We start from the raw sequence: 72,089 nt of genomic DNA on the forward strand, positions 1-72,089 counted from the left end.
TTGGGTAGTCAAGTTGTATTTTGATGAGCACATTGCTCATCAAGGATATTGACATTTTACCTTTTACTTTCGTAAAGGTATTCAGACAAATCAAAAGGGTTAGTCAAAGGAGAGTTAACAGGAGGAGGGCTTCAAATACCTGAAACTGCCGCCTTCCTTGCCTTCTTAATGCTGCGTTTGAGTCTATTTATACTTGTCTTGAGATCCGAGACACGATTGTTGATGTGATTGTATTCTGGAGTAGATATTTTAGATTCAAGACTTTCTTCAGTGAGAGGCAAGTTATTTGAACTTTTCTTCTTCCTTCAATGACTTTTTCTCTTCAAGGAGCAATTTTTAAGAGTTAGTTGTCAGAATCATTGGCTATCTCGAAGTAACGAAGAATTCAAGAAATTGAAGAACCAAGGAAATCAAGAATGATGGATTCTGGATTTTCTAAAATCTTTTATTTTTTTTAATCCATATGTATTGATAGTTTTGTCACTAAAATTGACAAAGGGGGAGATTGTTAGAGCATTGCTCGGTCGAACTCACGAGTGTTGTTATGTCAAGCTTGTTTTCAAATTTAGTTGATCAAAACTATATCTTGATTTCTAGTTTACGTTTATAGTCAAGTCTCGGATTAGGATTAGAAAAGTGTAGTTGAGTATCAAACATCACAGTGTTCTACCGCTTGATGGCGAAGATCAACTGAAAACATTTGGAGAACTTCATCGATAAAAGGTATGTGAAGACTGAACCAACCTATTACTCAAGTTTTCATATTTCTATCTATGATACTAAGTCGCATGACTAAGTGGACTTTAAATTGCACAATAGAAATTTCGAGTCAAGTTTATCTTGTTAATTATTCTTGAAATATGAATGACTAAGCTTAAGAACATTTGTTCAAACTTGATGAGTTTGGTTAAGAACAGATTATTTTTTATGATCTAAATCACGATTCAAGTTAATCATTTGAAAATAGCCTGGAACAGTGATATGTGTCATTGATGTTATTCGGGAATGTTTCAAATTCATTATAAGAGAGATATGAAACTACTGTAAATTTGGATACATGATGGTACACATACCAGTTCACGTACTGGCGTAACTATTATAGGTTTGGAACCGCAGTACATGTACCTAGTACACATACCGGCGATATTAGGTACACATACCCGGTATGGATACTAAAAAGATTTGTTGACTCGTAAACTCAGGAAGGTACACATACCCGGTATGAATACCAAAAGTTCTTGAACTAGTTTTGTCTTAAGGGTATACAAACCTGGTACACGTACCATGACATAAATAACTCACGAACTTGAAGTAAGTACACGTACTTACCCAGTCAAATATTTTCAGATGCATCAGAATTATTTCTATGAGATAATCAACATTTGAATAACTCTCAAAAACACCTTTATACATATTTGATTACGTTATAACTTATGGTTGTGACTCAAGATGAAGGTCTAAAAGTGTTATACGAAAATGGTTAAGCTTATATTTCGTCTAGCTAGTTTCAGCTAATCTTCCATGAATAAGTCATTATACACGGTTCGATTACGGTTCATCCTAACTAGAGTGTATATTTTGTTGTTTTTATCTCTAGTCGAATTTTTATCAAATAATGGAAAAATATTGCTTGATTCCAAAGCTACCTTAGCTTAAATATAAAGCAACCTTCGATCTTGAAAGTATATAAAAGGAGAGCCTCAAGCAACTGGGAAAATTGAATCCCTAACACCCTTCCTATGTGTCCTAGTTGTAAACTAGAGCCGTCCTCTCCTTTAAACCTTTTTAGGTTTAGCGACTAAAAAGACTTTGCTTAGGGATTCGTGAAGCCAAGTCTAACTATCTTTATCTTGATAGTTCGTGTAACTTGATTTTGCTACTGATTGTTGAGTCTCACTCCGATCAGGCAGGATAGATAGAAATCGCAAAGTTCTTCGTCTCAAACTTTGTGATTCCACAAGTATATTCCTCTGTAACGATTATTTCTTGAAATTAGAGTAGGTTTTACTTGTGTGGTGAATAATAATCTAGGCTGCTCTTTGGGAGTCGTAAGTTCCAGATATTGAGGTTTGCTAGACCTAGTCTACTGCAAATGATTTCCTATCTCACCTTGATCAAACAATCAGAATGAAAATCACATATAGGCTTTTCTGTGGGAGGCAGATTGGTTTAAAGTCTTCACTTAGGTTGAAGAAACTCTTACGTTGTAAAGGAACTCAGCTAAAGGAAACCATTGCGCATAATCTTGCGAGTACTGTGACGGTGGATTCGGTCTCAACTACATTCCGAAGTTTTGATAGTAGGATAGAATCTGTAGCGGCTTAATATATTTTGTTGTTCAAGTCTGGACAGGGTACTGAGGTTTTTCTGCATTTGCAGTTTCCTCGTTAACAAAATTTCTGGTGTCTGTGTTATTTTTTTTCGCATTATATTGTTTATTTATATAATTGAAATATCACGGGTTGTACGTAAAATCAATCAAAGTAGATACGTTCATCTTTATTGTTGGATACGTCTTGATTGATCTTGGATATTGATCTTTGGAATCGTCCAAGTACTCTCACAGTATAATCAGGTTCACGGACTTGTCTTCGTTTACATATTGATTTTGAGAGTAAGAGATATAAACTCTTGATATAATTCCTGATTGATATTCATTAAGTTGTAAATCTCGGAATTGTATTTAGGTTTAGTCCACACAGGTTGCTTAAGAAAAAATTGGTGGTGTATATTGGTACCCCCGCATTTTCAGAGGACGATCTATATGTAATCAAGATGCACACTCTAGCCTATAATCAAGATGTACACTCTAGCCTATAAATAGAGGCTTATTCTTATGTAATACTACTTCGTTTAATAATGAATGAATTATCTTTCTCTTGTGTAATAATACTAGACCACAACAACAATAAAAAAAATAAAAATAAAAGTTCTGGACATACCGTCCAAAAAAATACTCTACCCCATGTGAATGTGGCGAGTAGGACACACATAACAGGAATTAACAGGGGCCTATTTATGGGTGAGCTGGGTCCACCTCATGGGACTCAAAGGTTTTGGGGTGTTTTGGGGACGATCTGTTTAGAATTTTTGTAGTAAAAAGAACTGACCAAAATTTGAACCTGTTTTGAGGCATACCCATATGTTTTGAGGCATACAAAATACTTACCTAAACTAGTGTAGGTTGATAAGGGGTGTCTAAACCTAGTCAAATTACTTAGATAACCTTGGTTAATTTATATATTTACTTATTTTTTTTAATTTTTTAATTTTTTAAATTTTTTTTTAAATATGTTTTTTTTACTTAATTTTTTTTAAAGCTTTTTTCTTAATTATTTTTCTTTTCTTTTCTCTTCTTTACTCCAACTGACGCTAACCCGACTACAATTATCACCGTCTTCGACTAAATGTAGAGGCTCTAATCGTTTTTATAATATGAAAATTAGTCAAAAATGAAGTTGGAGAGCAAGAACCAGATCCTCACTACAAGAAAATGTACAACAAAAAGTATCCACAAACTGATATCTTATTTTCTTGTGTTTGATTAATAGGTTAGGTTTAAATCGAAAAAATTAAGGATTTATGGCAGTTACAGAGTGAAATTCGTCTTACAATTGAAACTAATTGTCAGAAGAACTACCCACTATTTTTCATTATGAAAGTGTTGATTAACAGTTCAGTTGTTAATAAAACACGAAAATGTTAGCCGAACTTAGGTTCGGCGGTTCATAAAGAGTGAAGTTCGGATGATAAGTCATCAGCTGAACCTAAGTATGTTTTTAAAAAAAGTAGGTTCGGCTGACAAGTTATCGGCCGAACCTAGGTCTTTGTAAATACAGAAAAAATTTAAGAAATTTACAAAAAAATTTCAAAATAAAATAAAAAATTAATAAAATCTTTTTTTGAAGAATTTGATAGATGAAGGGACAGAATTCAAAATAATGGCGTAGTCTATGCTTTATGGGAAGATGCATTGTCTCAACTTAAGATGTGGCTATGTACAAAGTGTATGCACCTCCTTTCAATGGCAATGGCGCTGATTTTCTTATTCATGGTATTTCAAAACCTGTTGAGGTAAGTGCTTATGTTCCTGCGCATTCTGTTAATGGTGACGAACGTAGTATTTCTGTTCAGGTTCTTGATATGGAGTTATTAGATAAAGTTTTTCAAGCTCAGTTGCATACTGTTCGGCACATACCCACTAAATGTAGGCTTAGTTTCTCTCGTACATTCAAACACACTATGGAAAAGGTCATACTTAGACCATTGGATGTTTCTGCTTGGATTCAACTGTTGCTTTTTCCTTTACGTGTTTTGCGTAATTATATTCCCAAGAGTAGTGCAGATAGTTGATATGGTATGCGTAAGAGACTTTAAGTTGTTTCTATCAATCAATCGCTAGCAAAGTGGAGGGATACTGATGGCTGTGTTTATTTGATTTTGGACTTGTTATCTGATAATGATATTATATCTAAACATAAAGTTTTATCTAAGAACAATAATCAAGATGATATCAGTTTACGACTATGTAGGCGAAATCTTAGTCAGGGTTCTTATACTGTTGCCATTCGTTTTCTTACATACAATGGTGTGGCCCCTTATACTGATGCTATTTTGTTTGATTTACAGCTCAAGCATCCTTCGTCATCTCCACCAGCTCTGCCTATAGTACCCCTTTAAGTAAATGTTTCTACGGCTAGCATTGATATGGTTTTAAACAGAATTAGAATCTTTTCTAAAGGTACGACATGTGGCAGGGATGGTCTTCATGCTCAGCACTTGCTCGATGCCCTCAGTGGTCCTACGGCGGCTGTGGAGGATAAGCTCCTTTCTTTTATTACCTTTATTTTTAATATTTTGTTAGCTAGTAATTGCCCTCCGCAGTTATGTAAGTTCATTGCTTGTTTTCCTCTTACTCTTTACATAAACCTGAAGGGGGTATTAGACCTATTGTTGTTGGTACGGAGACGATTAGTTTCTAGGGTTGCTGCATCACTTGTGAGCAAGGATATGTCTAGGTATTTAAGTGATTTCCAATTTGGTGTTGGAGTTTCATGTGGAGGGAAATCTATTTTGCACTCGGTAAATCGTATTTTGGAGGAGAATTGTAGTCTTAACTCAATGTCTATGCTTCTGGTAGATTTTAGTAATGCTTTTAACCTTGTATATAGGACTGCCATGTTAAGAGAAGTGAGACTTAAATTCCTTAGTATACTCTCTCTTCTGCTTAGGGTGTACAACAGGGGGACCCGTTAGGTCCATTACTTCACTGACCTTACATCATCTTGTTTTAGATATCTCAACAATGTCAACTTGAGGCATGGTACTTAGGTGATGGTACCATTATCGGAGACATCGCGCAAGTTTGTAAAGCATTTCATATTATTAATAATGAAAGGTAAAATGTTGGACTTCATCTCAATGTACAAAAAACTGAATTGTTTTGGCCCTCATCAAATATTAGGAGTCTACAAGATGGTTTATTTCCTGATGATATATGTAGATTTTCTGTAGGAATTAAACTACTTGGTGGCCTTGTGAGTTTGAATGTTAATTTTTGTAGTCAATTGGTTCTTGGAATAGTACACAAGACAATACATTTGATGGCGGCAATACGCAGACTTGAAGATCCACAAAGTGAATTGCTTCTTCTTCGGAACTGCGCAGGTGTTTCTAAGCTCTACTTTATTATGCATACTATTGCACCTAAGCATGTAGAAGAAGCAAAAGTTTTATTTGATAAGCATCTTTCAAACTTATGAGGGAGTAAGCGACTGGTGATGGATCAGATTTGATTACTACAACAACGATTAGTATCTTTACCCATCAGAGATAATGGTCTGGGTATTTACTCTATGTTTGATACCATGCATGCGGTACTGTTTTTTAGCTTCTTATTCTCAGTCTCTACATCTTCGGGGGAATATCTTACACAATATTTCCTCATACTCTACATCTTCAGGATTTCCAGTTAAGGGTCCAACTTATCAACAAGCTTTTAATCATTTTATTCATGTGCGTGGTATTGATTCTTCACAGCTTAACAATCTCCTAACTGCCCCACATCTTAGCATTCACTGGCAGTTCAGTATTTTGTAGGTGTGACGAAAAATATGCTTTCCCTTTTCAATATATCCAGACGTGACTCAGCGCTTTGGAAATGCAATAAATCTAAGCATGCACAAGATTACTTATTATATATTCATGTTGATGGGATGGGACATAAGTTATGTCCACGTCATTTTTGTGTTGTTCTTAGTTATAGAATTGACATTCCTCTCTTTGCAGAAAATAGTATTTTTCTGTGTTTTCATGGGGATATTGATGTGTATGGTGACCACGCATTGCATTGCGTTTGTAAAGACCCTGAAGCTCATCAACACTGTTAGACCAGTCAAGAGACGTCTTAGTCGATAATGACTCGGTTAGTTTGACATGAGCGTTCGGAGGAAGAAGAAAATATCAAGACAGTATGAAGGGTAAAATCTTCATTTTCGGAAAAACACTTTTGATGCAACAAGGACACGTTGTGGCTTTCCCTTATCAGATTCTTGGGTCGTTTAATATTTTCGTCATCCTTATCTCTCACTCGAGAGGATAAACTCTCATTTGCTTTTCTTTTCTTTTCTTTTCTTCTTTATTCTTCTTCTTCTTGTTTCTTCTCTCTCCTGTTTCTGCTCCTGTTTCTGCTCCTGTTTCTGAAATAGAGTTATAGAATAGAAGAGTTAGGGTCGGTAGAAGGTGTATAATATTATGCGGTAGTTGGTGGTGATGTTGATGGTGTTTGTTGTTGATTCGGACTCGAAGGAGGAAGTGAATTAAGAATTAGGTTTTCTTAATAAGTTCTGTGAGGATGTAGATGGTGAAATTGATTAATTAGGGAGAAGATTAGAGATGGGTTGTGGTTAGATTGAAGTTCTGAAGTTGTTTCATTGATAATTGAAAAGTTAGGGTTTTGTAAGAAGTTCAAAGAAGAATTGGAAGACGAAGATGATGAAAAGGGGATTGAATAAATGATGGGTTTTATTGATTTAAAGAATTAGGATGTTATTTTGTATTCAAATCAGGGAGTTTACGATTTGGGAATTATTTAGGGTTCTTCTGAGAATAACAGATAGAGATGTGGATTTTGATATGAAGGTTAGGGCTCGACTCTGTTAGTAAGAAGGTGATGACTACTATTGGTGTTGATTCATGACCCAGGGGGAAATGGTAAGTTGAATTAGAATTTCTGAATTTAACCTTGAATTTCTGAGAAACTGATTTGATTCAGTAATTTATTGATGGGTTATGTTGAGATTGAGTTAGATAATGTTATGGGGTTTTGTTATATTGTCTTTGTGAAATTGAGTTGAAGTAGTGGCTGAAGTGGTGAAGATATTAGTCAATAAATATGGTTTTGTATTGTTGTAATGAGATACAGTTGAAGTTAATTTGATTGCTAGATAATTAGTCTGGTTGTGTTGATGTTCAAAAGGGTGTGATTGAATTGCTGGTAGTATTGTGGAATGAGATATGCAGTTGCAGATTGGTGATGTTGGTAGTTTGAAATGGCAGTGTAAAGGAATGTTAATATAAATGAGAATGAAGTTTGTTGTTGAACTGAGTTGCAGGTGGAATGAGATGGTGATGTTGTCTGTGTAGTTGGATTTGAAAGTGGAGAAGAGAATGTTATTGATCTGTGACAAGTGAAGGATTAATGGTAATGTTTGTGTAACGGAGTTGGTGGTGTTGGAATGAACTGGTGATGGTGGCTCTGTAGATGTTGGTGATACTTACGGGTTTCGGTGTGTTACAGATGTGGTTTTTGCAATGAATTGCAGGCCTGAAGGTGGTAATGTTGCATAGTCAGTTTGAGTTAAAGGTAATTGTTGAGCTAGTGGAGATCTCTCTTGAGAGTTTACTTTGTGGTATTGTTTTAGAGGTGATGGAACTGAAATGGTTGTAGCATAGTGGTATTGAGTGTTGTTGTGTGTGGTTCAAAGATGGTTGGATTGTGATTGGAGTATGAGAAGATTGGTTAGTTGTTGTTGTGGAAATGATGTTTTTGTTGTAGTATTATGGAGTGCAGGAAAGGGGTTAGTGGTCTGTCGTTGAACTGTTAATGTCGGGATTCACAACTGCAGTGGCATTGCAGTGGCAGTTCAGTTGTGTGTGTGTGTGGATTAAGTGTTGTCGAGATGATATGGGTTTGCTTAAAGCTGCATGTGCAGGTAGGCATAGTTTTGTTTGTAAAATCAATTTTGATGTATATTTTGAAGGCAATGAATAGATTGAAACTGAACTTGAGATAGAATTGTAGAGTTAGAGTTGCAGTTGTGTGAGAAGAACCTTAGCATGTTTGACTGAGCTTTTCTGACTCAGTTATGTTATTGGCTGACCTAGATCATCTGACTGAGTTGAATCGGTGTAGACTCACCGAGTTCCCTGTCCTGACCTGAATTGACCCAGTTGACCGTTTTAGACTTTAGACTTTGACTATTTGACCCCTGACTTTGATCCTTTAACTAACGTTGACTGTTAATTGACCTATGACTGTTAGTTTGACCGTTAGTTGACCCAGAAGGACCAGGCCTTAGTTTAAAGAGATGGTTGTTGGGCTTGGGCTTATAGTTAGTTTCTATTTTGATGTGTTGGACCTTTGTGGTCTGAATTAACTTTTAGTTTCTTCTACAAAGTTGTAGACTTTCATAAGAATTAGCTAATGGACTATAGAATCAATCTAATTGAATTAGTAGACTCTTAGTTATGCTAAGGTTAGATAATAAAAGGTGTAGAATCATAATGGGCTTTGAACCATTAGATAGTTCACTTAGTTTATAACCAGAGAATTATATGAGATTATGTTATGACCCTTGTGTGAACCTTTTGGCTAGATTCTTAGAGTTCTTGTATGATTAACAGTTAGCCTATTAACAACGATCGAATCAAAGGATGAACCAGTGGATCGTGGATCTCGAGGTAGGCCTGGCTTGTCATCAAAAGAGGTGGGAATACGTTTGAATCTTTTGTAACCATTATTGTTTCTTTTACAAAAGTCTTTGTTTAATAAACTCATGCATTGTCTGACTATACATTCCATGCTTTTTTTAGTTTTTATTTCGATTGTTTTGTTGATTCTTTGAATCTTTCCAAGATTTGGAAAGGACCTGTAATGTTTTGTTGTCAATATGAATTGTTATGGGAAATGAGAATTTCCACGTGTGGTATATAGGATACGCTCCTTCACATTTATACCTACATGAATTCAGCTTTTATTGCTTAGAGTGGGTCGTCATGGTCTTGGTGATATTAATAACTAATGAGTGTGGCTAGCACGAATATTATACATTGTTTGAAGAAGGAGTTTGTCCATATACATTTTTGTTTATTTCAGTGACTTGGTCACTTTTTAATGTTTGGGAAAACATTATTATGCCATGATTACTTGAAAGTTAAATGTTATTCCTACTGCGCACCCCTTTTAGGGATGATGTGCTCACCCATTCCCACTTCCAGCTTCAGAGACAGATCAGAGTTGCGCAGCGAAAGCTTCAAGGGTTGTTTTCGTAGTTGGTTAACTTCTATTATGTTTATTATATTTCATATTGTGTCTGTAAACCAAATGCTATTTTATATGTATCATTTGAGAGGACTTCTTGTATATATATGTTTCGTAGCGGGATAGTTTTGGGTGAAGTTTTGTATCGCGTTTCTTAATTGAATGCTTAAGTATATGTTTTAGATTCTTAGTGCCTATTTATTTAGTTAATATCTTGGATTAGTCAGCTGCTAGCTTAGGGGGGCTACAGTGTTGGTATCAGAGCTCACTATTAGATCTTATATGGGAAACAATAGGAATAACCAGTGCCAGTTAGTGAACTGGATTAGTTTAGAACTGGGTTGGGTTGAGAGATAAATCTTAATCACTAAAATTTATCTTTAAAAGATTTATTTATTTATTTGATTGTTTTGTTTGTTTGCTTGTTTGTTTATGTAATGAAGTAAAAATTGTAGGGTACACCAATAACTTTAGTTAATAAAGATTAGAGATTAGTCTAAGAAAAATAATGTGAACACATGGACAATTCAATACTAAAAACAATGAGATTTGTTTTCTTTATAGATTTTGAAAGCCACATAGAAATTTATTGAGCACTTTGACTTATATGTAGAGTCAACAATTTAATATTACATAAATGTTAACAATATTTTTGGGATTCAATGATTTTTGTTAGAGTAGTTAGAATAATAGTTTGACCACTAATGTTAGTAATAAAAATATTATAATTATAGATGATCATAAAAGTAACAATAATTTTAATAAAGTAATGATTAGCATTTATCAATTATTGTCATATTGAACTTAGCTTAACTAAAATTTCAATAAAAATATATAACGATGAAAATAATAAATTATAAACTATGGAAAATTAATAGAGCTTATCTACGAGTAAATTTTGTAAATTAAACTAGTGACAAATTAGAAATAAATGTTTTGCATTTAAACTAGATAGTTAATATAATACTTATCAGACGTTAGACGTAAGAAGGTAAGATATAATGCATAAAATAAAAAGACTCAACTTGTTAATAATCTTGTACTGAATTATTTTTAGTCTAACAAATGATCCTGTAAATAATTAAAATGAAACAAATAGATATGAATTAGTAATAATATTATTCAGATGTTTAGTGTAAGATTAAAATGAAAAGAAAATAAATTCATATATTAATAGGATACTTTACAGTAATAGCAAAATCTAAAGACTATTAGGATATATTATAATTTTATGCAGACTCAAATTTAGGTCATATTAAGTTACCAACGCCAACATTTAACAAGATATAGTATAATGATTCAATCTGAATGAATAAAATCTGTTATATCAATCTTTACGTAAAAGTAGAATTATATTTACAAGATTAAGGCTTAGTGTATCAGCCGGACTATCAACTTAAAAATAATGAGAATAATAATACAATTAATAATAGTATGCAAATAATTGGACTGGTAGTAAATTTATAATAGATGATTTTGGGAAAATTTGTATATGGTATTACAGTGAATTTAAAATTATGAAATATTATAAATTGGCGTAAAATCGAATTGAGATTATTTAATAAATAACTTTAGATGACTAAATTGCTTAAAATGATGTGAACTATTTATATATTCTACGAAGTAAATTTATCAGACTTACATCAGTTACGATAAAAGTGTAGATACTAATTAATCTTAAATAAATTAATACTTAGTTAATCGTAATATGTTTGTATTTAGTTAATCCAGCACTGGGGAATAGTGAAGGTTGTGTTTTCTCTGTTCGTAGGAAGGCATTGTTGGGCTTGGCCAACCTTGACAGGGCAACTGCATTCAGAGGTGACCGATCATAGATGTTTTTTATATCGTTTAGGAAACCTATATTCATAAATTCACTTAGAAAGATTCGTAGTAATCTCCCTTGCAATTAGCGACAAGTATTTTATAAAATATAAATTAGCGTAAGGGATTAGAAGCTAAAACTTATAGTTTTCCATTATAGAAATTAGTATAAGAAACTTAGACTTACCAATTTCATAGAACTTAAATCAGCGCAATTGAACTTAGAGCTACAAATATTAGATTTTAGTCTTAGAGCCATGTAGGTTTATACTTCGTTTTATGTTGTTTGCACTTGGACAAGAGATGGAACTATTTTATAAGGTGGGGAGTTTTTGAAGACCAGAAGGATGGTTCGATTTTCGAGGACGGAAATGATATAGGATGGGGAGAATGTAAATACCCTGAAGCTCGTCAACGTTGTTAGACCAGTCAAGAGACGTCTTAGTCGATAATGACTCGATTAGTTTGACACGAGCGTTAATTAATAGGAGTCAATCTAACAACGATTTAGATATGAAATTAGTACCATCGATTAGATCTCGAAAAGTTATGCAAAATGGACTACTCGAACGTGTGAATCAGATATCGGAGGAAGAAGAAAATATCAAGAGAATATGAAGGGTAAAATCGTCATTCGGAAAAACGCTTTTGATGCAACAAGGACATGTTGTGGCTTTCTCTTATCATATTCTTGGGTTCCTTTAACATTTTCGTCATCCTTATCTCTCACTCGAGAGGATAAACTCTCATTTGCTTTTCTTTTCTTCTTTATTCTTCTTCTTCTTCTTCTTCTTTCTTCTTGTTTCTTCTCTCTTCTCTTCTAGTTCTCTGTTTCTGAAGTCGAGTGGTAGAATGGAAGAGTTAGGGTCGGTAGAAAATTTAGAAGATTATGCGGTAGTTGGTGGTGAGGTTGATGGTGTTTGTTGTGGATTCAGACTCGAAGGAGGAAGTGAATTAAGAATTAGGTTTCTTAATAAGTTCTGTGAGGATGTAGATGGTGAAACTGATTAATTAGGGAGAAGATTAAAGATTGGTTGTGGTTAGATTGAAGTTATGAAGTTGTTTCATTGATAATTGAAAAGTTGGGGTTTTGTAAGAAGTTCAAGGAAGAATTAGAAGACGAAGATGATGAAAAGGGGATTGAATAAATGATGGGTTTTGTTAATTTAAAGAATAAGGATGTTATTTTGTATTCAAATCACAGAGTTTATGATTTGGGAATTATTTAGGGTTCTTCTGAGAATAACTGATAGAGATGTGGATTTTGATATGAAGGTTAGGGCTCGACTCTGTTAGTAAGAAGGTGATGACCACTATTGGTGTTGATTCATGACTCGGGGGAAAAAGGTAAGTTGAATTAGAATTTCTGAATTTAACCTTGAATTTCTGAAAAACTGATTTGATTCAGTTATTTATTGATGGGCTATGTTGACATTGAGTTAGATAATGTTATGGGGTTTTGTTATATTGTCTTTGTGAAATTGAGTTGAAGTAGTGGCTGAAATGGTGAAGATATTAGTTAAGAAATACAGTTTTGTATTGTTGTAATGAGATATAGTTGAAGTTAATTTGATTTAATTAGTCTGGCTGTGTGTTGATGTTCAGAAGGGTGTGATTGAATTGCTGGTAGTATTGTGGAATGAGATATGCAGTTGCAGATTGGTTATGTTGGTAGTTTGAAATGGAAGTGTAAAGGAATGTTAGTATAAATGAGGATGAAGTTTGTTGTTGAACTGAGTTGCAGGTGGAATGAGATGGTGATGTTGTATGTATAGTTGGATTTGAAGGTGGAGAAGAGAATGTTGTTTTATCTCTGACAGGTGAAGGATTAATGGTAATGTTTTTGTAACGAAGTTGGTGGTGTTTGAATGAACTGGTGATGGTGGCTCTGTAGATGTGGGTGATACTTAGGGGTTGTGGTGTGTTACAGATGTGGTTTTTGCAATGAATTGCAAGCCTGAAGGTGGTAATGTTGCATAGTCAGTTTGGTTACAAGTAATTATTGAGCTAGTGGAGATCTCTCTTGAGAGTTTACTTTGTGGTGTTGTTTTCGAGGTGATGGAACTGAAATGGTTGTAGCATAGTGGTATTGAGTGCTCTTGTGTGTGGTTTAGAGATGGTTGAATTGTGATTGGAGTATGAGAAGATTGGTTAGTTTTTGTTGTGGAAATGATGTTTTAGGTGTAGTATTATGGAGTGCAGGAAAGGGGTTAGTGGTCTGTTTTTGAACTGTTAATGTCTGGATTCACAACTGCAGGGGCATTGCAGTGGCAGTTCAGTTGTGTGTGTATGGATTAAGTGTTGTCGAGATGATATGGGTTTACTTAAAGCTGCAAGTGCAGGCAGGCATAGTTTTGTTTGTAAAATCAATTTTGATTTATATTTTCAATGCAATGAATAGATTGAAACTGAGCTTGAGATAGAATTGTACAGTTAGAGTTGCAGTTGTGTGAGAAGAACCTTAGCATGTTTGATTGAGCTTACTCAGTTTGACTCAGTTATGTTATTGTCTGATGATAGACACATTTTTGTGTCTGAATTGTCCTCAGTGTCTCTATTGTTAGTGCTTGATTTTGTACTTATTATGGTGTTTTTATGTTTGTGTAGGTGTTTTTGGAGAAATACACTTGTGTGGAAAAAGTTGCTCAAAAAGTGCTATTTAGACCCCCGAAGAAAAGTACTAAAGGCACCCTCATTTTGGATAAGGGCACCCCCATGCACCCCTGCTGTTAAAGGCGCCCGTGTTTTGGATCAGGGCACCTCTTCTTCTTCATTTCAAATTTCAAAATTGGCGGGAAGATAGTGCAGACGCAGGCAGAATTAGGGTTGAAGTTTTGATCGTGTTCTAGTGAGATTCAAGGGCTGAAACTCATTGGGTTTGTCTATTTTGATCCAATAGAGCTATTAATGGTCGTCGTTTATACCAGAATTGTCTAGAACGGTGGATATAAGGGTTGAACATATTCCCGGGTTTTCTTCCTGCGGGATGTTCTGTTGGATTTTTGGAGGAGTTTCAGTGAGACTCAACCACTGATTTCGATTGGGATGAACGTGATATGCCCAAACAATACATGTATGGGTGTTCAAATGAGTTTAGTTGGGCTGGATAATCGTTGGGAAGAAAACAGGGGAGTCCGTGTGCAGTTGAGATATTCACGGGATAGCATGACTGGCCGTGAGTTTGAGATGAACATTGCTCGAGTTTGGAGGACTTGGGACACTTTCTGGAGCGTGCAAGAAGGTTTTCTGCGTATTTGGAGTGAGTTAGCCGCAATCAGGTGCATGGGAAGATAAATCAGGGAAGAAAATATTCCCGAGTTTATGGCTTGACAGAGAGAATATTTGGAGCAGTTATGAGGAGAGTGAGGGGAGGAAACAGAGCGTAGAACAGGAAGTTGCAGAGCTTGTCTCTGCTGCTGCCATTGAAGGAGAGAACGAAGAACATAAGACGCCAAAGAACAGCCGTTCATCAATAGTGACAACGACACATACTGAAGCGTTGTATTTGCTACAGTGACAGTGGCATTTTCCATTTATCGTTCTTTGTAACAGTTTATTTTACAACACCCTTATACCATTGCAAATCTCTGTTTTCTACTATTTTTCCAATAAAAACACCATTTGAGCTATGAGTTATCTTTTTGAGTGTGTTTTCATCATGAGAAGCTAGACCCCATTGTTGGGACGACGGACGAAGCTGAATTTTATCATGTGGTAAATTTAATTAATTCCTTATTTACTTTTTTCACCGATTATAAATGATTTATGATTTTTATTAATCAATTGTTATCTTGTTTGATAGTGTATGCTTAGTCTTAGGTGCTCTTGATACACTATGCTTGTAATTTACGATTGATGTTTTACGAAATCTATTTTGGCAAAGAATAGAGTTAATATTTCTTGTGTTTGGAGCTATAATTGCCTAGGATTAATTTCTGAACCACTTGAATATGAAAAAAATTTAAATCCCGAGTCTCAGTGAATTCTTCATCACGTGACATATTTTGTATATAATTTCTTATTTTTATATTTAAGCCTAGAATCAATCTCAACAAAGTCCGAGTGAACGACAACTCTATTTACCACTATCTAAAAATTCAATCAATTTTTGGCGCCGCCGACGCGGACTTGTGTATAGATTTGTTTTTAAGTTTTATTTTTATTTTTATTATTTTTGTTCTTTTTTATGCCTTTTGGTATTTCTTGTTTGTTTTCAGATTTGGAGCTGAGTTAAAGAAAAGGGGAGAAAGTGTTGAAAACAAAAGCGAAGCCAAAGAAGGAAAGAAAAGAGGAATCCAAAAGGAGTAAAGAATAATATTTTTGTATGTAGATATTTTATTTTTAGAAACTATAATTAGGATTTTATTGCTGTATTTTTTTTTCTTCTTTTTTTTTTTTGGACATTTTTGGACTTTATTTTTGGACCTTGGACATTATATTTTTAAAAACCCTAAGGAAGGGTTCATTTAAATAAAACTGTTGCAGGGAAGGACGACAGTTACGATACCGTCTCGGCTCCTCGGGTTCGTACACTGACATTGGAGTCGGTGGCCTGAGTTGACTTCAACGGTTCATCGCCCCTCTGGTATGGGAGGTATGGCTCTATCCACCCACGAATCCCCTGTCAGTGGGTTTATTTTGTGTTGAGAATGTCGAACTGGTATTACAATAGCCAATACAACGAATATCCGACTGATTTTCAAAATGGACATTACTTTGACCATAGTGTGAATAGTGGTTGGGAACGCCAACCTTTTGAAGATTATGGCTCATACCATGGTGAGACCAATTACTATTCACATGAATACTGGTCATACAAGCAAAATTCCTATAATTCCTCTTCTCTAGATGAGGCACGTAAGATACTTGAGTCAACGCGTAAGTTACATGAGTCGACACATAAGTCAGTGGACACAGATGACTTAGTTATAGACGAAAGAACTGTAACAATGAGTGAACCTTCTTTAGAAGAGAACCTCAGGAAGTTAGATGAGTCAACATGTAACTAGAACGGTGGATATAAGGGTTGAACATATTCCCGGGTTTTCTTCCTGCGGGATGTTCTGTTGGATTTTTGGAGGAGTTTCAGTGAGACTCAACCACTGATTTCGATTGGGATGAACGTGATATGCCCAAACAATACATGTATGGGTGTTCAAATGAGTTTAGTTGGGCTGGATAATCGTTGGGAAGAAAACAGGGGAGTCCGTGTGCAGTTGAGATATTCACGGGATAGCATGACTGGCCGTGAGTTTGAGATGAACATTGCTCGAGTTTGGAGGACTTGGGACACTTTCTGGAGCGTGCAAGAAGGTTTTCTGCGTATTTGGAGTGAGTTAGCCGCAATCAGGTGCATGGGAAGATAAATCAGGGAAGAAAATATTCCCGAGTTTATGGCTTGACAGAGAGAATATTTGGAGCAGTTATGAGGAGAGTGAGGGGAGGAAACAGAGCGTAGAACAGGAAGTTGCAGAGCTTGTCTCTGCTGCTGCCATTGAAGGAGAGAACGAAGAACATAAGACGCCAAAGAACAGCCGTTCATCAATAGTGACAACGACACATACTGAAGCGTTGTATTTGCTACAGTGACAGTGGCATTTTCCATTTATCGTTCTTTGTAACAGTTTATTTTACAACACCCTTATACCATTGCAAATCTCTGTTTTCTACTATTTTTCCAATAAAAACACCATTTGAGCTATGAGTTATCTTTTTGAGTGTGTTTTCATCATGAGAAGCTAGACCCCATTGTTGGGACGACGGACGAAGCTGAATTTTATCATGTGGTAAATTTAATTAATTCCTTATTTACTTTTTTCACCGATTATAAATGATTTATGATTTTTATTAATCAATTGTTATCTTGTTTGATAGTGTATGCTTAGTCTTAGGTGCTCTTGATACACTATGCTTGTAATTTACGATTGATGTTTTACGAAATCTATTTTGGCAAAGAATAGAGTTAATATTTCTTGTGTTTGGAGCTATAATTGCCTAGGATTAATTTCTGAACCACTTGAATATGAAAAAAATTTAAATCCCGAGTCTCAGTGAATTCTTCATCACGTGACATATTTTGTATATAATTTCTTATTTTTATATTTAAGCCTAGAATCAATCTCAACAAAGTCCGAGTGAACGACAACTCTATTTACCACTATCTAAAAATTCAATCAATTTTTGGCGCCGCCGACGCGGACTTGTGTATAGATTTGTTTTTAAGTTTTATTTTTATTTTTATTATTTTTGTTCTTTTTTATGCCTTTTGGTATTTCTTGTTTGTTTTCAGATTTGGAGCTGAGTTAAAGAAAAGGGGAGAAAGTGTTGAAAACAAAAGCGAAGCCAAAGAAGGAAAGAAAAGAGGAATCCAAAAGGAGTAAAGAATAATATTTTTGTATGTAGATATTTTATTTTTAGAAACTATAATTAGGATTTTATTGCTGTATTTTTTTTTCTTCTTTTTTTTTTTTGGACATTTTTGGACTTTATTTTTGGACCTTGGACATTATATTTTTAAAAACCCTAAGGAAGGGTTCATTTAAATAAAACTGTTGCAGGGAAGGACGACAGTTACGATACCGTCTCGGCTCCTCGGGTTCGTACACTGACATTGGAGTCGGTGGCCTGAGTTGACTTCAACGGTTCATCGCCCCTCTGGTATGGGAGGTATGGCTCTATCCACCCACGAATCCCCTGTCAGTGGGTTTATTTTGTGTTGAGAATGTCGAACTGGTATTACAATAGCCAATACAACGAATATCCGACTGATTTTCAAAATGGACATTACTTTGACCATAGTGTGAATAGTGGTTGGGAACGCCAACCTTTTGAAGATTATGGCTCATACCATGGTGAGACCAATTACTATTCACATGAATACTGGTCATACAAGCAAAATTCCTATAATTCCTCTTCTCTAGATGAGGCACGTAAGATACTTGAGTCAACGCGTAAGTTACATGAGTCGACACATAAGTCAGTGGACACAGATGACTTAGTTATAGACGAAAGAACTGTAACAATGAGTGAACCTTCTTTAGAAGATTACCTCAGGAAGTTAGCTGAGTCAACATGTAAGTTAACTGAGTCAACACGTGAGTTTGCTGAGTCAACACGTAGGCTTGAGTTAGAGACGGAAGAAAGAATTGCTCGAATTACACTGAATTGCCAATACATTGCCTCAAAAATCAACCTTGAAAGTGAGGAAATTTTTTATTTACATAATCAAGATGACAAGGATAGAATTGGAAGCAATACTTTAGATGAGGTTCAACCATTTTCATGTTATTATGATTATGATGAGGATAGTGCTGATGAAGAATCTGAAATATTTAGGCATAGTGATCAGGAATTTGTTACTCCAACTGAGCTTTATAATGATAATATTATTTCTAGTTCAAATCCAAATAATTTTAATAATTATTCACCCATTCAAAAGGACGAGGATTTGATAAAGTTAAGACTTGTAGTATTTCCTTTTGATTACGAAGGCGATGATAGTTTAGAGGAGCGGGTTTATCCTAAGAATATTGTTTTCGAGTCTAGAGATTTAGAAACATTATTCTTAGAAAAACAAAATGAAATCGTAGAGATGAGTGAGGATGTACCTGACTTAGAAGAATCAATTGACCATTTTCAGGAATCTGATGACCTTGAAACTAAGGAAGTTGTGACTAGTCTTTATAGAGACACTGAAAACTCTAAGTTTGAGGGTGATTTTTATTCTCCATGTGCTTTAACTCTTACAAAGGTCCCTCACTTGGAACTTAACATATATTCCTCAACCATTTTACAAGATTATCTTCATACACGTTTTCCTGAACCTAATGATGTCCAGAAAGAAGTTCAGCTGTTAGAAACCCATCCTCTGGTTGATGTGGTTAACCCAGGCTACAATACCTCGATTGACTTTGTTTTCCCACCAAAAACTTTTTCTCCAATTGTGGGAACTTATGAATTCAAATGTGTCAGATATTAAGTTTCGAGACTAAACCTAATTACTTTAGGAGATTAGGGTCGACATATTTCTTTAAGGAAGACCACCACTCTCTTTGTGGTCAGTTGTGTAAGTCAAATTTCATTGACTTTAAGGATCCGCAATTATTTAGGTTATTATTATGTGCTTCTAAGTTTTTATTTGAGTTTTTCCAGACTCTAGAACCTGAACATTCGGATCTAACTTTTGAGGAAATGCAACCCAGGAAAATATGTTATCTAGACCCAGTTATAGAACCTGAACCTGAACCACAGCTATATATAGTTGTCTTAGACAGGAAACTAGACAAGGGTGTGCTTTATTTGTTAACTTTATTGGCATGGTGCAGATTCCTTTTACTTGTGATAGCTCTATTTGGTTTTGGTGATCCGCAGTTATTCCAGCTATCACTTTATGATTCTATAAGGTGACTAATCCTTTCTTAGTCTGGCTGAAGACTTTAAACTTAGCACTTCTTGGGAGGTAACCCATGCTCTTGCAACACGGTAATATCTTTCCTTAACTCTTTTGCTTCAAGTGGTAACAGTTTCTCCCTGTTCATGCTTTTAACTTTATCTTTAGAACATTGAGGACAATGTTAGATTTAAGTTTGGGGGTATGGGAGAAACTTTTAGTTGCAATGAATAAACTCCAGAGCCTAGAAATTTATGCTTATTAAGGTTGGCACTAACCAATCTAAGTGGATGGTAACATCTTGGTTGTAGGAGTTGAGGAACCAATCTGATTAGATGGAAATATCTAAAAAGTCTATTCATAAAAGCACAGAGCTCAGGTGTTAGAATTAAAAAAAAAACATGGTAGTTTTGTCATATCTCGTTGAATCCTAATACCTTCTGTTTTTATTTCTTAAGTGATTTGGTGGGGCACATGATTTGAGTTGTTTCCATTGCTAGGGTGAAATAGAGTGATTGAGATACCAAAAAAAAATAAAATTGAGACCAGACCATCACACCAACCGGAATAAATTCAATAAAGTCGACCACTGGTGCCCTTGTATATGCCAGTTGTGTTGACCTAGAGTTAGGATTATCGACCGTTGGTCCCCTTGTATATGCCAGTTGTGTTGATATTAGTCTGATCGGTATCTCAGTCCATTAGGATAGTTTCACCTTGGCGGAGGCCTTCAGACAGATATGGGAAACACCGTTCACCTTAGTCAACATCAAAACCATCTACATTTTTCTCTACATCCATCTTCTTAATTTTTCCATGTGATTGGTTGACTCCGGTTATGATGTCCAGAAACTATCTGAGTAGAGCTCCGTCACTTATATATGAATTTTAGTATGCTTGAGTGCAAACTCGTGTACATCAATTGGAATTTCGCATCAGGGTACTTCCTCCTATAGTCAATGATTGTATGCCAACCAATAAGATTCTTTAGTGCCTTTCAAGGTTCTACGTAGATAGCTAGGGTATGGAGTAAAGGTTTTGTGGGTACACCTCTGGTAAACCCTCTCGAGACTATATCTCGGTCACTAGGGCCACCTAGTGAGTTAGGATTTATTCTATAGATTAGTTTTGCTCGAGGACTAGCAAATAATAAGTTTGTGGGTATTTGATAGACACATTTTGTGTCTGAATTGTCCTCGGTGTCTCTATTGTTAGTGCTTGATTTTGTACTTATTATGTTGTTTTTATGTTTGTGTAGGTGTTTTTGGAGAAATACACTTGTGTGGAAAAAGTTGCTCAAAAAGTGCTATTTAGACCCCCGAAGAAAAGTACTAAAGGCACCCTTATTTTGGATAAGGGCACCCCAGGCACCCCTACTGTTAAAGGCACCCGTGTTTTGGATCAGGGCACCTCTTCTTCTTCATTTCAAATTTCAAAATTGGCGGGAAGATAGTGCAGACGCATGCAGAATTAGGGTTGAAGTTTTGATCGTGTTCTAGTGAGATTCAAGGGCTGAAACTCATTGGGTTTGTCTATTTTGATCCAATAGAGCTATTAATGGTCGTCGTTTATACCAGAATTTTCTAGAACGGTGGATATAAGGGTTGAACATATTCCCGGGTTTTCTTCCTGCGGGATGTTCTGTTGGATTTTTGGAGGAGTTTCAGTGAGACTCAACCACTGATTTCGATTGGGATGAACGTGATATGCCCAAACAATACATGTATGGGTGTTCAAATGAGTTTAGTTGGGCTGGATAATCGTTGGGAAGAAAACAGGGGAGTCCGTGTGCAGTTGAGATATTCACGGGATAGCATGACTGGCCGTGAGTTTGAGATGAACATTGCTCGAGTTTGGAGGACTTGGGACACTTTCTGGAGCGTGCAAGAAGGTTTTCTGCGTATTTGGAGTGAGTTAGCCGCAATCAGGTGCATGGGAAGATAAATCAGGGAAGAAAATATTCCCGAGTTTATGGCTTGACAGAGAGAATATTTGGAGCAGTTATGAGGAGAGTGAGGGGAGGAAACAGAGCGTAGAACAGGAAGTTGCAGAGCTTGTCTCTGCTGCTGCCATTGAAGGAGAGAACGAAGAACATAAGACGCCAAAGAACAGTCGTTCATCAACAGTGACAACGACACATACTGAAGCGTTGTATTTGCTACAGTGATAGTGGCATTTTCCATTTATCGTTATTCGTAACAGTTTATTTTACAACACCCTTATACCATTGCAAATCTCTATTTTCTACTATTTTTCCAATAAAAACACCATTTGAGCTATGAGTTATCTTTTTGAGTGTGTTTTCATCATGAAAAGTTAGACCCCATTGATGGGACGACGGACGAAGCTGAATTTCATCATGTGGTAAATTTAATTAATTTCTTATTTACTTTTTGCACCGATTATAAATGATTTATGATTTCTATTAATCACTTGTTATCTTGTTTGATAGTGTATGCTTAGTCTTAGGTGCTCTTGATACACTATGCTTGTAATTTACAATTGATGTTTTACGAAATCTATTTTGGCAAAGAATAGAGTTAATATTTCTTGTGTTTGGAGCTATAATTGCCTAGGATTAATTTCTGAACCACTTGAATATGAAAAACAGTGAAATCCCGAGTCTCAGTGAATTCTTCATCCCGTGACATATTTTGTATATAATTTCTTATTTTTATTTTAAGCCTAAAATCAATCTCAACAAAGTCCGAGTGAACAGCAACTCTATTTACCACTATCTTAGAATTCGATCATCTGACTTAGATCATCTGACTGAGTTGAACCGGTGTAGACTCACCGAGTTCCCTGTCCTGACCTGAATTGACCCAGTTGACCGATTTAGACTTTAGACTTTGACTATTTGACCATGGACTTTGACCCCTTAACTGACGTTGACTATTAATTGACCTACGCTTGTTAGTTTGAACGTAAGTTGACCCAGAAGGACCGGGCCTTAGTTTAAAGAGATGGTTGTTGGGCTTGGGCTTGGGATTATAGTTAGTTTCTATTTTGATGTGTTGGACCTTTGTGGTCTGAATTAACTTTTAGTTTCTTCTACAAAGTTGTAGACTTTCATAAGAATTAGCTATGGACTATAGAATCAATCTAATTGAATTAGTAGACTCTTAGTTTTGCTAAGGTTAGATAATAAAAGGTGTAGAATCATAATGGGCTTTGAACCATTAGATAGTTCACTTAGTTTATAACCAGAGAACTATATGATATTATGTTATGAGCCTTGTGTGAGCCTTTTGGTTAGATTCTTAGAGTTCTTGTATGATTAACAGTTAGTCTATTAACAACGATCAAACCAAAGGATGAACCAGTGGATCGTGGATCTCGAGGTAGGCGTGGCTTGTCATCAAAAGAGGTGGGAATACATTTGACTCTTTTGTAACCATTATTGTTTCTTTTACAAAAGTCTTTGTTTAATAAACCCATGCATTGTCTGATTATACATTCCATGCTTTATTTAGTTTGCATTTCAATTGTTTTGTTGATTCTTTGACTCTTTCCAAGATTTGGAAAGGACCTGTAATGTTTTGTTGTCAATATGAATTGTTATGGGAAATGAGAATTTCCACTTGTGGTATATAGGATACGCTCCTTCACATTTATACCTAAATGAATTAAGTTGTTATTGCTTAGAGTGGGTCGTCATGGTCTTGGTGATATCAATAGCTAATGAGTATGGTTAGCACGAATATTGTGCATTATTTGAAGAAGGAGTTTGTCCATATACATGTTTGTTTATTTCAGTGACTTGGTCACTTTTTAATGTTTGGGAAAACATTATTGTTTTCTAAATCTTGCTATGATTACTTGAAAGTTAAATGTTATTCCTACTGCGCACCCCTTTTACGGATGATGTGCTCACCCATTCCCACTTCCAGCTTCAGAGACAGATCAGAGTTGCGCAGCGAAAGCTTCAAGGGTTGTTTTCGTAGTTGGTTAACTTCTATTATGTTTATTATATTTCATATTGTATCTGCAAACCAAATGCTATTTTATATGTATCATTTGAGAGGACTTCTTGTATATAAATGTTTCAGAGCGGGTTAGTTTTGGGTGAAGTTTTGTATCGCGTTTCTTAATTGAATGCTTAAGTATATGTTTTAGATTCTTAGTGCCTATTTATTTAGTTAATATCTTGGATTAGTCAGCTTCTAGCTTAGGGGGGATACAGTGTTGGTATCAGAGCTCACTATTAGATCTTATATGGGAAACAATAGGAATAGCTAGTGCCAGTTAGTGAACTGGATTAGTTTAGAACTGGGTTGGGTTGAGAGATAAATTTTAATCACTAAAATTTATCTTTAAAAGATTTATTTATTTATTTGATTGATTTGTTTGTTTGCTTGTTTGTTATGTAATGAATTAAAAATCGTAGGGTACACCAATAACTTTAGTTAATAAAGATTAGAGATTAGTTTAAGAAAAATAATGTGAACACATGGAAAATTCAATACTAAAAACAATGAGATTTGTATTTTTTATAGATTTTGAAAGTCACGTAGAAATTTATTGAGCACTTTGACTTATACGTAGAGTCAACAATTTAATATTACATAAATGTTAACAATATTTTTGGGATTCAATGATTTTTGTAAGAGTAGTTAGAATAATGGTTTGACCACTAATGTTGGTAATAAAAATATTATAAGAGTAATTATAAATGATCATAAAAGTAATAATAATTTTAATAAAGTAATGATTAGCATTTATCAATTAGTGTCATATTGAACTTAGCTTAACTAAAATTTTAATAAAAATATATAACGATGAAAATAATAAATTATAAACTATGGAAAATTAATAGCGCTTATCTACGAGTAAATTTTGTAAATTAAACTAATGACAAATTAGAAATAAATGTTTTGCGTTTAAACTAGATAGTTAATATAATACTTATTAGGCGTTAGACGTAAGAAGGTGAGGATATAATGCATAAAATAAAAAGACTCAACTTGTTAATAATGTTGTACCGAATTATCTTTAGTCTAACAAATGATCCTGTAAATAATTAAAATGAAACAAATAGATATGAATTAGTAATAATAGTATTCAGATGCTTAGTGTAAGATTAAAATGAAAAGAAAATAAATTCATATATTAATAGGATACTTTACAGTAATAGCAAAATCTAAAGACTATTAGGATATATTATAATTTTATGCAGACTCAAATTTAGGTCATATTAAGTTACCAACGCCAACATTTAACAAGATATAGTATATCGATTCAATCTGAATGAATAAAATCTGTTATATCAATCTTTACGTAAAAGTAGAATTATATTTACAAGATTAAGGCTTAGTGTATCAGCCGGACTATCTACTTAAGAATAATGAGAATAATAATACAATTAATAATAGTATGCAAATAATTAGGCTGGTAGTAAATTTATAATAGATGATTTTGGGAAAATTTGTATATGGTATTACAGTGAATTTAAAATTATGAAATATTATAAATTGACGTAAAATCTAATTGAGATTATTTAATAAATAAATTTAGATGACTAAATTGCTTAAAATGATGTGAACTATTTATATATTCTACGAAGTAAATTTATCAGACTTACATCAGTTATGATAAAAGTGTAGATACGAATTAATCTTAAATAAATTAATACTTAGTTAATGTAATAAGTTTGTATTTAGTTAGTCCAGCACTGGGGAATAGTGAAGGTTGTGTTTTCTCTGTTCTTAGAAAGGCATTGTTAGGCTTGGCCAACCTTGACAGGGCAACTGCATTCAGAGGTGACCGATCATAGATGTTTTTTATATCGTTTAGGAAACCTATATTCATAAATTCACTTAGAAAGATTCGTAGAAATCTCCCTTGCAATTAGAGACAGGTATTTTAGCGTAAGGGCTTAAAAACTAAAACTTATAGTTTTCCATCATAGAAATTAGTATAAGAAACTTAGACTTCCTAATTTCATGGAACTTAAATCAGCGCAATTGAACCTAGAGCTACAAATATTAGATTTTAGTTGTAGAGCCGTATAGGTTTGTACTTCGTTTTATGTTGTTTGCGCTTAGACAAGAGATAGGATTATTTTATAAGGTGGGGAGTTTTTGAAGACCAGAAGGATGGTTCGATTTTCGAGGAAGAAAATGATACAAGGTGGGGAGAATGTAAAGACCATGAAGCTCTTCAACGCTGTTAGACTAGTCAAGAGACGTCTTAGTCGATAATGACTCGATTAGTTTGATACGAGCGTTAATTTATAGGAGTTAATCTAACAACGATTTAGATACGATATTAGTACCGTCAATTAGATCTCGAAAAGTTATGCAAAATGGACTACTCGAACGTGTGAATCAGATATCGGAGGAAGAAGAAAATATCAAGAGAATATGTAGGGTAAAATCGTCATTCGAAAAAACGATTTTGATGCAACAAGGACACGTTTGGCTTTCCCTTATCAGATTCTTGGGTTCCTTTAACATTTTCGTCATCCTTATCTCTCACTCGAGAGGATAAACTCTCATTTTCTTTTCTTTTCTTCTTTCTTCTTCTTCTTCTTCTTCTTGTTTCTTCTCTTCTAGTTCTCTGTTTCTGCTCCTGTTTCTGAAATCGAGTGATAGAATGGAAGAGTTAGGGTCGGTAGAAGGTGTAGAAGATTATGCGGTAGTTGGTGGTGAGGTTGATGGTGTTTGTTGCGGATTCAGACTTGAAGGAGGAAGTGAATTAAGAATTAGGTTTTCTTAATAAGTTCTGTGAGGATGTAGATGGTGAAATTGATTAATTAGCGAGAAGATTAGAGATGGGTTGTGGTTAGATTAAAGTTCTGAAGTTGTTTCATTAATATTTGAAAAGTTAGGGTTTTGTAAGAAATTCAATGAAGAATTAGAAGACGAACATGATGAAAAGGGGATTGAATAAATGATGGGTTTTGTTGATTTAAAGAATTAGGATGTTATTTTGTATTCAAATCAGGAAGTTTATGATTTGGGAATTATTTAGGGTTCTTCTGAGAATAACAGATAGAGATGAGGATTTTGATATGAAGGTTAGGGCTCGACTCTGTTAGTAAGAAGGTGATGACTACTATTGGTGTTGATTCATGACTCAGGGAAAATGGTAAGTTGAATTAGAATTTCTGAATTTAACCTTGAATTTCTGAGAAACTGATTTGATTCAGTTATTTATTGATAGGTTATGTTGAGATTCAGTTAGATAATGTTATGGGGTTTTGTTATATTGTCTTTGTGAAATTGAGTTGAAGTAGTGGATGAAATGGTGAAGATATTAGTCAAGAAATATGGTTTTGTATTGTTGTAATGAGATATAGTTGAAGTTAATTTGATTGCTAGATAATTAGTCTGGTTGTGTGTTGATGTTCAGAGGGGTGTGATTGAATTGCTGGTAGTATTGTGGAATGAGATATGCAGTTGCAGATTGGTGATGTTGGTAGGTTGAAATGGCAGTGTAAAGGAATGTTAGTATAAATGAGAATGAAGTTTGTTGTTGAACTGAGTTGCAGGTGGAATAAGATGGTGATGTTGTCTGTGTAGTTGGATTTGAAGGTGGAGAAGGGAATGTTGTTTGATCTGTGACAGGTGAAGGATTGATGGTAATGTTTGTGTAACGGAGTTGGTGGTGTTGGAATGAACTGGTGATGGTGGCTCTGTAGATGTTGGTGATACTTAGGGGTTGTGGTGTGTTACATATGTGGTTTTTGCAATGAATTGCAGGTCTGAAGGTCGTAATGTTGCATAGTCAGTTTGGTTACAAGTAATTGTTGAGCTAGTGGAGATCTCTCTTGAGAGTTTACTTTGTGGTATTGTTTTCGAGGTGATGGAACTGAAATGGTTGTAGCATAGTGGTATTGAGTGTTGTTGTGTGTGGTTCAGAGATGGTTGAATTGTGATTGGAGTATGAGAAGATTGGTTAGCTGTTGTTGTGGAAATGATGTTTTTGCTGTAGTATTATGGAGTGCAGGAAAGGGGTTAGTGGTCTGTTGTTGAACTGTTAATGTCGGGATTCACAACTGCAGGGGCATTGCAGTGGCAATTCAGTTGTGTGTGTATGGATTAAGTGTTGTCGAGATGATCTGGGTTTGCTTAAAGCTGCAAGTGCAGGTAGGCATAGTTTTGTTTGTAAAATCAATTTTGATTTATATTTTCAATGCAATGAATAGATTGAAACTGAACTTGAGATAGAATTGTAAAGTTAGAGTTGCAGTTGTGTGAGAAGAACCTTAGCATGTTTGACTGAGCTTACTCAGTCTGACTCAGTTATGTTATTGTCTGACCTAGATCATCTGACTGAGTTGAATCGGTGTAGACTCATCTGACGAGTTCCCTGTCCTGACCTGAATTGACCCAGTTGACCGATTTAGACTTTAGACTTTGACTATTTGATCCTGGACTTTGACCCTTTAATTGATGTTGACTGTTAATTGACCTACGACTGTTAGTTTGACTGTTAGTTGACCCAGAAGGACCGGGCCTTAGTTTAAAAGAGGTGGTTGTTGGGCTTGGGATTATAGTTAGTTTCTATTTTGATGTGTTGGACCTTTGTGGTCTGAATTAAATTTTAGTTTCTTCTACAAAGCTGTAGAACTTTCATAAGAATTAGCTAATGAACTATAGAATCAATCTAATTGAATTAGTAGACTCTTAGTTATGCTAAGGTTAGATAATAAAAGGTGTGGAATCATAATAGGCTTTGAACCATTAGATAGTTCACTTAGTTTATAACCAGAGAATTATATGAGATTATGTTATGAGCCTTGTGTGAGCCTTTTGGCTAGATTCTTAGAGTTCTTGTATGATTAACAGTTATTCTATTAACAACAATCGAATCGAAGGATGAACCAGTGGATCGTGGATCTCGAGGTAGGCGTGGCTTGTTATCAAAAGAGGTGGGAATACATTTGACTCTTTTGTAACCATTATTGTTTCTTTTACAAAAGTCTTTGTTTAATAAACCCATGCATTGTCTGATTATACATTCCATGCTTTATTTAGTTCGTATTTCGATTGTGTTGTTGATTCTTTGAATCTTTCCAAGATTTGGAAAGGACCTGCAATGTTTTGTTGTCAATATGAATTGTTATATGAAATGAGAATTTCCACGTGTAGTATATAGGATACGCTCCTTCACATTTATACCTACATGAATTCAGCTTTTATTGCTTAGAGTGGGTCATCATGGTCTTGGTGATATCAATAGCTAATGAGTGTGGTTAGCACGAATATTATACATTGTTTGAAGAAGAAGTTTGTACATACACATGTTTGTTTATTTTAGTGACTTGGTCACTTTTTAATGTTTGGGAAAACATTATTGTTTTTAAAATCTTGCCATGATTACTTGAAAGTTAAATATTATTCCTACTGGGCACCCCTTTTAGGGATGATGTGCTCACCCATTCCCACTTCCAGCTTCAGAGACAGATCAGAGTTGCGCAACGAAAGCTTCAAGGGTTGTTTTCGAAGTTGGTTAACTTCTATTATGTTTATTATATTTCATATTGTGTCAGTAAACCAAATGGCTATTTTATATGTATCATTTGAGAGGACTTCTTGTATATATATGTTTCAGAGCGGGTTAGTTTTGGATGAAGTTTTGTATCGCGTTTCTTAATTGAATGCTTAAGTATATGTTTTAGATTCTCAGTGCCTCTTTATTTAGTTAATCTCTTGGATTAGTCAGTTGGTAGCTTAGGGGGCGCTACAACGCTAATGAAATTGGTCTCAAGTTTCAGCATGATCTTGTCTGTGACACCTTTGCGGGTATTTATTTCAGGGCAGGTGTTCAGACGAAAGTTGAAGCATATTTGGGTGTCTTGTCTCGCGATGGTTGTGATTCTAGACCTGCAGACATTCACGTCTACAATTGAGAGGAAGGTCGCGATACCTGTTTAGATGTGACAGAGGTTTCTCCTTTTGCAGGCGGTGGTGTAGAAGCTTTTACACCGGGTCTTTCCTTGATTAAAGTCGTTGAGCATAAAAGGAGCAAATACCTTGATGTATGTAGAGTCAATGGATAGTTTTGGTACTTTGGCGTTTTCTATCTTGGGTGAGCTTGGAAATGAAACTATAGAGTTTTTGTTAAGATTAATGACGTTAATATTAAAGTTCGCAAAATTTTTTATTAGAGTAGGTTTAGCTATCCAAAAAGGTGTTGGAACGCAACTTGTTGCAAGACTACCGTCTAGTTTCTTGTAAAGATTCTTTTCGTTTCGTTTTAACCTTACGTTATTTTTGTTTCAATAAAATAAAATAAAAGAAGTTTAAAAAAAATAAAAAAAGATATTTAATAAACATACAAGTGATAAAGGCATTACAGTCATTGTTGAATATGGTGGATAAAGGATAATTGGTTTTACCACGTACTGACTTTATTTTCCTGGCATTTTTAGGGACGACCCCGAAAGAATTCGGGGGGACGCAAAAAGATAAAAAAGGTCACCCAAATGTAAAATGTAGCCATTCCTTATCTCCCATTTTTTAATGGCCAAACTACCCTTTACAATCGGTAGATAACTTCACAATCAGGAAGTTAATCCACAATCGGGAGTCAATTTAGTTTATATAACTTTTGAATATAAAATATCCCCAAAATAAAATCATCTATGTTTTGAATTTTGATTATCCTATAATCGGTATTAAATTTAGTTTATTTAACTCTCGAGTATAAAGTAGCCCCAAAATAAGATTTTTCAAAAATTCTCAATTTTTTGAATTTTGGTTGAGCCTATAAACGGTAGTAAATGAAGTTATCCTGACTTCTGATTATACAGTAGATCTTTTTACCGAAATCCTACCATAATCGGCAGTCAAGATAGTTCATATAACTACCGAATATAGAGTTGCCCCAAAATGTGATTTTGCAAAAATCCTCGATTTTTTGAATTTTGGTTGAGCCTATAATCGGTAGTAAATGAAGTTATCTCTAGACTTCCTATTATACAGTGACTCTCTTTGCAAATATCCTATCATAATCGGTAGTCAAGATAGTTCATATAACTACCGAATATAGAGTTGCCCCAAAATGTGATTTTCAAAAAATCCTCAATTTTTTGAATTTAGGTTGAGCCTATAATCAGTAGTAAATGAAGTTATCCTGACTTTCGATTATACAGTAGATGTCTTTATCGAAATTCTACCATAATCGGTAGAGAAGATAGTTCATATAACTACCGAATATAGAGTTGCCCCAAAATGTGATTTTGCAAAAATCCTCAATTTTTTGATTTTGGTTGAGCCTATAATCAGTAGTAAATGAAGTTATCCTGACTTCCGATTATACAGTGACTCTCTTTGCAAATATCCTACCATAATCGATAGTCAAGGTAGTTCATATAACTACCGAATATAGAATTGCCCCAAAATGTGATTTTGCCAAAATCATCTATTTTTTGAATTTTGGTTGAGCCTATAATCGGTAGAAGATGAGGTAAAATCCGGACTTCCGATTGTACAATTGCTCTCTTTGTAAATAATCAACCATATTCGGTAGTCAAAATAGTTTATATAACTACCCAGAATAGCCCCAAAATGAGATTTTACAAAAATCCATTTTTTTTGAATTTTGATTGAGCCTATAATCGGTAGTAAATGAATTTATCGTTAACTTCCGATTAATAGTAGCCCCAAATGCGCATTTAGCACAAATTTATATCAATCGGCATTACCTTTGTGTTACTTAACTACCGATTTAATATTAACAATCGGACACAAAATAACTTTCGATTACGGAAGGGCGCTAACGTATTCTTCTATCTTTTGGACATCCCTAAAAATGCCAAGTTTATTTTGTTCTTATTTGATATGCCTCGAAAAAAAAATATGAGTATGCCTCAAAGCAGCGAGACCCTAATTAGTAATTCGACAAATTTTTCACGAATCCGAACGAACTGACCGAATCCGTACCAATCAGCCTAATAACTCACCAATCAGCCTAATAACTCAAACTAGTATAATTCGTATATGGTGATTATATGGAGTCACCGAACAGTGTATAATCCGCGAATCCGAATAGTTCGGCTGAGGTTCGATGCTGCGACCTCTCACTCCTGCAACGAAACAATCACCACTCTTCTGGTCATTGGTTTTGTTTATTTTTGAGTATATATTATACTTAATCTCAATATTAAGTTAGAATTTATCATAATGCCCCCATCTGACAGTCAATATACTTGCTACACATTAAGTTTATGCTTTTTGATTGTTTGCTTGTTAGATAATCATGGTAAATTATTCTTTTTTGACCTAATAAATCATCTATATATCTACAAGTTAGTTTTGTAAGATCATTATACTTATCTATTTACTATGTATCTAAGCCGAATTTTTCGTACCGAACTCACATTTTTAAAACGAATTATACACGTACGTATCCGTTTCGAACTACTCTCCGAACAACGAACCATTGACCGACTTTTTGACCGAATCCAACCTATCTGAATCCATATAATTCCAATACGTATGCCGTCCCAAACTTGTCCCCGTACCCCGAATTGCTAACTAGGAGCGGGACTCCAAAACTTCCCCCAAAGAAATAGACAGCGCTAGGCCCACCACCGCCCACAGGCCATGGGTAAAGTCCAAAAAATGGACGTTAGATCCGAAAGTCCTCTTCGCCTCGTAATCAACTAATCCTTGTTATTCAGTTTATTCCGTGTAATTCGTTGCAATCAAGAGCAGAAAGAAAGAAAGAAAAAAGAAAGAGGACGTTAAATTCCTCACTAACACGTATTCTCTCTTCCTCCTTCCCATTTCTTCAGATGAAAATTATTCATTCCCTAGATTCCTTCATTTCGTAATCCTAGATCTCTGATTTTAGACATTCCTTCCCTTTCTCATTCAAAGATTTCAAGTATTACATGAACGATCACACCAAATTCATTCCATTGGTATCTATTCCATCTTGCAATCAATCAACTTGATTGATAGCTGGGTTTGGTCGTTGTTTATCTGGGTCAAATCTAGCAGTAGGTATTCTTTTCTGTAGAATTTGATTGCTTGAAATCTCACTGCTTTCCTAGAAGGATTAGGTGAGTTTTTCTTTTTATCCTTGATTTGAATTTGAATATTGTAATTTTTCGACTGACTGATGGTTTCGGATCGGAATTTGGTTCTTTACGCTTGCATTTCCAAAGGAAATACAGTTCTTGCCGAGTTCAGTTCCGGCGATCTTGATTTACAAACCAAAGCATTACGATGTCTTGAAAAAGCACCTGATTATCACATTACCTACACTCACACCGTTAGAGAAAAGATATACAGCTTCTTGATGGAAGATCCATTCGTATATTTTGCAATTGTTAATGAAGAATTCGGTAATTTACAGAGTTTTCAGTTCTTGGATTGTGTTAAGCAAGCATTCTCGAAAATCTTGGAGATGAAAGATGTAAAGAGGTTTGAAATTCTTACTTCTCATTGTTTTCATGAAGAATTCATCCCTATTTTTCGTAGTTTAATGGGATATGAGTGTAAATCCGATGAATTTCAATCTAGTATTATGTCAGCGGGAGATTTATGTAATGATAGTCACAATTCAAGATCAAAACATAGTGAAAATCTTAGAAAGAAGAAAATTTCGGGTGAAATGGATGACGAGAGAAGTGAATTTCCGGCTGAAAACAAAGTGGATTTATCGTGTGATGATGATGTTAATTTAACACGTGAATTCTCAACGTCTTTATTGAAATCTGGTTCGTATATGAGAAATAATGGATATTTACATGCCAAGAAAATGTGGAGAAGACATGTTTGGACTGTGTTGTTAATAGATCTTATGATATGTTGTGTATTATTCGGGGTATGGTTATGGATTTGCAGAGGGTTTGAGTGTATTGCTAGTTGAATCGATTACATTTGAAGATTTGTTCTGGATGAATTGAGGATGTATTATTGATTAGTTTTATTACTGAAGATTAGCAAGTATGGTCCTATAAATCTCGGTTATCTTGTCTTGTAAATTTCCACAGCGTGATGAGTTGTTGGAGACAATTGGGCAGATTATTAACACCTGAACATGAGATGCTTGGTGTGGATGGAAACTTTCTCACATTCTCTTCAGCATAATTTGGGTAATTCTTCTTGTCTCTTCTTTGTATCCATTTACGTGTAATTCTCTATAGTTGGATTGGTCAGTCCATAATGTTTAATGGTATCATTTGTTGATTCTTTGTCTTGATTGATTCAATGCATTTGTTTTCATTACTTTGTTGAGTATTTAGTATCTGGCAGTAATGAATGCTATTTGTAAACTTTTTATGTTGAGAAAATGAATCTCAAGTTTTAGCAAAAATAAAAATCTAAAGAGAAGCACATCCTTTTTCTTTAGGCTGTACTCCTTTTTAAAGTGAATTCAGTTGTAAATCAGTGTCATAAGCGAAATGTTAGTTTCTAACCTAATATTTGGAAACTCACAAACCTCTTTAATTTCCATTCTTCAAATATGATAATTGCATATTTGGTACACGTTAAGGCCTCGGTTAGTGTCATTACCAGGGTACTGATGCAAATGAGAAAAGAAAAGGAAATTATTTGTCAAGAAGCATTAAATTTTTGGGGATTATGGTGGTGGTCACTGAGGAGATCTTTGATGTGGCTCACTTGGACGATCTTGATTACATCAAGCATTCGTTAGCCCTCCTCACTGACTTGTGTCTGTGTTCATTCGTGTTCCCATCATCCAGATGCAAGGAAATGTTTTGAGAAAGAAGAGATGAATTGGTAGAGTTGACTCCAAAGCATTGTATCTGAAGTTGCCGATTGCTGACTTTTAAATGTGCTAGAAGGGGAATATGAATTTCACATTGCGGCACCGAAACAAATTTCCGTTGTTTGTACTTTGTTTATTACCTTTTGAAATAAGATTGCTTTTGTACCATTATATCTATATACATCCTTTGTGGTGAGAATTTTTGCTTAGTCTTGGTTTTACAGTTCAAATGAGGAATAAACGTCCAAGATACTGCTTATTTTTGCTAAAGAAAGATTAGTTATTCTATGAAGTATGTTTCACTGTTATGAATACGTTATTTTGGACATTTACACAATAGTGAAACCGACTGTTGTTTAGAAAGTTTTGATTTAATATTGAAATCCCTTGAATAAGTTTATATGATCAGAGGCAAGTGGTTCATTACTGGAAGCGATTTCATTTGCAAGTTGTGAAAGTAATTACAAAAAACTTACTCAAGAATTACAAAAGCCTGCACTTGCTACTGTTTTATTAGATTATTGCTTGCTTCAGCTTTAGCTTTAGCTGCTTCAGGTGTGGTTGATCGTGATTATTTGTCTTTAGATTCTTCCAATGATTCAGATTCTTAGGAGTCAACTGATTCTGATTCTGATGGTGCTTCTGCTGCTGGTGGTGTTGGTGATGTGTTTTCGATGCTTGTCCTGGCCTTCTATATTTTTGCAGTTGCTATCTCTTGGAGTCAGTCAGACCAAAGTATTCACTGGTTATCAAGCTTTCAGGTATAGGTCTTTGTTGAATGTCTTAGACGGATTTATGTTTTTCTCCTTCAATTTGTTTTGAATAAAATTTGCTATCTAAGTTAGTTGGTGAAAGACTTGGATGAAAATTTTGTCAGACCGATTATAATATTTATTTTTCTTGCTGTAATGATGTTCTTAGTAAGGTTTGCTCTTTGGGTTTTTCAAGTTCACTTTAGAAGGATCTTGATATGTGGCACTCATAGATTTAATTCAGATCTTACTATTCTGCATATTTGCGTGGTTCTGTAGTGAGGAAATTATTGGTGGTTACGGCAATCGATCTTTTCATTAGATAGTAGTGGTCTTCTGAGTGAACGTTGTTATATCTAGGCTTCTATGTGGTAACGCATATGAATGCCGCCGGGGTTACTGCCGAGTCAACGTAAATGTTGCTTTTGACATCCTAATTATCACACTGGTTACTTATTTTCTCCTCAAGGTGCTTTGTTTTCCTGCACGACTTAACAGTGTAGCTCCGTTGAACATATATTGTCGTTTTCTGGTCGTCATCAGAAAATTTCAATATTTCAAGTTGTTTTCAATGGATGGGTATTTTCTGTAGAAGATTAAATGCTGTAATGGTGCAACTCATGGAAACCCAGGTAATGCAGTAGTTGGCAGATTCATTTGTAAAGTTAAACTGGTTATCTTGTAGCTGCAATCATGAAAGTTCAAAGTATCTATGTTGCAGAAACTAATCTAGGCCGGTTATTCTTGGGTTGGACTGGGGCATATTCAAAAGGTTTTTTTATAGCTCTATTGAACTGGTATCTGAGTCTTTTAAGGATTCCAAAGGCCACTACAAAGGTGAAGTGATATGTGGATGCTTGAAGCAACAAGCTGCAGAAACCTGGATTGACTTGAAAACATTTGGAAAGATAAACATCTATCATAGGTTTAGTTGAATTTCTCAACTGATAGGTGCAAAGTGGAAAGAAAGAAACACTTTCTGATGTTAATGCGGGCCAGAAAGGAAGGTATATAAATTCAATAAAAACCTAACTAGATTGATAGAGATATAAAGGTATGGACCAACAAGGTGGTGAGTCACTGATAACATCCATCTTTGTGCTGCATGTACTTACTTTTTCCCTACTAGCCTTTTGTGATCTTTAAATAGGGGTTTACGGATAATTCAACCTGGGAAGGGTTGTCTATAAAGATCTTTCTTCTTTTTACTAAATGATTTAGCATCACTTTCTTCTTTTTCTTTTTGTAATCTAAGGATGAAAAACTGAAAGATTATGAAGAGAAGAAAAAGCAAGTATTTCATTTTCTTCCTCACGTTATTAATATGAGACACTGAGTAAAGCTTATAAAATTCATTCAAAGAGAAGCATATCCATTTTCTCTTCTTCTCTTTAACTAATCAATATCACATCACATAACCCAATTTCGATTAACTTATACCCACTTAATTTACTGTAGATTATTCTCCTTCTAAAAGAACTCAATTATGCATGATACATCGGAAATATCTCCAATAATTGGAAACAGCAATCATGAGCCCTTCTTTCTTTCTTTATTCACTCTTCAGGTAAGTAAGGTAGTTCATAAGTAGTACACATTATGGCTCCGCTCCATGGAAACACATTGATGCAAATGAGAGAAAACAGTAACATTCTTAAAGATTTGATCCTTCACAATTCAAGCTTTCAAGCAAAAACCAAAAGTCTGCCGAACCTAAACAGTGTGAGAATCTTGATATTGATTGGTGTGCAAACAGATCATCTGTGGAAGGGGGGATGAACATGAAATTGAAGTCTATGCTACTATGATAGAATTTGTTAAATCAATTTTCAAAACCAATCCATGATGGTACAAAAGAGGACATCAATAATTGACAGCGGGACAAGGTTTTCTGTTCCAGCCCATTGTATACTAGAAGGTGGCATTACAGCAATAAAGGCTGTGAGATGAAGCTATTCATTGGACAGCAAGAACTGACATCCCCAGTCATTCACTATCACAAACATCTTTAAAATATCTCTCTTAACAATTTGGAACATGAATCATGATGGTTGAGAATCTTGCTGTCTATTTTTAAATAGTTTTAAGGTTGATGAACAATTTACAGGTAGATAGCTTTCCATTTGGCTAGCCAATCAGGACTCACATTTATTAAAAAAATATCTTTAAAAGATCTTCAATTTTTCACCCCAAAACAAGTTTAAGCATGCGTAGATAACAGACCGAAACATTTAAGAAAGAAAATCTTAAAGCAAATTACGAATGTACATGGATATCTTTCTTTTTCATATATGTGATCACTCTTGGAGACCATACAAGCTGTAAAAACTACATATCTGTTCATAATTACAGATGCCCATATATCCCTTTTTTTTCATTTCTGTTCTCAAAATCATTGCAACCAAGATGTGGAACTAAAAGCAAGTAAAAAAATTAAAGGGAGAAGGGTAAAACAAATGAAACAGCTTGTGTGATCTGAATTTCAATAATCAAAAGAAGGGAACACACCTTACGCCTTACCGACACTAATCAACAGCATCAACTGGAAGTGATGTTGTTCTGTGAAGAGAATTAGGAAGTAGTGTCCCTGTGTAAAAATTCTTGGCAGTGAAAATGAACTCTGGACTTGGTAACTCCGTTGACGCCTCACAATTTCGGGCCAATTGGTTCTCCGAATTAGGGCAGCTATTCTGACCACCGTTCGAGAAGTTAAAAGAATGATACTTCCCTGATGAAAATGATGTTAAGAATTTTTTATTGTTCTCTCTTTGTTCTGGGAAACTTAGAACCATGTCTCGATTTCCTATTGTTGGTTCCCAGTTTTCGGAACCTGGATGTACCTTCGAACCCTTTGTTTTCCCTCCTAACTGAAGATTCTTCAGCTCTCCCAATTCCATTTGATATTTGGCTTTAAGCCATCTTAATTCCTGCCTGATCTCACACTCGTAATCATCTAAATAGATACCTGCAGATGGAGCTCTGGAGTGCCCTGGTCTCACATGCACGGAATTTATTGAAACAGGTTCGACATAATTGTCCAAACTAATTACATTCTTGTCCTTGATTGAGGCTAATCGATCTAGCCTTCCATGTTCTTCATCGGAATGAATCTCTCCTGATCCTAGAGAACTTAACTCAGGTCCCTCTTGGTGAGCCCAAATGTCTGCATGGTGCAAGTCCTCTGATTGGCTTGATACCACTGGTGGTCCCTCAGTAGCACAATGATCAGACTCGTCTACTTGATATGTAATCTCTTCAAACCTACCATGCATTGCAGCAGCACATCCATGTTGAGAGCACTGCAGAGGTTGTACGTTGTTGGTATCGGGATTACTGAATGAATGATAATCAATAAGAGATCCAGTGGATGTACGGGTAGAGGCACAGTTTTGACAGAAACTAGCATTAGCAAATCGTGGAGTTTCGTCCATGCCTGGCCCTGGCCTCCAATCTGGCACCAGGGCAGCAATTTCACCATCGATCATATCCGCTATCTTGGTTACATCTTGGTCAGTTATATCAAGCTCACCAACCATTTCTGTTGCAACACTAAATGCTGTGTCTTCTTCAATGTCAAAAGGGAAGTAGATGTTTCTGATATGACCTGTAAAAGGAGTTTCAGCAGTAGATTTAGTTTTCCTCTATTTATTAATTTAAAAGTGAGGAAATTTTCTATTTTGACTGCTCAATAATTTTAGTAACTAATTTGCATTCAGTAAAGATTTCAGCTTGTCAATGATAAATGATAGGGAGAGGAAAGTATGCAGATGCACAAGTGTTTGATCCAAGGAAAGAAATGATTCAAATTTCTGACCTTCTTTATCTGTAATTCTTAGCCTTAAAAAGATCCCATTGTCTTCTCTCCTCCTTCCCTTGATTGTGATGTCCACGTGTGGAGAATGCTGCTCATCTTCGTGATAGGTGAAAAGTTCAATGCCATTCTGGTCAGTATCAACTGGATGATACCATCCATTCTCAGGTTCAATTCCATGATTGAGATCAAGATCATTCATGTATCCATTAAGCAAGGAACTACCACTGCGACGGAGTTCAAATAGAGGCTGTCTCAAGAGAGGATCAATCACCTCGTGGTTACTCAAAGATTCCAATGGCCTCAAATCAACACCACAATCATCAACTCGCAGAAATGGGTCCCTCAAAAGCTCCCTAGCTGAAAGTCTTTGAGACGCCGTTGCCAAGCATTTATCAACGAATTGTCTTACTTCAGGGTCCCTCACTTTGTACAAAGCATCTGGTTTTTTTCCCTAAACACACGCCACAGAATACGTTTAGATTCCGAAGCAAGAAGAGCTGGCAATACCTGTGTTCGATGAGATTAAGATTGACATTCTTACAGAAATAACTTTTTTGTATATCTGAGCAGGATGAGTGCATTCACTATAAGGATACTCAAAGGTAACCATTTCCAATATGCACATTCCAAACGAATAAATATCAACTAGCTCATCGTATTCCTCTTCATACACCTCTGGTGCCATGAATTCTGGTGTACCTGAGAACAATAACCACTCCCCAAACTATATCAACAACTACCAACCGAACCATTCTCAGTTAAAAGTTGTCACACAAATTTTCAGTTCAGTGAATTTTGATTGTCTTAAGATGACAGATATCAAGTAATTTGGACTTACCAACACAGTGAGAAGAGTCTGATTTTCTTAGAATTGCTGCTAAACCAAGATCCCCGATCTTAACTTCACCTTGATTTCCATTAACAAAGATGTTATCACACTTAAGATCTCTATGAATAACAGGTGGATCATGGCTATGAAGATATAGTAGTCCTCTTAAGATCTGTCTACACCAATGCTTCACTGCTCTAATGTTAACCCTTTTGTGCCGCTCCCTGTACCTATATCAAATGAAATTTAACAACAAATTTTTTTATTAAAACCCAAATCTGAAGATAGGGAGAAAGACCCATGTAACCAGATACAGAAATGAGATCATAAAATTGATGAAAATACCATTTTAGAAACTACTTACTGTCTAAGAGTCCCAGAAGTAAACATTTCAGTGACAAAATTGATATTCCTCTTTGCTGTATCAACCCAAGAAGTATAAAATTTCATGATATTTTTATGTTTCAATGTCTTAAGAAGATGGATTTCACAGTATAATCTCTCAAGATCTTCAGGACTTTGTAAGAAATCATATAACTTGACTTGATTCCAAGCAACTTCAATCCCTTCATACTCATCAAACCCTCTATACCTAAAATCAATCAACCAAACCAAAAATCAACTAAAATCAAAATTTAACAAGCTCCCATTTTCCAAAATCCCAAAAGTTTCAAACTTTCCAGAAATCCATAAAAGGGACATAGAGATTTTTTCATACACTGTCTTTGAAGCACCTTTCCCAAGGATTTCATTGTACTGCAAAAAAATGAGGTAAACAAATTAACATACCAAAATAAGAATGAAATTAACCAAATACAAATCATACATACCCTTCCATATCTACCAGTTGGATCAACTTCAACAAACTCAGAATAATCTGGTTCAATAGGTTTCAAACCATTCATTATCTCTATTGGCTTAATATATTTTCTAAAGTATATCTAAGAACACCAACTTTCTTATAACAAATGTTTTTTCTACAGCTTTGGTGAATTCATAAAAATGACAAAAAATTCCAACTCAAAAACATACTGGCCAAAATGTTTATATGGTGTAATCCATTTTAGCCTTCCACCCACTACACAACAACATGACAAATAATCCTACCCAAGTGATCACAAAATCTCTCGGACCCTTTTCTTGTATCTCAGATTTTTTATTTAATTATTTATTTATTTTCTCTTGATCTCTTGATTTTGAGAGGCCTGCAGAGGGAGTAGAGAAAGGGGTAATTTCTCGTCAGTTTCCTGTATAAAGAGATAATATCAGTACGTAACTAATTAAACGTCATTCATTAATGTAAAGGCGATTGGTTGGGTGTGCGTGTAGGGTCCAGATCGTCTGTGCCACTGCTTGGGTGTGCCCTATGTGCCACACCAATAGAAACACGGTATTTTCTCTTGGATTTGTAATATCTTCTTTAACTAATTAATTATCTTTCCTAATCGATTAGTGTTGTATAAATAGAAAATCTATTTAGTTAGTCATGGTTAATGAAAGGAATGATGTGGCGTGTTTCTATTGGTATGGCACATATGGCACACACAAGCAGTGGCACAGACGATCTAATGTGATCAATGACGGATAACTCAGATTCTGGTTTACCTAATTCTGGGACTGGAACTACTCTGTTTTCTATTGGAGCTTGAACTCAAATGAGAAATGCCGTTTGAATTTAAGAAAAATCAGATTGTGGCATTAAAATATATATAATTAAATGAAATCCTAACACCTAAGTATGAACTGTGTAGAGTCAGTCCATTAATACTAACAGGATGGGTATGTATCCCTAGGCCATCATATTTTATCCATTTATGTGTGTATTTATGCAATAGCAAATCTGACGTTTAAAAGTGCATCTAATTAATCATACATAATTATATGTATCCATTTCTTTTTTTTTGCTCATATATCCGGACTAGAGCTTATCCATACTAGAGCTTAGTCTAAAAGTCTAAATATGGATAATTAAGACAATTTCTATAGGAATAAACAAAATCATTTTTTTGTTGAGCCGGGAGGACCGTCAAACTGGCTTTTCCATTATGGTAAAGCACTCGGCGTTTGATAACTAAACGCGCAAGCGTAAGACACATGCTAGGGATCGTAGGTAAACCGCCAACGTTGGAAGGACAAGCGCTGTCGCTCAAAGATTCAACTTGGCGCTTGAATGTACGACGCTGGCGTTTGTAACAAAAACGTCAACGGGTAATTTTTTTTAAATTCAAAATTCACTTTTTACCTCTATAAATTACCATCGATTTCAAACAATTCACTCACACCAAAATTCACTTCTCTTGAATTTCTCTTCTAAAATCTATTTCAATGGATGAAAAGGCGATCGCACTTTTTTGCGATGCAAAACTTGAAGCTGTTGTTTCTAAGATACGTGGGAGTTTTAAAAAGATTGAAAATTGTTAGAGGGAAGTGCAAGTTTTTGAAGTTGCTCCAAGAAAATGTTCCGCTAAAAGGCAAACAAGAGCTCCAGTTTTGAAAGTTAACAACAAAAAATTCAAAAACAAAGGTGAAACTGTCAAAGAGCGCGTTGAATGGAAGATACGTCAAATGAAGATAAACAGGAGGCCAAAACTTATACTCGATTTTTATTGAAGTTGTTTAGTACGTTTTATTATTGCCTAAGTTTATATCTTGTAAAAGAATTGGCATCAATGAATGAAAATATTTAGATTTTAAAATAGAGATTTCCACTTCAGATTAAGCAAAATTTATTACAATTTAAACTTGCAAATAACATCAAACTACATTTTAATAAACCACATCAAACTACATCAAATCCAGCGACATTCTCTTTGTAGATTTCATAACATTCAAAATGCTTAAACTCTCTTCCGCTTTCTTCAATAAACTTGGTCTGAGCGATGGTTTTCTGTAAAACAGATAAACAACAAGTTCAGATATTTATGATGCAGTTGATCAGTCAGGACAAAGGTAAGATACTCACCAGTTCTTCGTTGGATAATCCAGAATAGCTACAGTGAAGCATCCTCAAAACTTTCGTATGATGTTTGACTTCTTTAGTGATGAATGCAATTCTTAGTTCTAGGATCTTACTGTTTCTTATGGTTTCGTTCCGCGATGCTAAAAAATGTCCCAATACTTTTTCCCAGAAATAGTCACTGTTCATTGGTCTCATCAAACGATGTATCCAACATCGAACAAGAGTAACATCTTCTTCCATTGTAAAGACCGGGAGCGACATTCGAGTGCAGTACAAATGTGCTTGAGATGGACCATCTTTTAGAATTCTAAAACACGCTTCGTAACGAAAAGGTTTGCCATGAGCTTCCTCCAAATTATCAAGAGCTCTTTGGATCACTTCATCTTCAGTTACATCGATGAACTTTTCTCGATCAATTTCCATTACCAGAGCAACAAATGGCTGGACAGCAAGCCTAATAGATTGAAAACGAGAACGCAATCGACGAGCATCTCGGTTTTCTGGGTTTCCTGTCAGTGAGACGAACATTGAGAAAACGTTCTCCCAAAAATAAGCGTCTTGAAAGCCTATACCAGTGATTACCCTTTGGAAAACATATGTTTTGCATATTTATATCCTCTTCTTCAGTAAACTTGGGACCACAATTTCTAACAGACATTTCTGGAGAATGAGAGAGATTAAGAGTTTTAGAGAAGAAGAAGAAGATGTGATTTTTGAGATGGAAAGAATGGAATTTATAGGTCGAGAAAGAAAATCGGGTTGTTTGAAATTTAGCCGTTGGCGTTTGTAGTATAACCGCGTGGCTTTCCTTTAAGCGCCCGTTTGAATTACCATATGAGTTGGCGTTTGTAGTAAAACCGCGCGATTTTACTATAACCGCCCGTGTGAATTACCAATGCGTATTTTTTTGTTATAAGTACAACACTAGGGGTGGCCCCTCAACCAAACCAACAGATTTCTTTCTCAACATCCACCATGTTTTCTAAAGGAAAAACGAAGAAAATATTATGTGTCGAAGCAAAAGAGGTTTGTCCATTATGTTTCATGGATATATACAGTCTTATGCAATGCCCTTGGATGTATTCAAAGTGTCCGCGGGAAGGTTGTTAACGCATCAGAATGGTGATTGAATCACAACCGGAAAAGCTCAGGTATTTGCAATGTCAAGATCGCAACTGTCCAGAGGAACCACATATGCTAGATGATGCTATGAATATTAAAAAAGAAGAAGAAGAGAAGACTGCAACACTCTGCAGAAACTTCAAACTTAAAGCCAAATTGAAGAAGGAGTTATTACACTGCAAGCATTGTGGATACGGGGATCACGAATACAAACATTGTTCATAGAGAATCAGTGGATGCTCAAAGCCCGATTGCAAGACTTTTATGCATTTGCGGACTTCTTATGAAGAAGACACATATGGAAGGCATTTCTGGGAATGTCCTAAGTATTTTTTGGTGGAGTGGGCTGATTGAAGGAAAAATCGATTCACTATGGTTTTATGTTATTTAGTTTGCTGCTTATTTTGTGTTATTACGATTATCTAAAACCAAACATGTGGATGTCTTCACATTTGCACCATCAATATCATAAGTAATTTGAATTTTTCCTCGATTAAATGTTGCACCATCAATCTCATAAATAAAAACATACTGCAGTGAACAACCACATCATACATGAGAATAAAAGAAATACATTAGATTAAAACAACTACTACATAGGCGTCAATTCTCGGCGAGTGGTGGAATTCCTAGGGCGATGTAGGGATCGTATCTGTTGACCACACTAAGAATGTTGGAACAAGCATGGAAGTCGAAAGGACGACCGCCATGAGATGCTGCCCACATCGCTAGAGTTCTGGGTTCCACTTCATGTTCGCTTCACCGTTGAGCTTATTTTTGTGATTCTCAATTAGTAAAGCGACGAACTCCGGTACATTCTTACCAATTTAATTAAAACGATACGAAAGTCCGTGAGAATCACGCCCATGGATGTTCCGGTTTCAGCGGTTAACATTCTGTAAACTTTCTCCCAGAAAGTCAACGTCGAATCGGCTACATTACTCATAACAACATTTTGTGTGTGAAAAACAAAGGCTCTACAAATAGCTAAATCTTCTTGTTGAGTGAATCTAACACCACGAACTCTGGGAGGCATTTTTGTAGATGATTTGAGAGTGAAGAATATGTAAAATGTTTGAATTTGGAGTTGAAATGAGGAGTATTTATAGAACTCAAAAAATATAGCCGTTAGATCACAATAGTTTTCAGCCGTTGGAGTTTCTATGAAAAACGCGGCGCTTTCAGTAAAGATGATGACGCTTTAGTCAAGAGCGCGCGCTGGAAAGAAAAGCGCCAGCGTTTTTGGCTCAACCGCCAGTGCTGGAGCGAAGCTCACCTGACCTTTCATCAAGCGCGCGCTACATCATCCAGCTCAATGAACAAACCAACAAATTTGTTGGTTTGAATATCCATTTTTCATGTTTGTTGAGTCCATAGTGGGATCAAAATCAACAAACTTCATGGTTTGTTCATTCCATAGGAACTGCTCTTAGATAATTGGTCGAAGTCTAGGAGATAAAGTTGGATTTGGTCTAGGATATAGAGTTGGATTCAACAGTTAGACTAAACGAATAAACGACTGAAAACAAGTAACAAGAAATCCCTTCTCTTTTGTCTCTCCCCTCTCTCTCTCACTCCTTCTTCTTTTTCAACAAAATCATCACCAATAACCCTTCTCTGCTCATATTTGGTCTATTTTAGACCAGATCCAAGCAGATTTCTTCACTATTTCTTGCTTTCTTGACTAATAGTTTTAGCTTAGTTGTTATAGTGTTTTCTACTTATCTACACCATTATGGTGGTTTTTTCTACTCTTTAGAGGTTCATATTCGCTATAATGACAGTTTCTGGTTATTGGGTTGGGTTTTAAGATCAATAGTTGTTGAGGGGTAATTTTGATTTTGGTTCTACAAGTCCTAACCACAACACACCCAATTCCCAAGAGGAGAGAGAGAAAAAGGGATCTCTTCTATTATACTATATGCCTCTTTATATAGACTTTTCAAAATCCCTTCCTTTTATGATGTCATGCCACATGTCCTAAACCTCCTTAATTACTATTTATGCCATTCCTTCTCTAATACAACCTCCTCTTTCCTATTAATTCCTTTCATGTCCTTCCCATCTTATGGATACTTTCTTAATGAACTTGGGCTTTAGTCCCCATGTTTCATGTTGGGTTTGCCTCCCTTTTGGGGACACACTAGCCCGGCTAAGGGGTAATATTTTTCATGTATCAACATTAGTCTCCTGACTATTGGGTTAATTGTCAAATAACCCGATAGTCATATTACATCCCATTCTAGCGCCTTTTGTACTGTCTTCTCGAGTCGAGTCCCCAGTCCGCAAGTTTGAGGAATTTATGAAATGATGGCTTTTTGCAAGAAATTTTTCATCATGCGCGCGTTTTGCTTGAAATAACTGGAGATTTCCTTAGACCTTCGTGTTGTATTACCAACATGATTTGAGGGTCTCGGTGTGAGTATAATGAAGACATAAATGTTAAATTTACTTATCCCTCACTTTTTCTTTTCTCTGGTTGTTCCGCGTAGTTAGGGATGTCTTTAGTTTGTATCCCCATCTTACGTTCAGGACGATCTGGCGTGTTTGTTGGCGTTGGGAGAGGGAGTAGGTATCCTATGGATTATCAGACCGGTTCATCAAGACGAATCCTATGGATTATCAGACCCATTAATCAAGACGAAGCACGTAAGAAATATGATGATCATGAAGACAATCTCTTATCCGCGCGTGGGGCAGAGCTAAAGGCAAAATTATACAGGGTTTCCACAAGTTGGTAGCGTGTATCATGCCTCGGTGAGGGAGGATAGGCTAGGGCTCCCTTATTTGGGTGTTTGGATAGGCAATTTCCAAGAATTTTGCTTTTTTTTTGTTTTCTTTTTTGTTGTGGTGTGGAGGATAGGCTCCCCACCGTTCTTTTTTTTTTTGTAGAGGATAGGCTAGGGATAAACGCGCCTACTCCCTCTTTTATTTTTGCAGGGGCTGTGTGTGATGAGATAGGGCGTGTGGTTTGGCAATGGGGCTGTGTGTGATGAGATAGGGCGTGTGGTTTGGCAATGTTGGAGCTAGGTTATAAAACGCGTTTACTCCCTTCTTTTTATTTTCAATGGAACGCGGCGTTTGGTGGTTCGTCTTGGTGGGGATGGGTGGAGTGTGTACCAAACGCTCCCACTCGTCTTTTCTGTAGCCGATCGGATACTCGTCTTTTCTGTAGCCGATCGGATGCGCTGCACAACTTGTCGCCTTTTTATAGATATGTGGCCGATCAGGTGAGTATATCAACCCGTCGCCTTTTTGTAAATCTGTGGCCGATCGGATGCAAGGGGCAACTCGTCGCCTTGTTGTAGATCTGTGGCCGATCAAGTGAGTATATCAACCCGTCACCTTTTTATAAATTTGTGCCCGATCGGATGCGCGGCGCAACTCGTCGCCTTTCTATAGATCTGTAGCCGATCAGGTGAGTATATCAACCCGTCGCTTTTTTGTAAATGTGTGGCCGATCGGATGTGCGTGGCAACTCGTCGCCTTCTTTCTGTAATCGTCAGCCATCCGAGTGTCTATGCATCTCGGGGCCTTTTGTAAACTCGCCAGCTGGCCGAATGTCCATGCATCTCGGGGCCTTTTGTAAAATCGTTGGCCGAAGCCTCTTATAATCGTTGGCCGACCGGGTGTCTATGTTTTACCGTAGCCTTTTGTAAATTTGTCAATCGATCGGGCGCCATTGGCATTCACACAACCTTTCGTCATTCGATCGGACGTCATTGGCGTTCCCGCAACCTTTTGCAAATTTGTCAGCTGATCGGGCGCCTTTGGCATTCCCGTAGCTTTTTCCAAATTTGTATTTGTTCAAGCGGCCTCTATGGACCCTTGCTAGCATGGTCCCCGGAACACGTTACTAGAATTTTCTTTTGTAGTGTAGCCGATCATGAGATTCAAAACAAGATGATATTAATGCCTTGTAAAATTAATGAAGTGAAAACCTACACATCTGACTAGATGACATGCATATTTCATGAAGTGCAAATATTCATACGCGTGAAACAAAACATTTGTGAGGACATCATATTCATACGCGTGAAACAGAACATTTGTGAGGACATCATGAAAGCAAATCTTGTAAAGGCGCGTGGTAGCGTCTTTGACTGCCTACACATGCGACTAAATTACATACATATTTTGTAAAGAGCAAATGTATGCATTCTAGTATGCTTTAATTTAAATTCATGGTGGATGAATGGTTGATGCGCTCTCCCTCTTTATTTTATTTTATTTTATTTAGAATCATGTGTATACACAGAAGGCAAAATGAAAATAAAATAAAGCAACATGTGAAGTCCACGAGCATAGAAGGTGTTTACGGTTTACACGAGGCATAAATTACTAACATGGACAGGAACAAATAGCTATGATAAATATACAAGGCTTCAGTACGCGTCTAACACATGCATTTTGTAAACTTATTATACATGCTGAAATGCTAAGGAGACATCATTATAAACAGAGCACATTTTCGAAAGGACAAAACTATTGAAAAGCCCATGGACATGCTCAGCAAACATAAAACGACATAACTACCTAACCAAGCGCATGTATTGGACAACAATAAAGGCATTCTAATGCATATCCAACAATCAGGGTTTTAATCATTAGGCCAGAGCATTTAATCATGCATGAATATGTTGGTAATGAGATACTTAGCCTGTTAAAGTATGAGGATTGCCCAAATTATGATCTGAAAATTTGGCCTGCCGTGTTCGAGATTGAGGTTCAGTAAAAGTTGCAGATTCTCCATGCTATCTTTGTATAATAAATGAGAGGCGTGCTCTGCTTCTTAGCCTTTTCTTTTTTAGAGTCGGGCCGGTAGTCCCAGGGGGATGCAAAGCGTTGGTAGTGTTGCTACAAGTCGAGCTGGTAACAGTTAGATAAAGACGCCCATGAAAGGTAAGCGATACTGGTGGGATTTATGATTCGCAAGCGGCACTGATGAAGCGGATGCTGTCTCTCGTGATGATGCTGGTAACGACATACAAACGGAAAAGAGGAAGGCGTTGGTGTAGTGAAATAGTGCCTTTAAGATTAGGTCCCTAGTCGCTGTTACCCTGTAGCTATCTTCTTTCAGAGTCGAACTGGTAACTTTTTAGAGAGAAGAAGTGCTGGTAATGTTGTTACGTGTCGAGCTGGTGGCGGCTGAAGGTAAAGGACGTTGGTGCTTAATCCTGATGTGTTTACTGATGTTGGAAGTTGACTCGTAAACTCCAAGTGACATCTTTTAATTTTGTTTCTCCTGCAATTCCTTGTATTCTGCAACAACTCATTCTTGAGTCAAACACGCGACACCACCATCTTTAGTAAAACTATTCTCCCCTTTACTTCATTGTAGCAATTCGACTCTCAAGCATCACTGTTTTTCTGAACTGGTCATGTTGTTTTGCTGCTTGAACATAAACCAAACCTCACATACACAGCACTCCCTTGCTTCATGCAATTCAACCCAACTCAGAACCCATTTTGTCTTCTGCAACTTCAAGTCTCTGCATCATAATACAGCTCGCCAACTCCCATTGCAACTCAGCCTCGATCGGTTTTAGATTAGATTCAGGGTACCTTCATAATGATTCTGAAAACAAGGAACTACACTTGGTTATTCAAGTTCTAGCATTTGGACACCTTATTAGTTTATTGAGATTAAGCACTTAGGAAATTTTCAACTGTAGCTATTGTAATCATTAAAACACAGATATGGGTGCAAATTAGATAGAAAAATCAAAAGTGAGTTAAATCCAGGACTAATTTTGTGGGTATTAGGGTTCAAGATATGTTGTTTTTAAAACTGAAGCCTAGATTTCAATTAGGATGAACGCGAGATATATTAAGCCTTGACGAAGAGCAGATACAAACAATTCAGTAAGGTACGACGGAGATTTTACCCCAAGATGGATAAGATAATTACAAATCAAAAAACCAGGTTTTCAAACCCATCTAATTTCATTTTAATTTGATGATTGTAATCAAAATTAAAACAATAAAGAGAGTTTGAGGCTTATCTTTTCAATCGTATTTGCAAAGGACCGAAGATGAGAATCAGGGCCATCGTTCTTGGTACTGATTCCTTGGGCTCGATTAAAGCTGCTCGAATCGTGTGAGGGGATGGACTTCATGTGCTGCTGATTTATCCTGGGACTTTAGTTGGAGAAGGATTTAGTGATCTTACGTTGTTTAAGGGGGAGGGTTGGTGGAATTCGAGTAATGAAGAGGAAGGAGGAACTAGTATGGGAAGCGGCTTAGGAGAAGGTGGGTAGCGTTGTTGTCGTGTTTGGAAGAAGGCGTGTTGGTGTAGCCAGATCTCCCGAAGAGAGATAAGGGCGCTGATGTAGTTCAGGGGTGTTGGTGGGGTGAAGCGGTGGTGGTGGATGCGGAGACGAGAAGAGGGAAAAGGCGCTTGTGTTTGTAGGGAGCGGATGAGAAGAAGAAGAAGAAGGAGAAGACACGGGGAGAAAGAGTGATCAATAAAAGACACGAGCCGATGTTTTAAGTGGTGAAATGAAAAAGGCGCGGATGGAAAATAAGTAGCGTGGGAATTGGATGGCTGGGCTAGACGAGCCTCCCACTGTGGTCGCCAAATGTTGAGGGGTGATTTTGTTTTTGGTTCTACAAGTCCTAACCATAACACACCCAATTATTAAGAAGAGAGAGAAAAAGGAATCTCTTCTATTGTACTATATGTCTCTTTATATAGACTTTTCAAAAGCCTTTCCTTTTATAATGTCATGCCACGTGTCCTAAAACTCCTTAATTACTACTTATGTCATTCCTTCTCTAATACAACATCCTCTTTCCTATTAATTCTTTTCATGTCCTTCCCATCTTATGAATACTTTCTTAATGGACTTGGGCTTTAGTCCCCATGTTTCATGTTGGGTTTGCCTCTCTATTGGGGGCACACTAGCCCGGCTAAAGGGTAATATTTTTCATGTATCAACAATAGTGATGCTCTCTAATGACGGAATTTTCATCTTTATTGTCTCCGGCTTATCCGGCGATAGAATCTTCATCAGTGACTTCTTTGACGAACAAAGTTTCATCACTAGCTACAAGAGATTTGAGCAAATAACTCGTATTTTGGGAGCATATCTTTGTAAAAAAGAAAAACCAACTAAATGGTTGGAATTTAATTCCGAGAAAACCATTCTTCCTCCGATTTAATCGGATCTTATTCATACTTGTGTTTGTCTTATTCCGGTAATCCTTCTTTTTCTCTTGTCGGATTTCTCGATATTGTACTTTTACGGTATGTTCTTGTACTTTATGTTCTCTTATTTTCGATCTTATACATATTGTAACCTCGAATTTCTATTAATACAAAAGCTCCCTGTTTATTTAAAAATAATAAATAAACGGCCTACTCTAATAAAGTATGACAATTTTATTGATCTCATAATTTAATTGGACAATTGATACATGGAGAGATTAACACTCTTTTAAATACCTTCAAACTTTGAATTCTTCGCTAAGTCTAGTGATGGTTTATCCAACCCTGGTATCCAGAACCCAAAACTCATCCTTCTTTTTCGATTTTTTGATGATTTCAAGTTTCGGTTTTAGGTTTGATTTGGTTTGTATTAAGATTATTGTTAGCTTTCATTTGGTTTTTCAATTCTAATTGTAGATGAGTCTGTGCAATTCCACTTTCATTCAACGAATCAGTACAAAAAATTGGGTTTCCATTTTGGGATCGAAGTGATGGAGTCAATAAATTAGCACCAACCCATGAAGATTGTACTTATAGAATAATGGTAGTATGTTGAATTTAGAGTTGAATGAATCTAACATAATACTAGCTCTTTCGAATTAGATTGAGAATGTAGAATATCATTCATTATTTTATTTTATTTTGAGCTTAAATGTACTGATTTTTGTTCTCGATGATTTTCTGTTATACACTTTAAAGTTACCACTTCTCAGTAGATGTTTATGACTAGTAAGGGTAACTTTTAATTTGTGAGACCAAATCAAACATTGTATCACAAATGCGCAAGATTGAACAAAGTTTACTTCCATATCCTTGAAGATTTCAAATTCTAAAAAATGAACTTTATGTTGATTTTGAGGTTTACTATTACTTGAAGATTCCCGAGGATCCATGATTAAGTGCTAGACTCCTAACTATGTTTCTTATATGATAAAATTTTGTTCTATGAAGAACTTAAATTAGAAGGGTACTTTGTCAATTATGAACGAATTTCAATTATAGCTGAAGAAGTCACCGAAGAGCAAGATATTGACATTGTACGTGGTTAGTTTTGCATAATTTTCAAGTAACTGTAATTGTGCGTTATATGAAAGTACTTGATGGAATATATGTATTGGCCTAACTTTTGAGGTACATCAAATATCACAAGTTGATTTAAAGACTGATTTATTTTTCAACTGCCAAATGGAACTACAACCGGGAAGGTAATTGCTACTTTGGTTTAACTTAACCAGATTAGGGTTTTTCTTTGGTGATTCATTTTTTTCTCATATTTTGTTTTATGCAGTGTTATATGTTGTTATTTTATATCCTAACATATGTACTACTTTATCTCATTAGGATTCTAAGCTCCTGTGTTCGTGACTCTATATTGTGGTAGTATAATCCTACCATTGTCATAATCTATAAGTGTCATCTTTTTGTTATTTTTTTAAGAACTAATTCCAAAGAGTTATGTGCAATAATAATTAGCATGGATTGTTTCTTGAATGATACATCATAGACATTGATCACTATATTATAGGCTTCTGCATCTTATGTCGCATGCAGTTATTCCAATGACAAACTCGATAAGGAGAGTTTTCCACATTGGGTTTGGCCTTGCTGGTAACCTACCAACTCTTATGTGTAACACAGCAGTGAATATGCTATCATAGGAAGCCTGATTAGTACAATGATTTTAGTTTGCACATCAATGTTCAGTTGTATATTTTATCTAATCTAAATATCTAAAAATTTGACTTTATATTAACCTTACTTTGTCTCACAGGTGAGTCTTGAATATAAACTGGAATACTAAGTCGGTACCCTTCTAAAAGATAAGTCACTTTCATCGCTCAAGTTCCACCTATTTGAGAACTATAACTAAAACCATATATTTCCGTGTTTTCGCACACCTTCATTATTCTGAAGGTGAGCAATATAGTGGAGTGATTGTTGCTCTGTAACGTTGAAGGGTGGAATACAAAGTACATTTTTCGATGGGTGTGGCACAACATATTATATGGGTCGTTGGTTGGTGGTCTAAGTCGTCATCTATCATGAGGAAAGTTGTTGCCAGTGGCGGATCTACAGCCTGATGCGGGTTGGCTTAAGCCACCCTCAAACTTAGAAATTTAAAAAAAATAGGTAGTAGAGCTCAGCCAACACCAATGCAAACCTAGTTTAAGTTGTTATCAAGCCACCCATAACGTGCATAAACTTTTTCCAAGCCACCCCTAGTTCCGCCCCTGGTTGTTGCCTTTCGTTGTAATAATTGTCCTATAAATGCTTTTCAAAATCTATGATTTTCCTCATTACAATTGATTTATTGGTGCACATGCCCTTTGGATGATACCACCATTCCTCTAACCTATTGATGAGGCGGTATGCGCTACAGGTGAAACAGAGTTCATCTGCGATGTAAGGATCACTCTGAAAAAAGCAGGGGTATAAAAATCACTCCCAATAATTCGTTCGACAATCTGTATGGAGTAAACTCCAATATAATTTCGAGAGCACCAACTTAAAAGCCAGACTCAATCAAGAAATATATCAAAGAGATTTATCTCTCTTTCTCAATACAATCAGAAAATCGAATAGATAGAAATCCGTGAGCCTGATTGATAAGAGAAATAAATTGGACGGTACCAAATACCAATCCCCAAGTGTCAATCAAGTTATATCCGACAAACAAGTTCGGATTTATCAACTGTGATTGAACTATGCACAACCTGTGATATTTCAATTATATAAACAAATATAATGCGGAAAATAAATAACACAGACACTAGAAATTTTGTTAACAAGGAAACCGCAAATGCAGAAAACCCCCGGGACCTAGTCCAACTTTGAACACCACACTGTATTAAGCCGCTACAGACACTAGCCTACTACAAGTTAACTTCGGACTGGAATGTAGTTGAGCCCTAACCAAGTCTCACACCGATTAAGGTACAGTCGCGTTCCTTACGCCTCTAGAACCACGCCGGATTCTGCGCACTTGATTCCCTTAGCTGATCTCACCCACAACTAAGAGTTTCTACGACCCAAAGTCGAAGACTTATAAAAAAAAATCTGATATGGCTATCCTTTATTCTTTTTGTTCCGTCTTTTGATACAAAGATCAAGGTGAATAAGAACCAACTAATACCCCGGACTTATACTCCCGAAGAGCATCCTAGAAATATCAGTCACCTCACAATAACCTTAACAGAAAAAGTTATTGAGAGATCACAAGAGTCTGAGACGAATAACTGTTGTGATTACTTTTTATATCTTACCTATCGGAGATAAATCTCAAGTAAATATTAGAGAAAATAAAACTCAATGAAAAACGGGGGTCTAACAACCTCACCCAATATTTCTTTTAGCAATCTGTATGGACTAACTCCAATATACTTTCAAGATAATCAACTAGACAATCAGACTCAATCTTAAGAAAAGTATGTCAAGGAGTTATATCTCAATCTCTCAAATCAATCCGCAATCAAACAAATAAGAATTTGCGAGACTGATTGAATATAAGAGAAATAACTTGAACGGTACCAAAGACCAATGTTCAAGGATCAATCAATTTCAATCAACAACCAAAGGTTGGATTTACCAATTGATCAATTCAACGCACAACCTGTGATATTTCAATTACATAACAAAATATTATGCGGAAAAGAAATAACACAGACACCAGAAGTTTTGTTAACGAGGAAACCGCAAGTGCAGAAAAACTGCGTGACCTAGTCCAGATTTGAACACCATATTGTTTTAAGCCGCTACAGACACTAGCATACTACAAATCCAACTTCGGTCTGGAATGTAGTTGAGCCCTAATCAATCTCACACTGATCAAGGTACAATCGCGTTCCTTACGCCTCTTGAACCACGCCGGATTCTGCGCACTTGATTCCCTTAGCTGATCTCACCCACAACTAAGATTTTCTACGACCCAAAGTCAAACACTTGATAAACAAATTTGTATCACACAGAAAAGTCTATTGAATAGATAAATCTGTCTCCCACAGATATACCTACGAGTTTTTGTTTTGTATTTTGAAAAATCAAGGTGAACATGAACCAATTGATAACCAGACTTATATTCCTGAAGAACAACCTAGTATTATCAATCACCTCACAATAATCTTAATCGATTAACGAAACAAGATATTGTGGAATCACAAACGATGAGACGAAAGTGTTTGTTACTATTTTTTAATTTTGCCTATCAGAGATATAAATCTCAAGACAATCTTACGATTGTACTCAATCACGATAAAAAAAAACAAGATCAGATCATACAACTACAGAGAAAATAGTTGTGTCTAGATTCACAATCCAAACGAAGTCTTTAAGTCGTTAACCTACATGGTTCCGTGAAAAACCTAAGGTTAAAGGAGAATCGACTCTAGCTTATACAACTAGTATCACACAGGAAGTGTGGGGATTAGGTTTCCCACTTGCTGGAGTTCTCCTTTATATGAATTTCAAATCAAGGTTTGCAATCTAAGTTACATTGGTAGCAAAGCATTCAATATTCATCGTTAGATGAAAACCTGATTAGATTCAAGCTAATATCTGTTAGAGCATTGCTCGGTCGAACTCGCATGCGTTGCTATGTCAAGCATGTTTGTCAATGTTAGTGATCAAAACTATAAGTCTTAATATCTAGTATATTATAGCTAAGTCTCGGACTAGGATAGAAAGTGTAGTTGAGCTCAAGGACTTTACGGCGATTCATCATACAAGTATAAGAACTACTCAAAGAACTGGTGGAACTTCTCGACAAAAAGGTATGTGAAGACTTGAACTTATCTATCACTCAAAAGTCTATCTACTCTATCTCCTACTCTTTGAGACAATAAGTCGTATGTTATATATATAAACTTGGATTATACACATTTGGTATTTCGAGCCGAGTATACCTCGCCTATCTATATCTCGAAATATATGTTGATAAGCTTTTCGCTTCGATCAAGTTTATCTTTACCATGTGACGAAAGTCATGATATATTTCAATCATCTTGAAAATTGCTTTGACGAGAAATGGTGTAACAACTATATAACGTCCTCTAAGAATGTTTCAATGATTGAAATGATAGTTTAGATTACATAACCAATGGTGGACATAAGCATTGTTGTGGAAACACATTTATGTATAAGTCATATTCCTTGAACCAAAGTTTGCGAACTTTGTTGATCAAGAGAACTGGAAGAATGGCGTGAGCCAAATCCGCGAACTCAGTCCGCGAACTGCCGAAGTTCTCAAACCCGAGAATTTCTGCTGGATTTGACAAACTACTTGCGTGAAGCTAAGTTCGCGAACCCAGTCCGCGAACCGGCAAAGTTCTCATACCCGAGAATCTCTGCTAGAGTTTGTAAACTCTGCCCGGTAACTTAAGTCCGCGAACCTAGTCTGCGAACTTGAGAAGGTTATATCTCTGAAGATGATTTCTGAACTTAAACTTAAAAAGAGTAAGGAATGCATCTTGCAAACCCTGGCTATAAAAGTTCATGAACCGATTCAAGTGTGTCTTTTGTAGTACATAAGATTTCCTTGCAATTGAACAAACTCTCTAACCAGTTCATTTGAAGTCATTTGAACTAGTTATGGTGAAGAAGAACGTGGCTGATATGAAATGCTCATATGGCTAACCTTTTGGTTAACTATTGTTGAACCAACAAGTGCATACGTTTGGGTACGGTTAACAAACCTATAAGCATGCATTGTCAAGTGTGTGTAACAAGCTAAGTTTTCGATATAACGGTTGAGAAGCTTGAATCTAAATCAGGTTTTCATCTAATGATGAATATTGAATGCTTTGTTACTAAGCTAACATTGATTGCAAACCCTGATTTGAAAGACTATATAAAGGAGACATCTAGTACCGTGCAAAACTAATCCCCACACCTTACCTGTGATACTAGTTTGCGCTTTAGAGTCGATTCTCCTTTAACCTTTGGTTTTCTTCTTCTAAAACCAGGTTAACGACTTAAAGACTTCATTGGGATTGTGAAGCCAGACCGATACTCCTTTTATCGTAGTTGTGTGATCTGATCTTGTATCTTCTATCGTACGAGTACAATCAGATTGATTGGCTTGAGATTTATATCTCTGATAGGCAAGATATAAAAAGTAATCACAAACATCTTCGTCTCATTGTTTGTGATTCTGCAACATCTTTTTTCGCTACCATACGATTAAGATTGTTGTGAGGTGATTGCTAACTCTAGGCTTTTCTTCGGAAATATAAGACCGGATTATCAATTGGTTCCTGTTCACCTTGATTATTATCAAAAGACGGAACAAAACCTTTAGGGTTTATCTGTGGGAGACAGATTGATCCTTTGATATACTTGTCTGTGTGAGACACATTTGTTTATTGTCAAAGTCTGCGATTTTTGGTCGTAGCAACTCTTAGTTGTGGGTGAGATCAGCTAAGGGAATCAAGTACGCAGTATCCTGCTGGGATCATAGGCGTAGGAGCATAACTGTACCTTGGATCAGTGGGAGATTGATTGGGGTTCAACTACAGTCCAGTCCGAAGTTATCTTGGAGTAGGCTAGTGTCTGTAGCGGCTTAATACAATGTGTGTTCAATCTGGACTAGGTCCCGGGGTTTTTCTGCATTTGCGGTTTCCTCGTTAACAAAATTTCTGGTGCCTGTGTTATTTCTATTTCCGCATTATATTTGTTTATATAATTGAAATAATACCGGTTGTGTGTTTGAATCAATCAATTGGAAATCCGACCTTCGGTTGTTGATTGATCCTTGGATATTGGTCTTTGGTACCATCCAAGTTATTCCTTGTGTTTTATTAAAGACTCGCTGATTTCTATTAGCTTGAGTAAATCAAGACAAGAGAGAGATATTAAACCCTTGAGATACTTTTACCTAGATTGAGTCTGACTGTTTAGTTGATTCTCTAGAAAGTATTTCGGAGTTATTCAATACAGATTGCTAAGCGAAATATCGGGTGGTGTTGTTAGACCCCCGTTTTTTCAATTGGTATCAGAGCAGGAAAACACGTTCAAGACCTTACAATTCTTTGTTTGTAGCGATCTGACTCTATGGACAGAGGTGTTATCTCTATTAACGTACCACCAGTATTCGATGGCTCAAACTACCTATGGTGGAAAGTTGCTATGCGTACTTTTCTTCAGTCGCGTGATTTCCAATCATGGGTTTATGTTGTTAATGGCTATGAGGTTCCCGTCGTTATGGTTGAAAATGCTACCATGCCTAAAAACATCGGTACATATACTGATGTTGAGTCACTTGCTGCAAAGCAGAACTTTGACGGTTTGAATGCCATCATGCATGCCATTACCCCAGATCTTCGACACTATGTGGATTCATGCTCCACGTCTAAAGATGCTTGGGAGACTTTAGAAACTGTAATTGAAGGTAACTTTAGCGAAAAGGAAGCTAGGGTTTAAAACCTTACCTCCGAATGGGAAAACCTTCATATGGCAGAAGAAGATTCATTTGATGAATTTTATCACAAAATGTCTGAAATTGTTAATGCATCATGTGCATTGGGTAGGACTATTCTTGAAAGGGAAATTGTGATGAAGATTCTCAGATCGCTGCCATCTAAATACGAATCTAAAAAACACGCCATCATTGAGGGAAATAACCTTGATACTCTTTCGCGAAATACGCTTGTCGGGAAGCTTAAAACTTTCGATCGCGAAGTTAAGTCAAGAGATAAACATCACTTGTCTAGTAATCATGTTACTATTCCTGATGGAAAATCTCACCGTTCTAAATTGATTGATAAGAAAAATGAGAATTGCTTTATTTCTACGTTTTCTCGGTTTATACAACAGCTTAAGAAAATTCTTAGACAAAGTAAAATAAAGTCTCAAAAAGAAGTTCGATCAATCAAAAAGGAAGATAAGAAAAACTGTACTAGCGAAACTGGTCTCGTGTGCTGTAAAAGTATTCATACTTCCAAAGGTCCAGATAATGAGGTGAATAAGATAACTAAAGCATGGATGAATACTCTTAATTATTGTCCTGAGGATGAAATATGTGATTGTTCTCTTAATCTCTTTGCTGAAAATCACAATCGTGATTCTTATACGACATGTCGAATAACTCCGACTGTGTCTCATAAGTGGTGTCAGCAAATGTCACCTGGTTATGTATCGTTTTCCAGTCATCTTGACAACAAGAGTGATACAGGAAAACACAAGATGCTACCAAAACCCTCGGTTTCCATGTTTAAATATCGGGATCATCTTAGCACGAATGATCAAAAGTAGTACTGCGCTGCTAAACGTTGTGTGCAGAAAAAGAAGAAGAATAAGAAATATCCTGTGAAATCCTTTTTCCCTCAAAAAGTGATTTCTAAAACGGTGGAGGATTTGTGCAAATCAACAATCAAGTTCTTCAAAACTGTTATTAAAAGGGAAAATAATGATGTGCATAACTCTTCTTCCCTAAAGAATAAGCAAAAACTTGGATTAACAAGTTCTTCATCCCCTCACGAAATATATCCCAGTCCTATATTGTATTGGAATGATTATGAGCTTTAATCTTGTTGTTCATGATTCTTTCGTCTATCCCTATTAGGCAAGAATCATGATTTTCGAGAGGGTTGTGTTGGAATGTGTCTGTTAATTCGGTTTTTGTTTATTCTCCTCTTGTACCGTTATTGTTCATGTACGGTTTCTGACTCTTTAAAAGTCTTTTTCTGGAGATAACCAAATTCTGTTAGGGTTTGGTAAAAGATCATTTTTGGAAAATTCTTCATCTTCATTCCTTTAAAATGAAGTTTCTCTTCTTCTGGATGACCATTTCATTTATCTTCTCTATCATGTCCTCCTCTAGTCTTTCAAGCAAAGAAATTGATGTATGGATTGTTCTGTTTCCCTCTAAGAAGATTCGTTTTGATTCCTCTGACAATGAGATGTGTTATGACAAGCGTATCTCCTCTTCTGATGAGAATTTTTCTGTATCACAGTTTGGTAAGCTCTCGTTAACCATGAAACTTATTCTTGGAACAAGTACGTGCCCTGAAAAGTGAACTCGAAGCCTCTTCCAAAAGACTTGAAGAAAAGATGGATAGTCTTGAATCTAGGATTGATCTAATCGAATATGAGCTTGACGAATACAGGGAATATGAGAAGAATGTTCAAAGTAAGTGAAATACTTCATAGAGGTTTAGTTGGCTAGTATGTCTTCTTTTTTGTTTAGTTGGAAGAATAACTAGTGCTTTGAATAACAATGATTGAGACTACACATAGCTATTGTTTTTCATCTTCTTATTTTTTTTAGGTTTATTGGTTTAAATTCTAAAAAATTTTTTTGGAGGATGATGTTTTGCAGTATTTAATCTTTATGATTTGTTATATTGCAATTTGTTATGGGATATTGGTGTTTACGTCTGTGAACTATGTTTGTCCCGTACTTTGTCAAAAGTAAAGTCGTTCGTGTTCGTTATTCACGTACTGGTAAAAGAATGAATAGACTTTTGACAAATACAAAAGTTAAGCCTATATTGTCAAACATTTGATAGAAGATAGGTTAAAATCTTTTGTTTTCAAGGATTATGTCTATTAATTGTCGTTATGCAAATAATGATTGAAAATAGAACGAATCCTTGTATATTCCGCAGTATTGATCATCCCTGATCCATATTTTATGTATTACTACGAGGCTCCGTAATGCATCTTATGTTGATCACTGTACAACCAATTTGATTTATTAGCTTAGTTGGTGTTCCGTGAGATATGTTATGTCGAGCATATTGAACTAAATTAATCATCTTGTTTGATTATTTAGTTATTGCTCCGTAAGTTTTCTTATGTCGAGCAAAACAAATGACAATTAAATTGATTACTTTTGTGATTAGTTTGGTTGTATATTCCAATTAGATTAATTATGGGTTCTCTTGTAATTAATCTTGTTGAGTTTTTTCGTGTCTCCATAAGTTCTCTTATGTTGAGCATAATCAATTGAATTGATCACCTCTTGTGTTTAATTTGATTGTGTATTCCGATTAAATTAACCATGGGTTTACTTATGATTAATTTGATTGATTTTTTTGGATATAGAAAATCGTTATCATGATTTTTAGTGTCCAATAAAATCCTTCTTTTCTTTTTAAATTAAGGTCGTTCTTGTTGTTCTTTCGGAAATGACATCTAATGGGGGAGAGTTCTTTTGAACTTGTGATTAATGGTTATATCTTGAGGGGTGTGTGGCTGTGGAATTTTAGAGGGGTTATCTTGTATATTTAAACTCCTTGATGAATGCATTTAGCTTCGGCTTTATGATTGCATCTAAATTTGTCGGTATGTATTTTTTTTCTTTTGTCATGAAATGTCTTTCGGAAATTTCATTATGATCCCGTTCTTGTACCTTTGCCAATTTTATTGACAAAAAGGGGGAGAATTAATATGTAGTTCATACTACAAATACATATGGTTTTCGAATCATTATGTAAGGGGGAGTGGTTTCCATGTGAGATGGAGTATTTCCTAAGGGGGACTGATACATATCACCATAGTATTATTGTTGAAGTTGTGATACAATTGAACTTTGACGCTGTGTAATAATACTATGACATTGTATAACAATGATCAAGAACTATGTTTTCTCATTGTTATAGCTACGGATCTTCAACATCGGTGATGCTAAACTTACAACCTTTGGGATCATTGGAGTACTTGGAAGTGACGAAGATTTCAAGGAATGTTGAAGATTAGACATGTGGAATAGGAGCTACTAAAGTTTATTTATCTTTTTTGTATTCCATATGTATTGATAGTTTTGTCACTAAAATTGACAAAGGGGGAGATCGTTGGAGCATTACTCGGTCGAACTTGCATGCGTTGTTATCTCAAGCATGTTTGTCGATGTTAGTGATCAAAACTATAAGTCTTAATTTCTAGTCTATTATAGCTAAGTCTCAGACTAGGATAGAAAGTGTAGTTGAGCTCAAGAACTTTATGGCGATTCATCATACAAGTAGAAGAACTACTCAAGAAACCGGTGGAACTTCTCGAAAAAAAGGTATGTGAAGACTTGAACTTATCTATCACTCAAAAGTCTATCTACTCTATCTCATACTCTTTGAGAAAAGAAGTCGTATGCTATATATAGACTTGGATTATACACATTTGGTATTTCGAGCCGAGTATATCTCGCCTATCTATATCTCGAAATATGTGTTGGTAAGCTTTTCGCTTCGATCAAGTTTATCTTTACCATGTGACGAAATTCATGATATGTTTCCATCATCTTGAAAATTGCTTTGTCGAGAAATGGTGTAACAATTATATAACGTCCTCTAAGAATGTTTCAATGATTAAAATGAGAGTTTAGATTACATAACCAATGGTGGACATAAGCATTGTTGTGGAAAAACATTTATGTATAAGTCCTATTCCTTGATACAAAGTTTGTGAACTTTGTTGATCAAGAGAACCGGAAGAATGGCGTGAGCCAAGTCCGCAAACTCAGTCCGCGAACTGCCGAAGTTCTCAAACCCGAGAATTTCTGCTGGAGTTGACAAACTACTTGCATGAAGCTAAGTCCGCGAACAGGCGAAGTTCTCATACCCGAGAATTTCTGCTGGAGTTTGTAAACTCTGCCCGGTAACTTAAGTCCGCGAACCTAGTCTGCGAACTTGAGAAGGTTATATATCTGAAGATGATTTCTGAACTTAAACTTAAAAATACTAAGGATTGCAGTTTGCAAACCGTGGCTATAAAAGTTCATGAACCGATTCAAGTGAATCAAATCATCTTTCCTTCAACTGTGTCTTGTGTATTACATAAGATTTCCTTGCAATTGAACAACTCTCTAACTAGTTCATATGAAGTCACTAAACTAGTTATGGTGAAGAAGAACATGGTTGATATGAAATTCTCATATGGCTAACCTTTTGGTTAACTATTGTTGAACCAACAAGTGCATACGTTTGGGTACGGTTAACAAACCTAAAAGCATGCATTGTCAAGTGTGTGTAACAAGCTAAGTTTTCGATATAACGGTTGAGAAATATTATCTTGAATCTAAATCAGGTTTTCATCTAACGGTGAATATTGAATGCGTTGTTACTAATCTAACATTGATTGCAAACCCTTTTTTGAAAGACTATATAAAGGAGACATCTAGTATTGTGCAAAACTAATCCCCACACCTTACGTGCGATACTAGTTTGCGTGCTAGAGTCGATTCTCCTTTAACCTTTGGTTTTCTTCTTCTAAAACCAAGTTAACGACTTAAAGACTTCATTGGGATTGTGAAGCCAGACCGATACCACTTTTATCGTAGTTGTGTGATCTGATCTTGCATCTTCTATCGTACGAGTACAATCAGATTGATTGTCTTGATATTGATATCTCTGATAGGTAAGATATAAAAAGTAATCACAAACATCTTCGTCTCATTGTTTGTGATTCCGCAACATCTTTTTTCGCTACCATACGATTAAGATTGTTATGAGGTGATTGATAACTCTAGGATGTTCTTCGGTAATATAAGACCGGATTATCAATTGGTTCCTGTTCACCTTGATTATTATCAAAATACGGAACAAAACCTTTAGGGTTTATCTGTGGGAGACAGATTGATCCTTTGATAGATTTGTCTATGTGAGACAGGTTTGTTTATTTTCAAAGCCTGCGATTTTGGGTTGTAGAAACTCTTAGTTGTGGGTGAGATCATCTATGGGAAACAAGTACGCAGTATCCTGCTGAGATCAGAGGCGTAGGAGCATAACTGTACTTTAGATCAGTGGGAGATTGATTGGGGTTCAACTACAGTCTAGTCCGAAGTTAGCTTGGAGTATGCTAGTGTCTGTAGAGGCTTAATAAAGTGTGTGTTCAATCTGGACTAGGTCCCAGGGTTTTTCTGCATTTGTGGTTTCCTCATTAACAAAATTTCTGGTGTCAGTGTTATTTCTATTTCCGCATTATATTTGTTTATATAATTTAAATAATGCAGGTTGTGCGTTTGAATCAATCAATTGGAAATCCAACCTTCGGTTGTTGATTGATATTGGTTGATCCTTGGATATTGGTCTTTGGTACCATCCAAGTTATTCCTTGTGTTTGATTAAAGAGTTGTTGATTTCTATTAGCTTGAGTAAATCAAAACAAGAGAGAGATATTAACCCCTTGAGATACTTTTACCTAGATTGAGTCTGACTATCTAATTGATTCTATAGAAAGTATTTCGGAGTTAGTCCATACAGATTGCTAAGCGAAATATTGGTTGTGGTTGCTAGACCCCCATTTTTTCAATATCTTTCAACCGTTAGATCGAACTTAGCTTGTTATACACAAATAAAATGTATCTTCATTTAGGTTTGAGTAACCGTACCTAAACGTGTACACTTAGTCGGTTCAACAATACTTAACCAATGGTTAGTCATACGAGCACTTTCATATCAACCTTATTCATCTCTACCATAACTAGTTCAAATAACTCAAATGAACTAGTTTGAGAGTTGTTCAATTGCTTAGATCCCATAGAAGTATACAAGACACAATTGAAGCAAAATCGATTTTGAATCACTCGAATCAATTCATGAATATTATATCCACGGTTTGCAAAGATTGCGTTCCTTATTATATAAATGTTTTAGTTCATGAAAAACCGATTTTAGAAAGTAACCTACTTAAGTATGCACACGGGTATGCATACTTAAGTATCCGGATTGAGTTTGTTTTTAACTTCCAAACTCCTGCAGAAATTCACGAACGTGAATCTTCTGCCAGTACGCGTACGAGTACGCATACTTACCCGGATTCCCAACAACCGCCAATACGCGTACGAGTACTCATACTTTGGGTTCCCGGTTTTGGAATTTTACACAAATGTGAGAACACACTATATTTATATACAAACATGGTTACTTGATCTAAGCTATCATTTCAATCATTGAAACTTTCTTAAAGGATGTTAAAATAGTTGTTATCCACAAACTACTAGCATTAAAGCGATTTTCAAGTTATTAAAATAATCAACATGACTTTCGTCACGAGTAAAGATGAACTTGGCTAAAGCGAAAGATTACCAACACATATTTCGAGAAATCGATTAGCGAGATAAATTCGGCTCAAAATAACAAATGTGTATAATTGAAGTTTATATAGCAATACGACTTTTGTCTCAAATAAGAGATAGAGTATATAGACTTTTGAGTCATAGATAAGTTCAATTATCCACATACCTTTTGTTGATGAAGTTTCACAAGTTCCCTTGAGTAGTTCTTCTTCTTCAATCGATGAACGTCGTGGAGTCTAAAGCTCAACTACACTTGCTATCCTAATCCGAGACTTAGTTATAAGTAGACTAGAAATCAAGACTTATAGTTTTGGCAACTAAACTTGAAAAACAAGCATGAGATAGCAACGCTTGAGAGTTCGACCGAGCAATGCTCTAACACTCAATACGATATAACAAGTAAGATCAGAATACACAACTACAGAGAAAATGGTTGGACCTGGCTTCACGAATCCCAAATGAAGTCTTCAAGTCGTGAACCTAATAATGGTTTTGGAAAAACCTAGGTTAAAGGAGAATCGACTCTAGTTTGCAACTAGAACACAAGAAAGTGTCGGGATTGGGTTTTCCAGTTGCTAGAGTTCTCCCTTATATAGTATTTCAAATCAGGGTTGCTTACAGTCAAAGCTAAGATAACTTAGTAACAAAGCACTCAATATTCACCGTTAGATGAACTCCTGATTTAAAATTCAAGCCAAGTCTGCTTAGAAATTAAGCAATCAATCTCCACCGTTAGATGGTCTTATCTTGTTACACACAAATGAAATATACTTATATTTATATATGGGTAGCCGTACCTAAACGTGTTGGCTCAATAACCGTTAATCGAAGTTAGCCATATGCACACTTTTGACTAAGCCGTATTTATCTAACACTTCTAGATCAAATATGATGATCAATCAATCATAATAGATAATAAAATGAATCTAATTGTGTTTTTAAATAGATTTGTTCAATTGTTCACTATCTCATAGAAATATTCATGAACAAATTGAAATGAAATCAGATTGATTCTTAATCGTACAAAGTACTTATACAAGACTCAATTCATGAACATTAAGCCACGGTTTTCAAATTTGATTTGCATTCCTTAAATCATAAAATGTTTTAGTTCATGAGTATGAGAATCATACATAATCCATTTTTTATAACTTACCCACTGTGTTCGCAAACTGGGTTTGCGAACAGCAGCTCCGGACCTTGGCCTAGTCAAGCCGTTCGCAAACCCGGTTCGCAAACAACTGTTCCATACCCAATTCAAGTAAACCCGTTTGCACACTAGGTACGCAAACAAGAGTTCCGGACCTTCTCAGGTGTTAGACCATAGGTCGGTTGAACCCACCAAGCGTTGGTGTGTCCAGTTTGGTTGTCATATTTTAGTGAGCCAAAACTCATTTAAGAGTCGCTTGATTATGTACTAGAGTCAACTTCGTATAGGTTAGCTTGAAAGTATTAGGATATGAGACATTACAAGTATTGCGAAGACTTGAAGAAGTGAAGAAATAAGGAGCTACAACGACAACATCATCCTTCCACTTGAGGTTAGTGATATTTGAATTGAACTGTTTCATTCCCTAACGTATCTTTCAAGTCGCGCATATTGAAAACAAAACTGCGAAGCATGAATTTATACTCTAGTTAGACAATATATTAAGGAATACAATACGAGGTTTATTGATTAACCATTAAACTTTATAGATAAGACATCGACATAATCGTTTGAATGCTATTGTGATTATGTATGGGTATAAGGTGAAGATTTCCTCCTAGGAAACAATGTTTTACATTTTTGTTAAGGAAGTAAATTCATGAACTTGTTTTGTGAATCGAAATAGAAATCGCCAGGCATTATTGGTATTGTTATTCATTGCATATCTTTTGAAATACCAATATGTGTGATTAGTATAACCGCTCATGACTTGTTTGCGTTCTTGGTAAAACTATTTACAGAGGCCTGACTTTTGTATTGGTATGACATTTATTAGTGAAACCGATATTAAGTAATCAACTAAGATGGTATGATAGATTTTGTGTTATTGGTATGGCCGCCTCTGGGTAAAGGGGAACCGATCCTAGTAAGAGGTGCAACCTATCACAAAGGGGAATCTATCCTTGTATGAGGTGCAACAAGTTTTTAGCAGAAAGAGGAACCGATCCTATGGACATGTGCAACACGTTTTTAGGCAAAGGGGAACCGATCCTATGGACCTGTGCAAAAATTACAAGTTAGATACCACATATATATGGGGAACCGATCCTAGTACCTAGTCAACCGAATTTTGGAAAGCTAGTGTGACTATGCACAGTACTCACATGGAGGTAGAACCGGAACTTGTTTTGGTAGAACCGTGAAACCCATGATTTGTGATTGAGTGTTCTTGATCAATCACATAGTTCTTGAAAGTCATATGAACCAATTCTAAACTCGATTGGAAGTGTGGCAAATCGGTTTCAAGATTTCAAGTATGAAAGAGGACTTACAAAGTAAGAATGTCGGCATACTTTGAACATGTGCAGTAACGCTTATCTTTAATTGTTCAAAGTTATTCCTGCTAAAGGAAGAAAATCCCGGATCGAATAAAAAAAATTGAGAATCTTTTTTTTAAGGTTTTTAATTTTATTTTTGGAAAATGAAAATTAGTAATGTGCATTTACTAGTTGGAGATTTTCTAAGAGAATTTCGGTCATTATTTTGGACAAAGCATTTCCAGGAATTATGGAAACCGAATCTGGAATATATTGCATATCTTGAGAATATTTTCGGTTTGGAAATTCCTTGATGTCCAAACTTCCTTAGTCTATAAATATGAAAGTTTGCATTTCGAGCAAACAAATCCTCATACAACAAGAACTATCTCAATTGTGCTGCTACTGGTGAAGCCGCCTATTCGGAGAGGAGACTAACCTAATTAGGCGAAATATCGTACGACCGCTCAGTTTAAAGTCTTCTTTAAGATTTAGAAGCTCTATTAGTACCGTTGGTGGGAAACTAGATAATTGCAGTTTATCTTTTGTTTTCGATTGATTTGATTGACTAACGGTGGTTGAAATTTGATTGCACCTGGTTTGTTTATGCTTGAGAATCTTCTCTTCTGATATAAGATTCACTCAAACTAGATCGAAGTTTGGACGTGGATCTTTAAACTGTTTGTAAATCTAAAGACGTCTTGTGATAATCCATCGTTAACAGACTCCGTTTTGTGCGTCATTGATCATAAGAGATTCAAGTTGATTGTGTGCATGTGTTTATTGAAGATCTAAGAAGATTTGAAGACAAAGAAGACTTTGAAGATTTCTGATTTGGGATTCATAAACTTTGGCGTGCACAATACTTATTTCAGTAAAAGAGGATCCAACTATAATCGGCTTATCCTTGTGGTAGATTAGATTGATTAGTTGTGTAGATCAGCATCAATACAATTCTTTGTGATTAAAAGTATTGATTGCAAAATCTTAACAATTACTTTGGTAGTTGATAATCAGATAGATCTAAGAACCTGACGAAGGAGTTTATTTAGATAAATAGAAGAGCCTTTGTCGAACTCATATCACTTGGTTGAAAAGAGTTGATACCAAAAATATTTGTTGTTCCTTTACTGTTTGGAATACGAACCAAAGGAATTGTTCCAAGTACGTGACTTATTACAGGTCGGAGGCGTGGGAATACAGACGGAACTAGGTGAACTATAGGTTTAGTTGCTTGGTCTCAACTATACGAAGTTGGTTTGATTTTGTATAGCGGCTTAATCCTGAGAGTATTCATTTCTGGACAAGGTCCCAGGGTTTTTCTGCATTTGCAGTTTCCTCGTTAACAAAATCCTGTTGTGTCATTTACTTTTATTTTCCGCAATTATAATTGTTGTTATTATAATTTAAAGTAAATTACACAAACATTTATTCCTATTTACTTGATAAGTAATCCTATTGTGTTTGGTTAAGTCTGAACCTTTTATCAAGTAAACATACTTCGTTGTTGTATTGTCTCGATCTCGTATCCATAGACGATCACACGAAGTGTGAACCGATTTGTTGTATTGTCTCGACTCAGTCCATATACAATCACTTTCGGAGAAAGGACTTATAGGTGGAAAAGTTTTAGATTGAGGTATATTTGGGTACCCTCGTCTTTTCAATTGGTATCAGAGCAGGAAAATACAAAAAGATCTAAAAATCTGTGTTTGGTGGGATCCAACCTATAAGAATGAACTCGAGTTCACATGAATCGACTTCAATTAACGTACCGCCAAGATTTGACGGAACAAACTATCTATGGTGGAAATCTGCTATGAGATCTTTTTTCAATCACGAGACTTTATTACATGGCTATTAGTCGTCGATGGTTATAATTACCCAAAGGTAGAAAATTCGGGAACTGAGTTTAAATTCTTAGTGGAATTTTCAAACGAAGAAAAGGCTTTTTCTAAGTAGAATTCAGATGGTTTGAATGCTATTATACATGCTGTTAGTCGTGATTTACAACATCATGTATCAACTTGTCAAACTTCGAAAGAAGATTGGGATAATCTTCAGATCGTATTCGAAGGAAACACATTAGAGAAAGAAGCTAGACTTCAAACTCTTATGTCCGATTGGGAAAATCTTCGAATGGATGACAACGGTACCTTTGAAGAGTTTCATATTAGACTCTCTAAGATAATCAATGCCACTTTCTCTCTTGGAAAGACTATTTCTGAAAAGGATATAGTATGCAAAATTCTCAGATCGTTGCCATCTAGATACAATTCTAAAAAGCATGCAATCATTGAAGCTAATGATCTTCCGTCTCTATCTAGAAGTTCCCTAGTTGGAAAACTGAAGATATTTGATCAAGAAAATTTGTCTAAACAAAAAGACAATCTGCCCTACAAAGCCATAAAAAGGGTTCCGACTCAATATTTGGAAGATTCCGAAGATCAGGAAGATCGAACTGCTGAAGATGAAGCTGAATTTAATCATCATATGTCTCTTATTACTCAACGATTCAAGAAACTGTTGAGACATCGAAAAAGAGAATCACCCGTGTCAAAAGGAAAAACTTTTCCTTGACATAAACGTGAATACACCTGGGATGATGATGATATTATTCCTCAATGCTACAAGTGTAGAGGGTTTGGTCATATTTCTCCAGAATGTCCAACTAAGGACATACAGTGGAAAAGAAATGGTTACACTACCACACTTGATTATTGTCCTAATGAGAATGATCAAGTTGATGAGATAGATCATGTTGCAACCATTACAGAAGTCTATGACTTTGAAGTTCTTCCAACTCTAGATACTCAAGAAGAGTTTACTCCTTCCATTTTCAAAAAAATATTTCCACGTAAAGATAAAAGAACTCACGTTCTTGAATCCGACATCATTGAAATAAAATCATCGCTTGATCAACTCAAACTGAGTTTTCTGAATGATAAAGAAAAATTTAACAAGCGACTGAAGAAAATCGAGGTTACTCAATGCTCCGAAAAGGTACAAGTATCTAAACTCATTCTCGATATTAAGTATTGTCAAGATGAGATAAGGAAGTTAAAAGCAGAAAATCAGAATATGAGAGATAGACTCAATTGCTTTGATAAATCATCACCTTGTATGAATGTATCAAGAGACAAGGAGGTAAGGCTAAATAAATCTGTGAAATCTGGATCCAGAAAACGCAACAATTCTGGTGTTTGCTTCTTGTGCAAGCAAAAAGGGCATTTTAAAAGGCAATGTCCTGATACTAAACAGAGAGAGAAACTGTATAAGACCAGAAAATCAAGATCTAAGTGTAGATCAAAGATCTCTTCAAAAAGGGAGAATAAGTTCTTCGAATATCATGATCTTACATCAAGATTAAAAGTTGAACCTAAAAGTTCAAACATAATGTCTCCTCAACCATGTAAGAATGTTGAAATCTTCAAAGGAAGAAATTCAACAACCAAAAAGGTGACATCATAACTGGTTATCATGGATCCTTACTTGTTGCCCTTAAAAGTATACAACAAGGATATAGATGTAAATATTTTGTATAAAAATATTTCTAAAAATTGATTTTTCGTTTAAGAATTTAATTGAAATAATATTTTCAAAGATTTTTGAGAAATTTTTTTAGAACTTATAAGAGGGAAGACCTCTTACTTCATTTTCATAGAGATTTGGCAGAACGTCTACCTCTAGTTGCAACTCTCGCAAAACCAAAAAAGTCTGGACTATATTGTTTCCTAACAAGAAACTTCGTCTCGAGTCTTCCGATGGCGATTCTGATTCATCTTCAGAACTTCAACAGGATGTTCCTAGTGAAGATATCTCTTCTCTTAATGATAATCTTCTCAAGAATCTTTCACTAAAATTAGATCTAATCTTATGTGAAGTAAGGAACATGGAAAAGGATTTTTGAAAGGAAGTTAAGGAAGTCAATGACAATGTCGTTAGTCTTGAATCAAGACTAGTGATTATAGAAAATGATTGGAATACGGTAAAACCTTCTGATCCGGCTTCAACTTTGAAGGATGCTCTAAAAATCTGAAATTAGAGTTTCGAAAATGGAAAATAGACATCAATTTTTGATTTCTTTCAATAATTGTATTAGGTATATTATGAATAAACTATATTATTATGAATAAAATTATTTGATTTATAATTTTTCTTGTGATAGTTTTTGATTTACATAGCCTGTGCTTGAATGCTTTATGATTATTGCTATGTATGTTTATGAGATGTTTGATTTCGGTTTTCTAACCTTGATATTCGATCTCATGATGTTATGAACCCTTATGGTTTGGGTAACTTTTTGATTTAGCAGGATTAAGTTCTATCCCATGTTGGTAGGCTTTATCAAAGGATCATGAGGGGTTCTGATAGAAACAATATGTGAAAAAGTCACAATATGTTGAATCGGTTTTGGTTTAGCATAAAAGCATATGTGTTTCGGGGTTTTCAACTTTCGCTTGCAATAGTTAAAAACCGGTTTTCAA

General features: G+C 35.7%; 2 protein-coding genes and 1 long non-coding RNA gene across 3 annotated transcripts; 2 read left to right on the top strand and 1 right to left on the bottom strand.

The window, feature by feature from the left end:
* Positions 1-26,260: 26,260 nt before the first annotated feature.
* Positions 26,261-29,964, top strand: LOC113350093. The gene is made up of 3 exons (XR_003360598.1): positions 26,261-27,847; positions 28,550-28,632; positions 29,520-29,964. It is a non-coding gene; the product is annotated as an uncharacterized LOC113350093 (long non-coding RNA).
* A 2,867-nt stretch (positions 29,965-32,831) lies between these two features.
* Positions 32,832-33,621, top strand: LOC113352539 (phytolongin Phyl2.2-like). The gene is made up of 2 exons (XM_026596352.1): positions 32,832-33,432; positions 33,560-33,621. The coding sequence occupies exons 1-2, from the start codon at positions 32,832-32,834 to the stop codon at positions 33,619-33,621; spliced, it is 663 nt and encodes a 220-aa protein (XP_026452137.1).
* A 4,104-nt stretch (positions 33,622-37,725) lies between these two features.
* On the bottom strand, positions 37,726-41,056 carry LOC113350092 (probable serine/threonine-protein kinase WNK9). Its single transcript, XM_026594170.1, has 7 exons — positions 40,674-41,056; positions 40,562-40,599; positions 40,208-40,435; positions 39,853-40,073; positions 39,556-39,713; positions 39,015-39,465; positions 37,726-38,804 (listed from the first exon to the last, which is right to left on the bottom strand). Exons 1-7 carry the CDS (start codon positions 40,746-40,748, stop codon positions 37,726-37,728), a joined length of 2,250 nt encoding a protein of 749 aa, XP_026449955.1. The 5' UTR covers positions 40,749-41,056.
* Positions 41,057-72,089: the final 31,033 nt, after the last annotated feature.

Source organism: Papaver somniferum, chromosome 2, assembly GCF_003573695.1.
Source record: "Papaver somniferum cultivar HN1 chromosome 2, ASM357369v1, whole genome shotgun sequence".
Classification (NCBI taxonomy): domain Eukaryota; kingdom Viridiplantae; phylum Streptophyta; class Magnoliopsida; order Ranunculales; family Papaveraceae; genus Papaver; species Papaver somniferum.

Bases quoted from the DNA above. Each gene is read 5' to 3' on its own strand.
- LOC113352539 (XM_026596352.1), top strand. From the start codon at position 32,832: ATGGTTTCGGATCGGAATTTGGTTCTTTACGCTTGCATTTCCAAAGGA. The intron at 33,433-33,559 runs GTTCGTATATGA...ATGGATTTGCAG, and splicing joins AACGTCTTTATTGAAATCTG to AGGGTTTGAGTGTATTGCTA.
- LOC113350092 (XM_026594170.1), bottom strand. From the start codon at position 40,748: ATGAATGGTTTGAAACCTATTGAACCAGATTATTCTGAGTTTGTTGAA. The intron at 40,600-40,673 runs GTATGTATGATT...ATTTTTTTGCAG, and splicing joins CAACTGGTAGATATGGAAGG to TACAATGAAATCCTTGGGAA. The intron at 39,466-39,555 runs GTAAGAATGTCA...GCGTGTGTTTAG, and splicing joins TATACAAAAAAGTTATTTCT to GGAAAAAAACCAGATGCTTT.